The sequence below is a fragment of the Microtus pennsylvanicus genome, assembly GCF_037038515.1.
Source record: "Microtus pennsylvanicus isolate mMicPen1 chromosome Y unlocalized genomic scaffold, mMicPen1.hap1 SUPER_Y_unloc_4, whole genome shotgun sequence".
In the NCBI taxonomy this organism is placed as follows: domain Eukaryota; kingdom Metazoa; phylum Chordata; class Mammalia; order Rodentia; family Cricetidae; genus Microtus; species Microtus pennsylvanicus.
Genome location: NW_027460882.1, coordinates 1,776,918 through 1,849,006, shown reverse-complemented (window position 1 = coordinate 1,849,006; position 72,089 = coordinate 1,776,918).

Here is a 72,089-nt window from a genome sequence, read left to right as displayed (position 1 = left end):
TTAAAAAAAAAAACAGATTGGTGTGCTCACGATGAATTTATGTGATATGGCACACACAGGCTTCTGGTTCTGAATACTTCATGCTCGGTGGGTTTTGGAGATTGTCGTGACCCTGAACCTAGCTGGAGGCTTTGGGGCCTTGAAAGGACAAGACTTAATATTTCAGGACATCCTTGTACTTGGTCCCCACTGTTTACTGCTTTCCTTACAGAGAATGAGCAGCCATCTACTCCTGCTGCCATGCCTTCCCCACATGAACAGAGAGAAGGCCCTATACACACAGGTCGCTTGTATCACATGTGAAGGCATAAGTCACAAACAAACTCCCACAGCAGTTTAGAATTGTGATTAATAGAATGATTAGTTCTTGAAAGGGGAAAAACTTAGAGATCACAATCCCTTACAAAAGCCCTCTGCAGGATCAGAAAAGGAGCCTAGTAGCCGGAAGGGAAGCTCAAGCAAGAGATCAAGCTGAAGGTAGAAGTTGCTTTGTAAAACAGAGAGAGACCACAACTCAATGGGCTGGTATCTCAGTGGCTATTCAGGAAACATCACAGAGAAAGGATCTGCTTCATGCATGAGAGTCACCGATGATTTCCCTTTAAGAAAAAAACCCATCAAAACTCCCAATAACATCATCAGCATTCAACAACATGTCTATGATTTCTTTGCCTTGCCTTTGATTGTGCAGTAAATGATGCTGATAGTTAATCTGTGCAATTAATGCAAATTTCCTTGTAACTGACTAGACAGAATTGACAGGTTATCTTAAACACAGCAGGGAGTCACTCTACGATGGAACTGGTTCATCATCACCTGTGTGACAGTGACATAATTAAGATCTTTCCTTTGTCTATAAATCTCATTATGTTCAACATGATATGTTGTCATACAGATTTCTTAGGGTTTTGTCCCACTGGTGGTTTCCTTGGTATGCTTACATAATTTTTGCCAGATCCAATCAGTTTTGACATGCACTCTCAGCTCCACGTCCTTTTGTTCCCCTTATGTTCCAGTCCAGGCATTTTAGACCTCTTGTAACTGTTGTAAGAGTATCTCATGTTCCACCTAAATGATTTAGGGTTTTATTTAGGCTGGGTTTTATCTTCCATCACTGAGTTCATTGACTTTCCTTGGGCGTAATTCCTGGGACACTGAGCCTAACTCCTGGGGGATTCCTCCAGTTATTTCTCCTTTCTTAGATAGTTTACACTCTCACTATTACTGTGAGAGTGTTTCTGTAGCAAATATTCTTCTCAAGATTAGAAGAAACTTCAATATTACAATCCATTTGTTATTGTGATTTAAATACACACACACAAACACACACAAGTTAATGCACATACACTGATGATATCTCAATTTATTGGGCCATTCTGGGGATGTCAAGATCGATATCTCTCGAGTGGTTCTCAGAAGGCCATAGGGTGACCCTCTCTAGGTACTTAAGCAGGGAGGAGAATTTGACCGCACTGTGACATGTCCCTAGGAACTATGTGTGCCTTGTCCCATAGTCAGACTGATGACTGACTATCTTGAAAACCACCATGGAACTTTTGTTTGGCAAATGATGGAGATCAAGTCAGGGTCAAAATCAGAAAACTAGATGGAGCTTCCAAGCTCCAGTGGAAGAGCAGATGGATGGAGAAAAAGAGCAAGGATGTCAGGAATATAAGGGCTTGGTCCACACTATGAGACACTGTGCCTGAACTAAGGGGATTTCAACTAATCCAGTGACCTGGGAATGAAAGAACATGGGATCAAACTGGAAGCTCTGAATGTGGCTGACAATTGGGGCAGACGGAGAAGCCAAAGATAATGGCACTTGCAATTGTCTGCATATCATACACTGGCTTTTTGTGATCATATTTTTTGTGGATGCATACCTTGCTAAATCTGGATGAATGAAGGGTGGGCTTGGACTTCCCACAGCTCAAAGTACCCTGCCCTCTATTTGGACTGGTGTTTGAGTGGAGAGGTTTATTTGCGGAGCAAGAAGAATGTGGGAGGAGGAAGAAAAGTGGAAAGTTTTATAGTTATTATTATGAAGTAATGGAAAAATCAATAGAAAATTACCAATGAGGACATTGGAGCTAGGAGAAAAAAACATTCATGTGAGTTGTTGACTCAGACCAAAAATTATTTTACAGAAAAAAAAAAACACATAAACGGGTTGAGGTACTTGAAATATATGACTCAAGTAATTGGGAAGAAGATTGGGGTTTTTATTTTGGGTCTTCATGGGGCTGTATGAGCAGCATTTTAGGACTTGTATGCTGGATATTTCTGGGGGTTAGTAGGGAAGAAACCTGGCTAGGAGGAGTTTTATGACATAAGTAGAGCCTTGATGATGTCACAAAGCTTTGGTTGGGGGTGGCAACTCTGTTCCACATGAAGCACTAGTCTTCTGTGAAGGTGGGCTTACTATCTTCACGGTGGTTGAGGAGGTCAGTTCATCTCTTGGGCTCCACGACTGTTCAACCACATTTCCAGAAGTTGGAATCTAGAGAGCCAAGATATTTTCTTTTGGTAAATATGTTTAGGAAGCAACTAGGACCTCTGTAGTCAAAGAAAGGTTTCTTTCAAATCTGCTCTGGGTCCAAAATTTATGTCGTTAAGAGCTCCTATATTTGATAGCTGGGGGACGGTTAATGTCGGGTATTCTCCCCACTCTATCTTTGCTAAAAATGTCCAATTCCTCAGTCCACTTAAATGGCAAAGATCCTCTTTGTCCATATGTGTTTTAAAAGCTAATTATTTCTAATAGGTGCTGTTGCACAGATTAATGTTTCTTTCTTTTGGCAGTTTGACTCACAGTACTCACTTCTCTAATGAAGATACAGAATACCTTTATGTAATCAACCTGGATCTGGATCAGGAGACACAATAGAGAGAGCCAGTGGACTGGAGTGCCATGACCTTGGGCAGGTGGTTATAGATCAGCCAACTAACCAGTAGCTTGAGTGGTAAGGAGAGGAGTGGCTGTTCTTTGAATTCTTTGCCATCTGTTCAGATATTTCTTTCTCACTTTAGGTATAGGCATAGCTTCCTCTCTCATTGATATAGTAAGTCAGGAAGTAGGTTTCTCAGTAGAGGTCAATTGCTTTTTGCAGCAGGAATATGTCTCTGATACACATATACTGAGCTGTAGACAAGATTTTGATAATTTTCCTATTAATTTCTTAAGAACATATTCCATTTAGGTATCCAAATCTATTCAGCCCTGCCTTTTTCACCTGCTCCAAAGTTATTCCTAAAAAGAGCCTTGACCTCACATCCTCACCTTCTTATCCTTGCAGGCACTTATGGTGGAGGAAACCACTTTGTGTCTGATTTAAACTGAAGAGTTCTTCCTATGCAGAGATTGGCAGCTATGAAGCCCAAGCACAGAAACAGAGCCAAGAGACAGTGGAACAGGAGTGCTGTGGCCTATCTCAGAAAGTCTCCCGCCATGATGAAGATGCCTCTCAGTATGAGTTGCATGCCACATCTCCAGAAGAAGAATGGGCCATCGCTCCAGAAGCAAAAACTTAGTAAGCCTTTTGAGGCCCTGGAGAATATTGTTGGCCGCAGAATTTCTCATGGCTGGAAGGAAGCCAATGAACCAGTCACCATTGGAAAGCCATCATTCTAGATCAACTGCCAACATATCCCTCTTTCTATTTGTTGAAATATGATGGGATTGATTGTGTCTATGGCTTGGAGCTTCATAGTGATGAAAGGATTTTAAACCTGAAGATCCTGCCTAATAATGTGCCATTTCCTCAGGTGACAGACACTCATCTCTCAAACACCATAGTTGGCAGAGCAGTGAAACATACATTCATGGGCACAAATGGCTCTAAGAATGACTGGAACGGGATGGTCCTAGAAGAGGTGCCAATCATGAAGACCTGGTTTTATATTACCTACAAGAAAGATCCGGTCTTGTACATTTACCACCTCCTGGATGACTACCTGGAAGGCAACCTCCACATCATGCCAGGCTCTAAGGAAGAGTGGAGTGGCGTGGTCCCAGATGAGGTGCAGACCATAACGACCTGTTTCTACATTGTCAACGAGAATGATCCGGTCCTGTACCTTTACCACCATCATGATGATTCCATTGAAGGCAACCTCCACATCACGCCTGAATGTCATTCAGTAGAGGTGACTTTGGAATTAGGCAGGGATTCCTTGGAGGGCAAAAGAGTGCAGTACAACAAAAAAGATGGAACCCAAGAGATAGGTAAAATTATTTGCCAAGTTCCCAACAAACCTTCTGTGTATTTCATCAAGTTTGATAATGACTTCCATATCTATGTCTATGATTTGGTGAAGATCTGTTAAAGTGAAATTCTCAAATTTTGAGGGGCAGACTTAATTCTCTCTTTGGGAATGTGTTTTTTCAGAGATACCTCAGGTCTTCTATGAATCCTGGTATCTTTTCCAATGGATTATCCTTTCTCAAAGAATAAAAATTTGCTAACATGTTGTGTTATTTGGTCAATGATGGATTGTGTTTGGTGGATGGGGCATCACAGAAATACATGCCTCAAAACAAAGCAGGATTTATGGTCTTTTCCCCTTGGGGAGTAAAGGACTGGGGATGCGTGGTGTGGTAAAGGACAAGATGGCTGTCAAGGAAGCAGTGGAGAGGGGACAAAAAGTTGTATGATCTCGGGGCGGTATGAAGCTTGAGGGAAATCCATGTCAAATGGAAAGATGTGTCCGATATCAGCGTGAGGTATTGGGACTTAAGAGGATAAAGAGTAGATTAATCAGGAAGGGACACAAATGTATACTCAAAATCAGAGAAAATTAGTTTTCATTTGATGAATGGTTTAATTCATACTGGCTGTAAGTCAAAGGATGTTTGATCTCCACTAGAGCATGTTGCTTAGTGAAAAGTGTCTCCGCTCAGTTGCTCTTCTCCAGTAAGTTGGACATCAAGCTACCTACTTAGTTTTGCCAGAATTCTGTCTGCCACCTACTTTGTCATGCCTGGATTCGGTATGCCTTGAACTCTCATAGGTCTTATCCATGCCATTCAACCCTTGTCAGTTCATTTAAATAATTGCCCTGCCATATCTGGAAAATAGTGTTCCCTTTCATTGATCATGTTCTGTAGTACTTGGGCTATAAAACTCATGAACACGCTCACCCACACACAGGATAAACATGTACATATGATGCCCACTAGTGTGTGACATGCACACATATGATGAATGCACCGAACTCCATAATATCAGTAAAGTAGGGAATCCATGATGCTAGGTGGAGTCTGGCAAAGACCCCACACACCCATCAAACCGCCAAATACCAGTATGGTACTGATGTCTGACTCCCATCCTGTAAGGAACCTGCCATCCTGTAACTGGGCTATTTTTGGTTCCTTCATCTTCACAAACTTGGTTAAAATGTTAGAGTTGTCAAACTGGGAGTCAGGGTCCAGCATGTAGATCAGCTGTCCCACATCAGGTGATTTGGCTACAATTTGGGTGAGAAATTGTACCAGGGAATTCTGGTACACCCTCTCCTCTTCTTCTCTCTGTCCTCATCATCTTTCTTGTGGGTGGGCCTGGAGCACAAAGAAGGTAAAATGGAATAAGCCTCCTCCTTAGTGGAAAACCTTGTCAATCCTTAATTTGACCTGACTCTCTGAGGGAATGCAGCACATTTTTTCCTACTAGGTCTCCTAATTCATTGGTTCACTATTTTTCCAAGGAATGATTGAATTCATCCATTCTTCACTGTCTCTCTCTCTTCTTTCTTCCCTTCTTCCATTTCCCCCTTGATTGTAGAAATTTGAGCAGCAGGGCTGCATCCCCATGGGGCCGCCTTGTAAGGTTATGCTCCGAAATAACAACACAAAACTATTCATTTCAACACTGCCTGCCCCATTATTTTCAGCCTCTTAACCCATGTCTAATAATGTATGTTGCAGCACGAGGTGCGCTTAGACGGAAAAATTTAGCATGTCTGACCTGGTGGCTGGCTGTATCGCCATCTGCCTCAGAGTGCAGAGCTACCATTTCTGCCCATGGGAGAGGTGCATGGCATCTCTAAGCTCAATTCCTATTCCTCCCAGCATTCTCTTATGTTTATTCCACCCACCTATGTTCTAACCTTTCAGGCCAAACAGTTTCTTTATTTAATTAACCAATGACCTATACTCCATCATTACTCCTATTTCTGTTTAAACAACTACGGAATCTTTAACTTTAACAGCAAAATTACATATAACAAAACAGTTATCAAGCAAGAATTACAGTTACAATATTTATATCTATTTTATCTTTTATCATAACAATGGAAGACTATAACTATCTATCTATTCTTCAACTCCATCAGAGACTCCAGAATAGTACAGTATTACCTAAGCAAACAAAAAGTAAGCCATATTCAAACTCTAGAAATGACAGAGACATCTGCTGCCTGGACAGTCACCCAAAATCCCTTTGTACCTTTGGTGTTTCCATCCTCAGCCTACAGGCCCATAGTTCCCAGCAGACATTTCCTTGAAGCAGGAAATTTCAAAGGCAGTCACTATCTGCTTGTCTTGAAGAATGTTTTGCTGACACTTTCCTGAATCAGGAACACGAAAAGATCACCTCACTTTTAGGCAAGTTCAGTAGTCCTCTCTCTGAGTGTTTTCTGTGTACAGTTTATGCAACAATCCAGGCAAGAGCAGTTTCTTCCCCAAATGGCTATCAAACTCCATAAGGATCCTCTTTGATGCCCATCTTCTTCCTGAAGTAGATATGTGCTGCCAAGAGTAGAGTGTCTCACTGTCCTGAAAAACCCTAAGGTACTAAAATATTAAATAGCCTGTTTTGTAGTCTAGAGAGATATGAATAATGCCTATCTAACTGAACTATATATATATATATCTATGTAGCTAGAAAATCTAACTAACATGACTACAAACTTGACTATTATTAATGATTATCCATTAATAACCTATATACATTATATTTTTAAATGAACTACACAATCACAATACCTTAATTAAGATCAAAAATGCATATACATATAACACAATTGACCTAAAATCTCTATCAGTAAAGCAAAATCTATACTAATGCAAATATTCATATCTATATCACATCCCACTTTAAATGTAAAAGAACGTTTATAAGCCATATTTGGGAACGTGGGTGCAGTTTTTTCTCTCCAAAATGCTTCCTGCTGAATGGTGGCATCATTATTGATTTATCTCAGTTGGCAGTTGAGTGAAGCAATTTTTTAAAGGTGTTCACAGCAACCTTTAAGTAGGGCGTTGTTCATCCTACCATATTAGGATAGAGGCATCCACAGACTATCACCCTCTGTGAAAACAAATAGAAACTCCTTTCCAAAGCATCATGTCCTTAGATCCAAATTTCAAAGTCAAGGCATTTTCAAAATATCTATGTTGGATTATTTCAGCAGCTTTTATAAAGAAACATCCTTTAGCAGCTATTGCTACTGCCTCAAAATTCAAATGATTCAAAAAGAGCATAATAGCATACAATATCAAAATTCGCTGTGAATTTTGCATGTTTGTGCGCTTCAATTTATCCTCTATTTTGTTTATTTTTCCTTTTTATTTTTTCCCTTTTGAGACAGGTTCTCTGTATCTTTGACCTGGAATAACTCTGTATACCTGTCTGTCCTTGAAGTCTCAGAGATCTGCCTCTCTCTGCCTTTCAGGCATTGGGATTAAAGGTGTATGCTACTACACATTGAACTCACAAAGATCTGTTTGTCTCTGCCTTCAAGGCACTGGGATTAAAGGCGTGTGCTACCTCACCTTGAAGGTACAGAGGTCAATCTCCCTCTGCCTCCCATGTGTTGGGTTTACAGGTGTGTACTACCACACCCAACAACTCTCTTCCTTTTTTTAACTTTAAGAACTTCAAATTTTAGCCTGCACATATTTTTAACACACTGTAAATCATTTAAAAATTTTCTTTGTCTTTGAATCTCTCTTTACTCTATTTCTCTCTCTGTTTTTCTGACCACATGAGTCTTTCATTTACCAAGCAATCTCAGTAGGACTAAAGCCGTGACTTTGCTGGCCAGATGTAGCCCATTCCTTAGCTTTCTGCCATTCCAACCTTGTGGCTGAGGTACCGAACAGAGCCGCATTCAGTGCCACAAGTCTACAGTGTTTCAAGGTCCTTGCCATCAAAGAGGCTGCAACAGACAACACTCAAGCCCTCTTTCTGTAGCTGGCCCTCCTTCCTCAAACAGTCAGAGTTTGCCCAGGCAGGATGCCTCAGAAACCCGGCATTTTAAAACAACACAGTTTTTTTTCCTGCTACTGCTGAAAACATACAAGCATTCAGTTGGTTTTTATCAACACCATTTAAATGTTTTGTGGCAGGACCTCTTAAGGGCTGCAGGGTTTTGCAGCTGAAGCTGAGTCAGCAAGCCTCTTTTAGATGAGAGCCCTTGCTTTCTTCTAGCAAGCAGAGCAGACCGAGAAATCGCTGCTACCAAGAAAACATGCTTTACTCTTTCCCAAGCTTTCTCAGGCTTTCAGTGGATTCAGTTGTCCACAAGGCTGCAAGCCATTCTGTAGTTATTTGAGCAGCGAGGCTGTGTCCCCAGCACCATGGCCGCATGAAGGTTATGCCTGAAATAAATACACCAAAACTGTATTCTTTTAAACACTGCTGGCCAATTAGATTCAGCATTTTAACCCATTTCTAATAATCAGTGTAGTATAAAGAGGTGCACTTACCAGGAAAAATTCAGCATGTCTGACATGGTGGCTGGCTGCATCGACATCTGCCTCAGAGAGCAGAGCTATGGCATCTGCCGGGGAGAGGGGAGCATGGCTTCTCTGAGCTCACTACCTCTTCCTCCCGGCATTCTATTTTGTTTACTCCACCTACCTATGTTCTAACCTATCAGCTGAAGCGGATTCTTTCTTTAATTAATCAATAAACTTCTTCTGTCACTTTATCCTTTCAACAGCTTGCCCAAATAAATCTCCCATGTGTCTTCTGTTGTTTAATCTTTCATTTGTAAAGAACTTGCACTCTCAGGGGAGGATTTTTCTGACATCTCTGTGGATGGAGATCATATGAGGAAGATCAGATGAGCAACCATGACAACTCTAATGCTGTAGAGTTAGGTGGACCAGAGATTGATGGCTGACATTCCTGTGCTATGCATCAGATGCCCCTGAACTCTGGCCCTGTTGACAGACAGGCAGACATCAAGTTGGTCACACATACTTAACTCATTCAGGTTCACAGATACTGCAAATGGAGTTTTAATTCTTCTCCTAAACTAATAAAAAACCAAGATTAGGAGAAGAGAAGAGCCTGAAGTAAGGCCTCAAAATGGGTCATTTTGCAAAGGAAAGTTTACCTGCCTCCATGTATGCTGTCTCCCCTTCTTAGTCAAATCCATCCTTCCAGTGTCTAGCTAACAGCTAACCATAGGATTGAACCCAACTGCCTTTGATTTCTGAAATAAGTGCTGTCCCCTTAAGGTCTCATAACAGCACAGGAAGGTTTGTAAGACTGTCCCAGCAACAATTTAAAGCAATTCTAGGACACCAAAGATGCAGCAAATTTGGTTTATTGGTAATATAGATCGTTCTGATGGGACAAAATAATGTAGCATTAAAAAAAAAAAAACAGATTGGTGTACTCACGATGAATTTATGTGATATGGCACACACAGGCTTCTGGTTCTGAATACTTCATGCTCGGTGGGTTTTGAAGATTGTCGTGACCCTGAACCTAGCTGGAGGCTTTGGGGCCGTGAAAGGACAAGACTTAATATTTCAGGACATCCTTGTACTTGGTGCCCACTGTTTACTGATTTCCTTACAGAGAATGAGCAGCCATCTACTCCTGCTGCCATGCCTTCCCCACATGAACAGAGAGAAGACCCTATACACACAGGTCGCTTGTATCACATGTGAAGGCATAAGTCACAAACAAACTCCCACAGCAGTTTAGAATTGTGATTAATAGAATGATTAGTTCTTGAAAGGGGAAAAACTTAGAGATCACAATCCCTTACAAAAGCCCTCTGCAGGATCAGAAAAGGAGCCTAGTAGCCGGAAGGGAAGCTCAAGCAAGAGATCAAGCTGAAGGTAGAAGTTGCTTTTTAAAAGAGAGAGAGACCACAACTCAATGGGCTGGTATCTCAGTGACTATTCAGGAAACATCACAGAGAAAGGATCTGCTTCATGCATGAGAGTCACCGATGATTTCCCTTTAAGAAAAAAACCCATCAAAACTCCCAATAACATCATCAGCATTCAACAACATGTCTATGATTTCTTTGCCTTGCCTTTGATGGTGCAGTAAATGATGATGATAGTTAATCTGTGCAATTAATGCAAATTTCCTTGTAACTGACTAGACAGAATTGACAGGTTATCTTAAACACAGCAGGGAGTCACTCTACGATGGAACTGGTTCATCATCACCTGTGTGACAGTGACATAATTAAGATCTTTCCTTTGTCTATAAATCTCATTATGTTCAACATGATATGTTGTCATACAGATTTCTTAGGGTTTTGTCCCACTGGTGGTTTCCTTGGTATGCTTACATAATTTTTGCCAGATCCAATCAGTTTTGCCATGCACTCTCAGCTCCACGTCATTGTGTTCCCCTTATGTTCCAGTCCAGGCATTTTAGACCTCTTGTAACTGTTGTAAGAGTATCTCATGTTCCACCTAAATGATTTATGGTTTTATTTAGGCTGGGTTTGATCTTCCATCACTGAGTTCATTGACTTTCCTTGGGCGTAATTCCTGGGACACTGAGCCTAACTCCTGGGGGATTCCTCCAGTTATTTCTCCTTTCTTAGATAGTTTACACTCTCACTATTACTGTGAGAGTGTTTCTGTAGCAAATATTCTTCTCAAGATGAGAAGAAACTTCAATATTACAATCCATTTGTTATTGTGATTTAAATACACACACACAAACACACACAAGTTAGTGCACATACACTGATGATATCTCAATTTATGGGGCCATTCTGGGGATGTCAAGATCGATATCTCTCGAGTGGTTCTCAGAAGGCCATAGGGTGACCCTCTCTAGGTACTTAAGCAGGGAGGAGAAATTGACCGCACTGTGACATGTCCCTAGGAACTATGTGTGCCTTGTCCCATAGTCAGACTGATGACTGACTGTCTTGAAAACCACCATGGAACTTTTGTTTGGCAAATGATGGAGATCAAGTCAGGGTCAAAATCAGAAAACTAGATGGAGCTTCCAAGCTCCAGTGGAAGAGCAGATGGATGGAGAAAAAGAGCAAGGATGTCCGGAATATAAGGGCTTGGTCCACACTATGAGACACTGTGCCTGAACTAAGGGGATTTCAACTAATCCAGTGACCTGGGAATGAAAGAACATGGGATCAAACTGGAAGCTCTGAATGTGGCTGACAATTGGGGCAGATGGAGAAGCCAAAGATAATGGCACTTGCAATTGTCTGCATATCATACACTGGCTTTTTGTGATCATATTTTTTGTGGATGCATACCTTGCTAAATCTGGATGGATGAAGGGTGGGCTTGGACTTCCCACAGCTCAAAGTACCCTGCCCTCTATTTGGACTGGTGTTTGAGTGGAGAGGTTTATTTGCGGAGCAAGAAGAATGTGGGAGGAGGAAGAGAAGTGGAAAGTTTGATAATTATTATTATGAAGTAATGGAAAAATCAATAGAAAATAACCAATGAGGACATTGGAGATAGGAAAAAAAACATACATTGAGTTGTTGACTCAGACCAAAAATTATTATACAGAAAAAAAAAACACATAAAAAGTTTGAGTTACTTGGAAAATATGACTCAAGTAATTGGGAAGAAGATTGGGGTTTTTATTTTGGGTCTTCATGGGGCTGTATGAGCAGCATTTTAGGACCTGTATGCTGGATATTTCTGGGGGTTAGTAGGGAAGAAACCTGGCTAGGAGGAGTTTTAAGACATAAGTAGGGCCTTGATGATGTCACAAAGATTTGGTTGGGGGTGGCAACTCTGTTCCACATGAAGCACTAGTATTCTGTGAAGGTGTGCTTACTATCTTCACGGTGGCTGAGGAGGTCAGTTCAGCTCTTGGGCTCCACAACTGTTCAACCGAATTTCCAGAAGTTGGAATCTAGAGAGCCAAGATATTTTCTTTTGGTAAATATGTTTAGGAAGCAACTAGGACCTCTGTAGTCAAAGAAAGGTTTCTTTAAAATCTGCTCTGGGTCCAAAATTTATGTCGTTAACAGCTCCTATATTTGATAGCTGGGGGACGGTTAATGTCGGGTATTCTCCCCACTCTATCTTTGCTAAAAATGTCCAATTCCTCAGTCCACTTAAATGGCAAAGATCCTCTTTGTCCATATGTGTTTTAAAAGATAATTATTTCTAATAGGTGCTGTTGCACAGATTAATGTTTCTTTCTTTTGGCAGTTTGACTCACAGTACTCACTTCTCTAATGAAGATACAGAATATCTTTATGTAATCAACCTGGATCTGGATCAGGAGACACAATAGAGAGAGCCAGTGGACTGGAGTGCCATGACCTGGGCAGGTGGTTATAGATGAGCCAACTAACCAGTAGCTTGAGTGGTAAGGAGAGGAGTGGCTGTTCTTTGAATTCTTTGCCATCTGTTCAGATATTTCTTTCTCACTTTAGGTATAGGCATAGCTTCCTCTCTCATTGATATAGTAAGTCAGGAAGTAGGTTTCTCAGTAGAGGTCAATTGCATTTTGCAGCAGGAATATGTCTCTGATACACATATACTGAGCTGTAGACAAGATTTTGATACTTTTCCTATTAATTTCTTAAGAACATATTCCATTTAGGTATCCAAATCTATTCAGCCCTGCCTTTTTCACCTGCTCCAAAGTTATTCCTAAAAAGAGCCTTGACCTCACATCCTCACCTTCTTATCCTTGCAGGCACTTATGGTGGAGGAAACCACTTTGTGTCTGATTTAAACTGAAGAGTTCTTCCTATGCAGAGATTGGCAGCTATGAAGCCCAAGCACAGAAACAGAGCCAAGAGACAGTGGAACAAGAGTGCTGTGGCCTATCTCAGAAAGTCTCCCGCCTTGATGAAGATGCCTCTTAGTATGAGTTGCATGCCACATCTCCAGAGAAAGAATGGGCCATCGCTCCACAAGCAAAAACTTAGTAAGCCTTTTGAGGCCCGGGAGAATACTGTTGGACGCAGAATTTCTCATGGCTGGAAGGAAGCCAATGAACCAGTCTCCCATTTGAAAGCCATCATTCTAGATCAACTGCCAACATATCCCTCTCTCTATTTGTTGAAATATGATGGGATTGATTGTGTCTATGGCTTGGAGCTTCATAGTGATGAAAGGATTTTAAACCTGAAGATCCTGCCTAACAATGTGCCATTTCCTCAGGAGACAGACACTCATCTCTCAAACACCATAGTTGGCAGAGCAGTGAAACATACATTCATGGGCACAAATGGCTCTAAGAATGACTGGAACGGGAGGGTCCTAGAAGAGGTGCCAATCATGAAGACCTGGTTTTATATTACCTACAAGAAAGATCCGGTCTTGTACATTTACCACCTCCTGGATGACTACCTGGAACGCAACCTCCACATCATGCCAGGCTCTAAGGTAGAGTGGAGTGGCATGGTCCCAGGTGAGGTGCAGGCCATAACGACCTGTTTCTACATGGTCAACGAGAATGATCCGGTCCTGTACCTTTACCACCATCATGATGATTCCATTGAAGGCAACCTCCACATCACGCCTGAATGTCCTCCAGTAGACGTGACTTTGGAATTAGGCAGGGATTCCTTGGAGGGCAAAAGAGTGCAGTACAACAAAAAAGATGGAACCCAAGAGATAGGTAAAATTATTTGCCAAGTTCCCAACAAACCTTCTGTGTATTTCATCAAGTTTGATAATGACTTCCATATCTATGTCTATGATTTGGTGAAGATCTGTTAAAGTGAAATTCTCAAATTTTGAGGGGCAGACTTAATTCTCTCTTTGGGAATGTGTTGTTTTCAGAGATACCTCAGGTATTTTATAAATCCTGGTATTTTTTCCAATGGATTATTCTTTCTCAAAGAATAAAAATTTGTTAACATGTTGTGTTATTTGGTCAATGATGGATTGTGTTTGGTGGATGGGGCATCACAGAAATACATGCCTCAAAACAAAGCAGGATTTATGGTCTTTTCCCCTTGGAGAGTAAAGGACTGGGGATGCGTGGTGTGGTAAAGGACTAGATGGCTGGCAAGGAAGCAGTGGAGAGGGGACAAAGAGTTGTATGATCTCGGGGCGGTACGAAGCTTGAGGGAAAACCATGTCAAATGGAAAGATGTGACCGATATCAGCGTGAGGTATTGGGACTTAAGAGGATAAAGAGTAGATTAATCAGGAAGGGACACAAATGTATACTCAAAATCAGAGAAAATTAGGTTTCATTTAATGAAAGGTTTAATTCGTACTGGCTGTAAGTCAAAGGATGTTTGATCTCCCCTAGAGCATGTTGCTTAGTGAAAAGTGTCTCCGCTCAGTTGCTCTTCTCCAGCAAGTTGGACATCAAGCTACCTACTTAGTTTTGCCAGAATTCTGTATGCCACCTACTTTGTCATGCCTGGATTCGGTATGCCTTGAACTCTCATAGGTCTTATCCATGCCATCCAACCCTTGTCAGTTCATTTAAATAATTGCCCTGCCATATCTGGAAAACAGTGTTCCCTTTCATTGATCATGTTCTGTAGTACTTGGGCTATAAAACTCATGAACACACTCACCCACACACAGGATAAGCATGTATATATGATGCCCACTAGTGTGTGACATGCACACATATGATGAATGCACCCAACTCCATAATATCAGTAAAGTAGGGAATCCATGATGCTAGGTGGAGTCTGGCAAAGACCCCACACACCCATCAAACCGCCAAACACCTGTATGGTACTGATGTCTGACTCCCATCCTGTAAGGAACCTTCCAACCTGTAACTGGGCTATTTTTGGTTCCTTCATCTTCACAAACTTGGTTAAAATGTTAGAGTTGTCAAACTGGGAGTTAGGGTCCAGCATGTAGATCAGCTGTCCCAGGTCAGGTGATTTGGCTACAATTTGGGTGAGAAATTGTACCAGGGAATTCCGGTACCCCCTCTCCTCTTGTTCTCCCTGTCCTCATCATCACTCTTGTGGGTGGGCCTGAAGCACAAAGAAGGTAAAATGGAATAAGCCTCCTCCTTAGTGGAAAACCTTGTCAATCCTTAATTTGACCTGACTCTCTGAGGGAATGCAGCACATTTTTTCCTACTAGGTCTCCTCATTCATTGGTTCACTCAATTTTCCAATGAATGATTGAATTCATCCATTCTTCCTTGTCTCTCTCTCTTCTTTCTTCCCTTCTTCCATTTCCCCCTTGATTGTAGAAATTTGAGCAGCAGGGCTCCATCCCCATGGGGCCGCCTTGTAAGGTTATGCTCCGAAATAACAACACAAAACTATTCATTTCAACACTGCCTGCCCCATTATTTTCAACCTCTTAACCCATGTCTAATAATGTATGTTGCAGCACGAGGTGCGCTTAGAAGGAAAGATTTAGCATGTCTGACCTGGTGGCTGGCTGTATCGCCATCTGCCTCAGAGTGCAGAGCTACCATTTCTGCCCATGGGAGAGGTGCATGGCATCTCTAAGCTCAATTCCTATTCCTCCCAGTATTCTCTTATGTTTATACCACCCACCTATGTTCTAACCTTTCAGGCCAAACAGTTTCTTTATTTAATTAACCAATGACCTATACTCCATCATTACTCCTATTTCTGTTTAAACAAGAACGGAATCTTTAATTTTAACATAGCAAAATTACATATAACACAACAGTTATCAAGCAAGAATTACAGTTACAATATTTATATCTATTTTATCTTTTATCATAACAATGGAAAACTATAACTATCTATCTATTCTTCAACTCCATCAGAGACTCCAGAGTAATACAGTATTACCTAAGCAAACAAAAAGTAAGCCATTTTCAAACTCTAGAAATGACAGAGACATCTCGCTGCCTGGACAGTCACCCAAAGTTCCTCTGTACCGTTGGTGTTTCCATCCTCAGCCTACAGGCCCATAGGTTCCAGCAGACATTTCCATGAAGCAGGAAATTTCAAAGGCAGTCACTATCTGCTTGTCTTGAAGAATGTTTGCTGACCCTTTCCTGAATCAGGAACACGAAAAGATCATCTCGCCTTTAGGCAAGTTCAGTAGTCCTCTCTCTGAGTGTTTTCTGTGTACAGTTTATGCAACAATCCAGGCAAGAGCAGTTTCTTCCCCAAATGGCTATCAAACTCCATAAGGATCCTCTTTGATGCCCATCTTCTTCCTGAAGTAGATATGTGCTGCCAAGAGTAGAGTGTCTCACTGTCATGAAAAACCCTAAGGTACTAAAACATTAAATAGCCTATTTTGTAGTCTAGAGAGATATGAATAATGCCTATCTAACTGAAATATATATATCTATGTAGCTAGAAAATCTAACTAACATGACTACAAACTTGACTATTATTAATGATTATCCATTAATAACCTATATACATTATATTTTTAAATGAACTACACAATCACAATACCTTAATGAAGATCAAAAATGCATGTACATATAAAAAAAATTGACCTAAAATCTCTATCAGTAAAGCAAAATCTATACTAATGCAAATATTCATATCTATATCACATCCCACTTTAAATGTAAAAGAACGTTTATAAGCCATATTTGGGAACGTGGGTGCAGTTTTTTCTCTCCAAAATGCTTCCTGCTGAATGGTGGCATCATTATTGATTTATCTCAGTTGGCAGTTGAGCGAAGCAATTTTTTCAAGGTGTTCACAGCAACCTTTAAGTAGGGAGTGGTCCATCCTACCATATTAGGATAGAGGCATCCACAGACTATCACCCTCTGTGAAAACAAAATAGAAACTCCTTTCCAAAGCATCATGTCCTTAGATCCAAATTTCAAAGTCAAGGCATTTTCAAAATATCTACGTTGGATTATTTCAGCAGCTTTTATAAAGAAACATCTTTAAGCAGCTATTGCTACTGCCTCAAAATTCAAATGATTCAAAAAGAGCATAATAGCATACAATATCAAAATTCGCTGTGAATTTTCCATCGTTGTGCGCTTCAATTTAACCTCTATTTTGTTTATTTTTCCTTTTTATTTTTTGCCTTTTGAGACAGGTTCTCTGTATCTTTGACCTGGAATAACTCTGTATACCTGTCTGTCCTTGAAGTCTCAGAGATCTGCCTCTCTCTGCCTTTCAGGCATTGGGATTAAAGGTGTATGCTACTACACATTGAACTCACAAAGATCTGTTTGTCTCTGCCTTCAAGGCACTGGGATTAAAGGCGTGTGCTACCTCACCTTGAAGGTACAGAGGTCAATCTCCCTCCGCCTCCCATGTGTTGGGTTTACAGGTGTGTACTACCACACCCAACAACTCTCTTCCTTTTTTTAACTTTAAGAACTTCAAATTTTAGCCTGCGCATAATTTTAACACACTGTAAATCATTTAAAAATTTTCTTTGTCTTTGAATCTCTCTTTACTCTATTTCTCTCTCTGTTTTTCTGACCACATGAGTCTTTCATTTACCAAGCAATCTCAGTAGGACTAAAGCCGTGGCTTTGCTGGCCAGATGTAGCCCATTCCTTAGCTTTCTGCCATTCCAACCTTGTGGCTGAGGTACCGAACAGAGCCGCATTCAGTGCCACAAGTCTACAGTGTTTCAAGGTCCTTGCCATCATATGGCTGCAACAGACAACACTCAAGCCCTCTTTCTGTAGCTGGCCATCCTTCCTCAAACAGTCAGAGTTTGCCCAGGCAGGATGGCCCAGAAAGCCGGCATTTTAAAACAACACAGTTTTTTTTCCTGCTACTGCTGAAAACATACAAGCATTCAGTTGGCTTTTATCAACACCATTTAAATGTTGTGTGGCAGGACCTCTTAAAGGCTGCAGGGTTTTGCAGCTGAAGCTGAGTCAGCAAGCCTCTTTTAGATGAGAGCCCTTGCTTTCTTCTAGCAAGCAGAGCAGACCGAGAAATCCCTGCTACCAAGAAAACATGCTTTACTCTTTCCCAAGCTTTCTCAGGCTTTCAGTGGATTCAGTTGTCCACAAGGCTGCAAGCCATTCTGTAGTTATTTGAGCAGCGAGGCTGTGTCCCCAGCACCACGACCGCATGAAGGTTATGCCTGAAATAAATACACAAAAACTGTATTCTTTTAAACACTGCTGGCCCATTAGATTCAGCATTTTAACCCATTTCTAATAATCAGTGTAGTATAATGAGGTGCACTTACCAGGAAAAATTCAGCATGTCTGACATGGTGGCGGGCTGCATCGACATCTGCCTCAGAGAGCAGAGCTATGGCATCTGCCGGGGAGAGGGGAGCATGGCTTCTCTGAGCTCACTCCCTCTTGCTCCCGGCATTCTATTTTCTTTACTCCACCTACCTATGTTCTAACCTATCAGCTGAAGCGGATTCTTTCTTTAATTAATCAATAAACTTCTTCTGTCACTTTATCCTTTCAACAGCTTGCCCATATAAATCTCCCATGTGTCTTCTGTTGTATAATCTTTCATTTGTAAAGAACTTGCACTCTCAGGGGAGGATTTTTCTGACATCTCTGTGGATGGAGATCATATGAGGAAGATCAGATGAGCAACCATGACAACTCTAATGCTGTAGAGTTAGGTGGACCAGAGATTGATGGCTGACATTCCTGTGCTATGCATCAGATGCCCCTGAACTCTGGCCCTGTTGACAGACAGGCAGACATCAAGTTGGTCACACATACTTAACTCATTCAGGTTCACAGATACTGTAAATGGAGTTTTAATTCTTCTCCTAAACTAATAAAAAAACCAAGATTAGGAGAAGAGAAGAGCCTGAAGTAAGGCCTCAAAATGGGTCATTTTGCAAAGGAAAGGTTACCTGCCTCCATGTATGCTGTCTCCCCTTCTTAGTCAAATCCATCCTTCCAGTGTCTAGCTAACAGCTAACCATAGGATTGAACCCAACTGCCTTTGATTTCTGAAATAAGTGCTGTCTCCTTAAGGTCTCATAACAGCACAGGAAGGTTTGTAAGACTGTCCCAGCAACAATTTAAAGCAATTCTAGGACACCAAAGATGCAGCAAATTTGGTTAATTGGTAATATAGATCGTTCTGATGGGACAAAATAATTTAGAATTAAAAAAAAGACAGATTGGTGTACTCACGATGAATTTATGTGATATGGCACACACAGGCTTCTGGTTCTGAATACTTCATGCTCGGTGGGTTTTAGAGATTGTCGTGACCCTGAACCTAGCTGGAGGCTTTGGGGCCTTGAAAGGACAAGACTTAATATTTCAGGACATCCTTGTACTTGGTGCCCACTGTTTACTGATTTCCTTACAGAGAATGAGCAGCCATCTACTCCTGCTGCCATGCCTTCCCCACATGAACAGAGAGAAGACCCTATACACACAGGTCGCTTGTATCACATGTGAAGGCATAAGTCACAAACAAACTCCCACAGCAGTTTAGAATTGTGATTAATAGAATAATTAGTTCTTGAAAGGGGAAAAACTTAGAGATCACAATCCCTGACAAAAGCCCTCTGCAGGATCAGAAAAGGAGCCTAGTAGCCGGAAGGGAAGCTCAAGCAAGAGATCAAGCTGAAGGTAGAAGTTGCTTTTAAAAAGAGAGAGAGACCACAACTCAATGGGCTGGTATCTCAGTGGCTATTCAGAAAACATCACAGAGAAAGGATCTGCTTCATGCATGAGAGTCACCGATGATTTCCCTTTAAGAAAAAAAACCATCAAAACTCCCAATAACATCATCAGCATTCAACAACATGTCTATGATTTCTTTGCCTTGCCTTTGATTGTGTAGTAAATGATGCTGATAGTTAATCTGTGCAATTATGCAAATTTCCTTGTAACTGACTAGACAGAATTGACAGGTTATCTTAAACACAGCAGGGAGTCACTCTACGATGAAACTGGTTCATCATCACCTGTGTGACAGTGACATAATTAAGATCTTTCCTTTGTCTATAAATCTCATTATGTTCAACATGATATGTTGTCATACAGATTTCTTAGGGTTTTGTCCCACTGGTGGTTTCCTTGGTATGCTTACATAATTTTTGCCAGATCCAATCAGTTTTGCCATGCACTCTCAGCTCCACGTCATTGTGTTCCACTTATGTTCCAGTCCAGGCATTTTAGACCTCTTATAACTGTTGTAAGATTATTTCATGTTCCACCTAAATGATTTAGGATTTTATTTAGGCTGGGATTTATCTTCCATCACTGAGTTCATTGACTTTCCTTGGATTAAATTCCTGGGACACTGAGCCTAACACCTTGGGGATTCCTCCAGTTATTTCTCCTTTCTTAGATAGTTTAAACTCTCACTATTACTGTGAGAGTGTTTCTGTAGCAAATATTCTTCTCAAGATGAGAAGAAACTTCAATATTACAATCCATTTGTTATTGTGATTTAAATACACATACACAAACACACACAAGTTAATGCACATACACTGATGATATCTCAATTTATGGGGCCATTCTGGGGATGTCAAGATCGATATCTCTCGAGTGGTTCTCAGAAGGCCATAGGGTGACCCTCTCTAGGTACTTAAGCAGGGAGGAGAAGTTGACCGCACTGTGACATGTCCCTAGGAACTATGTGTGCCTTGTCCCATAGTCAGATTGATGACTGACTATCTTGAAAACTGCCATGGAACTTTTGTTTGGCAAATGATGGAGATCAAGTCAGGGTCAAAATCAGAAAACTAGATGGAGCTTCCAAGCTCCAGTGGAAGAGCAGATGGATGGAGAAAAAGAGCAAGGATGTCAGGAATATAATGGCTTGGTCCACACTATGAGACACTGTGCCTGAACTAAGGGGATTCAACTAATCCAGTGACCTGGGAATGAAAGAACATGGGATCGAACTGGAAGTTCTGAATGTGGCTGACAATTGGGGCAGACGGAGAAGCCAAAGATAATGGCACTTGCAATTGTCTGCATATCATACACTGGCTTTTTGTGATCACATTTTTTGTGGATGCATACCTTGCTAAATCTGGATGGATGAAGGGTGGGCTTGGACTTCCCACAGCTCAAAGTACCCTGCCCTCTATTTGGACTGGTGTTTGAGTGGAGAGGTTTATTTGCGGAGCAAGAAGAATGTGGGAGGAGGAAGAGAAGTGGAAAGTTTGATAATTATTATTATGAAGTAATGGAAAAATCAATAGAAAATAACCAATGAGGACATTGGAGCTAGGAAAAAAAAACATTCATGTGAGTTGTTGACTCAGACCAAAAATTATTTTACAGAAAAAAAAAGGGGGGGTTGAGTTACTTGGAAAATATGACTCAAGTAATTGGGAAGAAGACGGGGGTTTTTATTTTGGGTCTTCATGGGGCTGTATGAGCAGCATTTTAGGACCTGTATGCTGGATATTTCTGGGGGTTAGTAGGAAAGAAATATGGCTAGGAGGAGTTTTATGACATAAGTAGGGCCTTGATGATGTCACAAAGCTTTGGTTGGGGGTGGCAACTCTGTTCCTCATGAAGCACTAGTCTTCTGTGAAGGTGGGCTTACTATCTTCACGGTGGCTGAGGAGGTCAGTTCAGCTCTTGGGCTCCATAACTGTTCAACCGAATTTCCAGAAGTTGGAATCTAGAGAGCCAAGATATTTTCTTTTGGTAAATATGTTTAGGAAGCAACTAGGACCTCTGTAGTCAAAGAAAGGTTTCTTTCAAATCTGCTCTGGGTCCAAAATTTATGTCGTTAACAGCTCCTATATTTGATAGCTGGGGGACGGTTAATGTCGGGTATTCTCCCCACTCTATCTTTGCTAAACATGTCCAATTCCTCAGTCCACTTAAATGGCAAAGATCCTCTTTGTCCATATGTGTTTTAAAAGATAATTATTTCCAATAGGTGCTGTTGCACAGATTAATGTTTCTTTCTTTTGGCAGTTTGACTCACAGTACTCCCTTCTCTAATGAAGATACAGAATATCTTTATGTAATCAACCTGGATCTAGATCAGGAGACACAATAGAGAGAGCCAGTGGACTGGAGTGCCATGACCTTGGGCAGGTGGTTATAGATGAGCCAACTAACCAGTAGCTTGAGTGGTAAGGAGAGGAGTGGCTGTTCTTTGAATTCTTTGCCATCTGTTCAGATATTTCTTTCTCACTTTAGGTATAGGCATAGCTTCCTCTCTCATTGATATAGTAAGTCAGGAAGTAGGTTTCTCAGTAGAGGTCAATTGCATTTTGCCGCAGGAATATGTCTCTGATACACATATACTGAGCTGTAGACAAGAGTTTGATAATTTTCCTATTAATTTCTTAAGAACATATTCCATTTAGGTATCCAAATCTATTCAGCCCTGCCTTTTTCACCTGCTCCAAAGTTATTCCTAAAAAGAGCCTTGACCTCACATCCTCACCTTCTTATCCTTGCAGGCACTTATGGTGGAGGAAACCACTTTGTGTCTGATTTAAACTGAAGTTCTTCCTATGCAGAGATTGGCAGCTATGAAGCCCAAGCACAGAAACAGAGCCAAGAGACAGTGGAACAGGAGTGCTGTGGCCTATCTCAGAAAGTCTCCCGCCATGATGAAGATGCCTCTCAGTATGAGTTGCATGCCACATCTCCAGAAGAAGAATGGGCCATCGCTCCAGAAGCAAAAACTTAGTAAGCCTTTTGAGGCCCTGGAGAATATTGTTGGCCGCAGAATTTCTCATGGCTGGAAGGAAGCCAATGAACCAGTCACCATTGGAAAGCCATCATTCTAGATCAACTGCCAACATATCCCTCTCTCTATTTGTTTAAATATGATGGGATTGATTGTGTCTATGGCTTGGAGCTTCATAGTGATGAAAGGATTTTAAACCTGAAGATCCTGCCTAATAATGTGCCATTTCCTCAGGTGACAGACACTCATCTCTCAAACACCATAGTTGGCAGAGCAGTGAAACATACATTCATGGGCACAAATGGCTCTAAGAATGACTGGAACGGGATGGTCCTAGAAGAGGTGCCAATCATGAAGACCTGGTTTTATATTACCTACAAGAAAGATCCAGTCTTGTACATTTACCACCTCCTGGATGACTACCTGGAAGGCAACCTCCACATCATGCCAGGCTCTAAGGAAGAGTGGAGTGGCGTGGTCCCAGATGAGGGGCAGGCCATAACGACCTGTTTCTACATTGTCAACGAGAATGATCCGGTCCTGTACCTTTACCACCATCATGATGATTCCATTGAAGGCAACCTCCACATCACGCCTGAATGTCCTCCAGTAGAGGTGACTTTGGAATTAGGCAGGGATTCCTTGGAGGGCAAAAGAGTGCAGTACAACAAAAAAGATGGAACACAAGAGATAGGTAAAATTATTTGCCAAGTTCCCAACAAACCTTCTGTGTATTTCATCAAGTTTGATAATGACTTCCATATCTATGTCTATGATTTGGTGAAGATCTGTTAAAGTGAAATTCTCAAATTTTGAGGGGCAGACTTAATGCTCTCTTTGGGAATGTGTTTTTTCAGAGATACCTCAGGTCTTCTATGAATCCTGGTATCTTTTCCAATGGATTATTCTTTCTCAAAGAATAAAAAATTAGTTAACATGTTGTGTTATTTGGTCAATGATGGATTGTGTTTAGTGGATGGGGCATCACAGAAATACATGCCTCAAAACAAAGCAGGATTTATGGTCTTTTCCGCTTGGAGAGTAAAGGACTGGGGATGCGTGTTGTGGTAAAGGACAAGATGGCTGTCAAGGAAGCAGTGAAGAGGAGACAAAAAGTTGTATGATCTCGGGGCGGTACGAAGCTTGAGGGAAAACCATGTCAAATGGAAAGGTGTGACCAATATCAGCGTGAGGTATTGGGACTTAAGAGGATAAAGAGTAGATTAATCAGGAAGGGACACAAATGTATACTCAAAATCAGAGAAAATTAGGTTTCATTTGGTGAATGCTTTAATTCGTACTGGCTGTAAGTCAAAGGATGTTTGATCTCCACTAGAGCATGTTGCTTAGTGAAAAGTGTCTCCGCTCAGTTGCTCTTCTCCAGTAAGTTGGACAACAAGCTACCTACTTAGTTTTGCCAGAATTCTGTCTGCCACCTACTTTGTCATGCCTGGATTCGGTATGCCTTGAACTCTCATAGGTCTTATCCATGCCATCCAACCCTTGTCAGTTCATTTAAATAATTGCCCTGCCATACCTGGAAAACAGTGTTCCCTTTCATTGATCATGTTCTGTAGTACTTGGGCTATAAAACTCATGAACACACTCACCCACACACAGGATAAACATGTACATATGATGCCCACTAGTGTGTGACATGCACACATATGATGAATGCACCGAACTCCATAATATCAGTAAAGTAGGGAATCCATGATGCTAGGTGGAGTCTGGCAAAGACCCCACACACCCATCAAACCGCCAAACACCTGTATGGTACTGATGTCTGACTCCCATCCTGTAAGGAACCTGCCATCCTGTAACTGGGCTATTTTTGGTTCCTTCATCTTCACAAACTGGGTTAAAATGTTAGAGTTGTCAAACTGGGAGTTAGGGTCCAGCATGTAGATCAGTTGTCCCAGGTCAGGTGATTTGGCTACAATTTGGGTGAGAAATTGTACCAGGGAATTCTGGTACACCCTCTCCTCTTCTTCTCCCTGTCCTCATCATCACTCTTGTGGGTGGGCCTGGAGCACAAAGAAGGTAAAATGGAATAAGCCTCCTCCTTAGTGGAAAACCTTGTCAATCCTTAATTTGACCTGACACTCTGAGGGAATGCAGCACATTTTTTCCTACTAGGTCTCCTCATTCATTGGTTCACTCCTTTTTCCAAAGAATGATTTAATTCATCCATTCTTCCTTGTCTCTCTCTCTTCTTTCTTCCCTTCTTCCCTTTCCCCCTTGATTGTAGAAATTTGAGCAGCAGGGCTGCATCCCCATGGGGCCGCCTTGTAAGGTTATGCTCCGAAATAACAACACAAAACTATTCATTTCAACACTGCCTGCCCCATTATTTTAGGCCTCTTAACCCATGTCTAATAATGTATGTTGCAGCACGAGGTGTGCTTACAAGGAAAGATTTAGCATGTCTGACCTGGTGGCTGGCTGTATCGCCATCTGCCTCAGAGTACAGAGCTACCATTTCTGCCCATGGGAGAGGTGCATGGCATCTCTAAGCTCAATTCCTATTTCTCCCAGCATTCTCTTATGTTTATTCCACCCACCTATGTTCTAACCTTTCAGGCCAAACAGTTTCTTTATTTAATTAACCAATGACCTATACTCCACCATTACTCCTATTTCTGTTTAAACAAGAACGGAATCTTTAATTTTAACATAGCAAAATTACATATAACAAAACAGTTATCAAGCAAGAATTACAGTTACAATATTTATATCTATTTTACCTTTTATCATAACAATGGAAAACTATAACTGTCTATCTATTCTTCAACTCCATTAGAGACTCCAGAATAATACAGTATTACCTAAGCAAACAAAAAGTAAGCCATTTTCAAACTCTAGAAATGACAGAGACATCTCGCTGCCTGGACAGTCACCCAAAGTTCCTCTGTACCGTTGGTGTTTCCATCCTCAGCCTACAGGCCCATAGTTTCCAGCAGACATTTCCATGAAGCAGGAAATTTCAAAGGCAGTCACTATCTGCTTGTCTTGAAGAATGTTTTGCTGACCCTTTCCTGAATCAGGAACACGAAAAAATCATCTCACCTTTAGGCAAGTTCAGTAGTCCTCTCTCTGAGTGTTTTCTGTGTACAGTTTATGCAACAATCCAGGCAAGAGCAGTTTCTTCCCCAAATGGCTATCAAACTCCATAAGGATCCTCTGTAATGCCCATCTTCTTCCTGAAGTAGATATGTGCTGCCAAGAGTAGAGTGTCTCACTGTCATGAAAAACCCTAAGGTACTAAAACATTAAATAGCCTATTTTGTAGTCTAGAGAGATATGAATAATGCCTATCTAACTGAAATATATATATCTATGTAGCTAGAAAATCTAACTAACATGACTACAAACTTGACTATTATTAATGATTATCCATTAATAATCTATATACATTATATTTTTAAATGAACTACACAATCACAATACCTTAATTAAGATCAAAAATGAATATACATATAACAAAATTGACCTAAAATCTCTATCAGAAAAGCAAAATCTATACTAATGCAAATATTCATATCTATATCACATCCCACTTTAAATGTAAAAGAACATTTATAAGCCATATTTGGGAACGTGGGCGAAGTTTTTTCTTTCCAAAATGCTTCCTGCTGAATGGTGGCATCATTATTGATTGATCTCAGTTGGCAGTTGAGAGAAGCAATTTTTTAAAGGTGTTCACAGCAACCTTTAAGTAGGGCGTGGTCCATCCTACCATATTAGGATAGAGGCATCCACAGACTATCACCCTCTGTGAAAACAAAATAGAAACTCCTTTCCAAAGCATCATGTCCATAGATCCAAATTTCAAAGTCAAGGCATTTTCAAAATATCTATGTTGGATTATTTCAGCAGCTTTTATAAAGAAACATCTTTTAGCAGCTATTGCTACTGCCTCAAAATTCAAATGATTCAAAAAGAGCATAATAGCATACAATATCAAAATTCGCTGTGAATTTTTGTGCGCTTCAATTTAACCTCTATTTTGTTTACTTTTCCTTTTTATTTTTTGCCTTTTGAGACAGGTTCTCTGTATCTTTGACCTGGAATAACTCTGTATACCTGTCTGTCCTCGAAGTCTCAGAGATCTGCCTCTCTCTGCCTTTCAGGCATTGGGATTAAAGGTGTATGCTACTACACATTGAACTCACAAAGATCTTTTTGTCTCTGCCTTCAAGGCACTGGGATTAAAGGCGTGTGCTACCTCACCTTGAAGGTACAGAGGTCAACCTCCCTCTGCTTCCCATGTGTTGGGTTTACAGGTGTGTACTACCACACCCAACAACTCTCTTCCTTTTTTTAACTTTAAGAACTTCAAATTTTACCCTGCACATATTTTTAACACACTGTAAATCATTTAAAAATTTTCTTTTTCTTTGAATTTCTGTTTACTCTCTGTCTCTCTCTGTTTTTCTGACCACATGAGTCTTTCATTTACCAAGCAATCTCAGTAGGACTAAAGCCGTGGCTTTGCTGGCCAGATGTAGCCCATTCCTTAGCTTTCTGCCATTCCAACCTTGTGGCTGAGGTACCGAACAGAGCCGCATTCAGTGCCACAAGTCTACAGTGTTTCAAGGTCCTTGCCATCAAAGAGGCTGCAACAGACAACACTCAAGCCCTCTTTCTGTAGCTGGCCCTCCTTCCTCAAACAGTCAGAGTTTGCCCAGGCAGGATGGCCCAGAAAGCCGGCATTTTAAAACAACACAGTTTTTTTTCCTGCTACTGCTGAAAACATACAAGCATTCAGTTGGCTTTTATCAACACCATTTAAATGTTTTGTGGCAGGACTTCTTAAGGGCTGCAGGGTTTTGCAGCTGAAGCTGAGTCAGCAAGCCTCTTTTAGATGAGAGCCCTTGCTTTCTTCTAGCAAGCAGAGCAGACCGAGAAATCGCTGCTACCAAGAAAACATGCTTTACCCTTTCCCAAGCTTTCTCAGGCTTTCAGTGGATTCAGTTGTCCACAAGGCTGCAAGCCATTCTGTAGTTATTTGAGCAGCGAGGCTGTGTCCCCAGCACCACGGCCGCATGAAGGTTATGCCTGAAATAAATACACAAAAACTGTATTCTTTTAAACACTGCTGGCCCATTAGATTCAGCATTTTAACCCATTTCTAATAATCAGTGTAGTATAACGAGGTGCACTTACCAGGAAACATTCAGCATGTCTGACATGGTGGCTGGCTGCATCGACAACTGACTCAGAGAGCAGAGCTATGGCATCTGCCGGGGAGAGGGGAGCATGGCTTCTCTGAGATCACTACCTCTTCCTCCCGGCATTCTATTTTGTTTACTCCACCTACCTATGTTCTAACCTATCAGCTGAAGCGGATTCTTTCTTTAATTAATAAATAAACTTCTTCTGTCACTTTATCCTTTCAACAGCTTGCCCATATAAATCTCCCATGTGTCTTCTGTTGTATAATCTTTCATTTGTAAAGAACTTGCACTCTCAGGGGAGGATTTTTCTGACATCTCTGTGGATGGAGATCATATGAGGAAGATCACATGAGCAACCATGACAACTCTAATGCTGTAGAGTTAGGTGGACCAGAGATTGATGGCTGACATTCCTGTGCTATGCATCAGATGCCCCTGAACTCTGGCCCTGTTGACAGACAGGCAGACATCAAGTTGGTCACATATACTTAACTCATTCGGTTTCACAGATACTGTAAATGGAGTTTTAATTCTTCTCCTAAACTAATAAAAAAACCAAGATTAGGAGAAGAGAAGAGCCTGAAGTAAGGCCTCAAAATGGGTCAATTTGCAAAGGAAAGGTTACCTGCCTCCATGTATGCTGTCTCCCTTTCTTAGTCAAATCCATCCTTCCAGTGTCTAGCTAACAGCTAACCATAGGATTGAACCCAACTGCCTTTGATTTCTGAAATAAGTGCTGTCTCCTTAAGGTCTCATAACAGCACAGGAAGGTTTGTAAGACTGTCCCAGCAACAATTTAAAGCAATTCTAGGACACCAAAGATGCAGCAAATTTGGTTAATTGGTAATATAGATCGTTCTGATGGGACAAAATAATTTAGAATTAAAAAAAACAGATTGGTGTACTCACGATGAATTTACGTGATATGGCACAAACAGGCTTCTGGTTCTGAATACTTCATGCTCGGTGGGTTTTGGAGATTGTCGTGACCCTGAACCTAGCTGGAGGCTTTGGGGCCTTGAAAGGACAAGACTTAATATTTCAGGACATCCTTGTACTTGGTGCCCACTGTTTACTGATTTCCTTACAGAGAATGAGCAGCCATCTACTCCTGCTGCCATGCCTTCCCCACATGAACAGAGAGAAGACCCTATACACACAGGTCGCTTGTATCACATGTGAAGGCATAACTCACAAACAAACTCCCACAGCAGTTTAGAATTGTGATTAATAGAATGATTAGTTCTTGAAAGGGGAAAAACTTAGAGATCACAATCCCTTACCAAAGCCCTCTGCAGGATCAGAAAAGGAGCCTAGTAGCCGGAAGGGAAGCTCAAGCAAGAGATCAAGCTGAAGGTAGAAGTTGCTTTGTAAAAGAGAGAGAGACCACAACTCAATGGGCTGGTATCTCAGTGGCTATTCAGGAAACATCACAGAGAAAGGATCTGCTTCATGCATGAGAGTCACCGATGAGAGTCACCCTTTAAGAAAAAAACCCATCAAAACTCCCAATAACATCATCAACATTCAACAACATGTCTATGATTTCTTTGCCTTGCCTTTGATTGTGCAGTAAATGATGCTGATAGTTAATCTGTGCAATTAATGCAAATTTCCTTGTAACTGACTAGACAGAATTGACAGGTTATCTTAAACACAGCAGGGAGTCACTCTACGATGGAACTGGTTCATCATCACCTGTGTGACAGTGACATAATTGAGATCTTTCCTTTGTCTATAAATCTCATTATGTTCAACATGATATGTTGTCATACAGATTTCTTAGGGTTTTGTCCCACTGGTGGTTTCTTTGGTATGCTTACATAATTTTTGCCAGATCCAGTAAGTTTTGCCATGCACTCTCAGCTCCACGTCATTGTGTTCCCCTTATGTTCCAGTCCAGGCATTTTAGACCTCTTGTAACTGTTGTAAGAGTATCTCATGTTCCACCTAAATGATTTAGGGTTTTATTTAGGCTGGGTTTTATCTTCCATCACTGAGTACATTGACTTTCCTTGGGCGTAATTCCTGGGACACTGAGCCTAACTCCTGGGGGATTCCTCCAGTTATTTCTCTTTTCTTAGATAGTTTACACTCTCACTATTACTGTGAGAGTGTTTCTGTAGCAAATATTCTTCTCAAGATGAGAAGAAACTTCAATATTACAATCCATTTGTTATTGTGATTTAAATACACACACACAAACACACACAAGTTAATGCACATACACTGATGATATCTCAATTTATGGGGCCATTCTGGGGATGTCAATATCGATATCTCTCGAGTGGTTCTCAGTAGGCTATAGGGTGACCCTCTCTAGGTACTGAAGCATGGGGGAGAAGTTGACTGCACTGTGACATGTCCCTAGGAACTATGTGTGCCTTGTCCCATAGTCAGACTGATGACTGACTATCTTGAAAACCACCATGGAACTTTTGTTTGGCAAATGATGGAGATCAAGTCAGGGTCAAAATCAGAAAACTAGATGGAGCTTCCAAGCTCCAGTGGAAGAGCAGATGGATGGAGAAAAAGAGCAAGGATGTCAGGAATATAAGGGCTTGGTCCACACTATGAGACACTGTGCCTGAACTAAGGGGATTTCAACTAATCCAGTGACCTGGGAATGAAAGAACATGGGATCAAACTGGAAGCTCTGAATGTGGCTGACAATTGGGGCAGACGGAGAAGCCAAAGATAATGGCACTTGCAATTGTCTGCATATCATACACTGGCTTTTTGTGATCATAATTTTTGTGGATGCATACCTTGGTAAATCTGGATGGATGAAGGGTGGGCTTGGACTTCCCACAGCTCAAAGTACCCTGCCCTCTATTTGGACTGGTGTTTGAGTAGAGAGGTTTATTTGCGGAGCAAGAAGAATGTGGGAGGAGGAAGAGAAGTGGAAAGTTTGATAATTATTATTATGAAGTAATGGAAAAATCAATAGAAAATAACCAATGAGGACATTGGAGCTAGGAAAAAAACATTCATATGAGTTGTTGACTCAGACCAAAAATTATTTTACAGAAAAAAAAACACATAAAGGGGTTGAGTTACTTGGAAAATATGACTCAAGTAATTGGGAAGAAGATTGGGGTTTTTATTTTGGGTCTTCATGGGGCTGTATGAGCAGCATTTTAGGACCTGTATGCTGGATATTTCTGGGGGTTAGTAGGGAAGAAACCTGGCTAGGAGGAGTTTTATGACATAAGTAGAGCCTTGATGATGTCACAAAGCTTTGGTTGGGGGTGGCAACTCTGTTCCACATGAAGCACTGGTCTTCTGTGAAGGTGGGCTTACTATCTTCACGGTGGCTGAGGAGGTCAGTTCAGCTCTTGGGCTCCACAACTGTTCAACCGAATTTCCAGAAGTTGGAATCTAGAGAGCCAAGATATTTTCTTTTGGTAAATATGTTTAGGAAGCAACTAGGACCTCTGTAGTCAAAGAAAGGTTTCTTTCAAATCTGCTCTGGGTCCAAAATTTATGTCGTTAACAGCTCCTATATTTGATAGCTGGGGGACGGTTAATGTCAGGTATTCTCCCAGCTCTATCTTTGCTAAAAATGTCCAATTCCTCAGTCCACTTAAATGGCAAAGATCCTCTTTGTCCATATGTGTTTTAAAAGATAATTATTTCTAATAGGTGCTGTTGCACAGATTAATGTTTCTTTCTTTTGGCAGTTTGACTCACAGTACTCACTTCTCTAATGAAGATACAGAATATCTTTATGTAATCAACCTGGATCTGGATCAGGAGACACAATAGAGAGAGCCAGTGGACTGGAGTGCCATGACCTTGGGCAGGTGGTTATAGATCAGTAGCTTGAGTGGTAAGGAGAGGAGTGGCTGTTCTTTGAATTCTTTGCCATCTCTTCAGATATTTCTTTCTCACTTTAGGTATAGGCATAGCTTCGTCTCTCATTGATATAGTAAGTCAGGAAGTAGGTTTCTCAGTAGAGGTCAATTGCATTTTGCAGCAGGAATATGTCTCTGATACACATATACTGAGCTGTAGACAAGAGTTTGATAATTTTCTTATTAATTCTTAAGAACATATTCCATTTAGGTATCCAAATCTATTCAGCCCTGCCTTTTTCACCTGTTCCAAAGTTATTCCTAAAAAGAGCCTTGACCTCACATCCTCACCTTCTTATCCTTGCAGGCACTTATGGTGGAGGAAACCACTTTGTGTCTCATTTAAACTGAAGAGTTCTTCCTATGCAGAGATTGGCAGCTATGAAGCCCAAGCACAGAAACAGAGCCAAGAGACAGTGGAACAGGAGTGCTGTGGCCTATCTCAGAAAGTCTCCCGCCATGATGAAGATGCCTCTCAGTATGAGTTGCATGCCACATCGCCAGAAGAAGAATGGGCCATCGCTCCAGAAGCAAAAACTTAGTAAGCCTTTTGAGGCCCTGGAGAATATTGTTGGCCGCAGAATTTCTCATGGCTGGAAGGAAGCCAATGAACCAGTCACCCATTGGAAAGCCATCATTCTAGATCAACTGCCAACATATCTCTCTCTCTATTTGTTGAAATATGATGGGATTGATTGTGTCTATGGCTTGGAGCTTCATAGTGATGAAAGGATTTTAAACCTGAAGATCCTGCCTAATAATGTGCCATTTCCTCAGGTGACAGACACTCATCTCTCAAACACCATAGTTGGCAGAGCAGTGAAACATACATTCATGGGCACAAATGGCTCTAAGAATGACTGGAACGGGATGGTCCTAGAAGAGGTGCCAATCATGAAGACCTGGTTTTATATTACCTACAAGAAAGATCCGGTCTTGTACATTTACCACCTCCTGGATGACTACCTGGAAGGCAACCTCCACATCATGCCAGGCTCTAAGGAAGAGTGGAGTGGCGTGGTCCCAGATGAGGTGCAGACCATAACGACCTGTTTCTACATTGTCAGCGAGAATGATCCGGTCCTGTACCTTTACCACCATCATGATGATTCCATTGAAGGCAACCTCCACATCACGCCTGGATGTCCTCCAGTAGAGGTGACTTTGGAATTAGGCAGGGATTCCTTGCAGGGCAAAAGAGTGCAGTACAACAAAAAAGATGGAACCCAAGAGATAGGTAAAATTATTTGCCAAGTTCCCAACAAACCTTCTGTGTATTTCATCAAGTTTGATAATGACTTCCATATCTATGTCTATGATTTGGTGAAGATCTGTTAAAGTGAAATTCTCAAATTTTGAGGGGCAGACTTAATTCTCTCTGTGGGAATATGTTTTTTCAGAGATACCTCAGGTCTTCTATGAATGCTGGTATCTTTTCCAATGGATTATTCTTTCTCAAAGAATAAAAATTTGTTAACATGTTGTGTTATTTGGTCAATGATGGATTGTGTTTGGTGGATGGGGCATCACAGAAATACATGCCTCAAAACAAAGCAGGATTTATGGTCTTTTCCCCTTGGAGAGTAAAGGACTGGGGATGCGTGGTGTGGTAAAGGACAAGATGGCTGTCAAGGAAGCAGTGGAGAAGGGACAAAAAGTTGTATGATCTCGGGGCCGTATGAAGCTTGAGGGAAAACCATGTCAAATGGAAAGATGTGACCGATATCAGCGTGAGGTATTGGGACTTAAGAGGATAAAGAGTAGATTAATCAGGAAGGGACACAAATGTATACTCAAATTCAGAGAAAAATAGGTTTCATTTGATGAATGGTTTAATTCGTACTGGCTGTAAGTCAAAGGATGTTTGATCTCCACTAGAGCATGTTGCTTAGTGAAAAGTGTCTCCGCTCAGTTTCTCTTCTCCAGCAATTTGGACATCAAGCTACCTACTTAGTTTTGCCAGAATTCTGTCTGCCACCTACTTTGTCATGCCTGGATTCGGTATGCCTTGAACTCTCATAGGTCTTATCCATGCCATCCAACCCTTGTCAGTTCATTTAAATAATTGTCCTGCCATATCTGGAAAACAGTGTTCCCTTTCATTGATCATGTTCTGTAGTACTTGGGCTATAAAACTCATGAACACACTCACCCACACACAGGATAAACATGTACATATGATGCCCACTAGTGTGTGACATGCACACATATGATGAATGCACCGAACTCCATAATATCTGTAAAGTAGGGAATCCATGATGCTAGGTGGAGTCTGGCAAAGACCCCACACACCCATCAAACCGCCAAATACCAGTATGGTACTGATATCTGACTCCCATCCTGGAAGGAACCTGCCATCCTGTAACTGGGCTATTTTTGGTTCCTTCATCTTCACAAACTTGGTTAAAATGTTAGAGTTGTCAAACTGGGAGTTAGGGTCCAGCATGTAGATCAGCTGTCCCAGGTCAGGTGATTTGGCTACAATTTGGGTGAGAAATTGTACCAGGGAATTCTGGTACACCCTCTCCTCTTCTTCTCCCTGTCCTCATCATCACTCTTGTGGGTGGGCCTGGAGCACAAAGAAGGTAAAATGGAATAAGCCTCCTCCTTAGTGGAAAACCTTGTCAATCCTTAATTTGACCTGACTCTCTGAGGGAATGCAGCACATTTTTTCCTACTAGGTCTCCTCATTCATTGGTTCACTCATTTTTCCAATGAATGATTAAATTCATCCATTTTTTCTTGTCTCTCTCTCTTCTTTCTTCCCTTCTTCCATTTCCCCCTTGATTGTAGAAATTTGAGCAGCAGGGCTGCATCCCCATGGGGCCGCCTTGTAAGGTTATGCTCCGAAATAACAACACAAAACTATTCATTTCAACACTGCCTGCCCCATTATTTTCAGCCTCTTAACCCATGTCTAATAATGTATGTTGCAGCACGAGGTGCGCTTAGAAGGAAAGATTTAGTATGTCTGACCTGGTGGCTGGCTGTATCACCATCTGCCTCAGAGTGCAGAGCTACCATTTCTGCCCATGGGAGAGGTGCATGGCATCTCTAAGCTCAATTCCTATTCCTCCCAGCATTCTCTTATGTTTATTCCACCCACCTATGTTCTAACCTTTCAGGCCAAACAGTTTCTTTATTTAATTAACCAATGACCTATACTCCATCATTACTCCTATTTCTGTTTAAACAAGAACGGAATCTTTAACTTTAACATAGCAAAATTACATATAACAAAACAATTATCAAGCAAGAATTACAGTTACCATATTTATATCTATTTTATCTTTTATCATAACAATTTAAAAACTATAACTATCTATCTATTCTTCACCTCCATTAGAGACTCCAGAATAATACAGTATTACCTAAGCAAACAAAAAGTAAGCCATTTTCAAACTCTAGAAATGACAGAGACATCTCGCTGCCTGGACAGTCACCCAAAGTTCCTCTGTACCGTTGGTGTTACCATCCTCAGCCTACAGGCCCATAGTTTCCAGCAGACATTTCCATGAAGCAGGAAATTTCAAAGGCAGTCACTATCTGCTTGTCTTGAAGAATGTTTTGCTGACCCTTTCCTGAATCAGGAACACGAAAAGATCATCTCACCTTTAGGCAAGTTCAGTAGTCCTCTCTCTGAGAGTTTTCTGTGTACAGTTTATGCAACAATCCAGGCAAGAGCAGTTTCTTCCCCAAATGGCTATCAAACTCCATAAGGATCCTCTGTGATGCCCATCTTCTTCCTGAAGTAGATATGTGCTGCCAAGAGTAGAGTGTCTCACTGTCATGAAAAACCCTAAGGTACTAAAACATTTAATACCCTGTTTTGTAGTCTAGAGAGATATGAATAATGCCTTTCTGACAGAAATATATATATCTATGTAGCTAGAAAATCTAACTAACATGACTACAAACTTGACTATTATTAATGATTATCCATTAATAACCTATATACATTATATTTTTTAATGAACTACACTATCACAATACCTTAATTAATATCAAAAATGCATATACATGTAACAAAATTGACCTAAAATCTCTATCATTAAAGCAAAATCTATACTAATGCAAATATTCATATCTATATCACATCCCACTTTAAATGTAAAAGAACGCTCATAAGCCATATTTGAGAACGTGGTTGCAGTTTCTTCTCTCCAAAATGCTTCCTGCTGAATGGTGGCATCATTATTGATTTATCTCAGTTGGCAGTTGAGCGAAGCAATTTTTTAAAGGTGTTCACAGCAACCTTTAAGTAGGGCGTGGTCCATCCTTCCATATTAGTATAGAGGCATCCACAGATTATCACCCTCTGTGAAAACAAAATAGAAACTCCTTTCCAAAGCATCATGTCCTTAGATCCAAATTTCAAAGTCAAGGCATTTTCAAAATATCTATGTTGGATTATTTCAGCAGCTTTTATAAAGAAACATCTTTTAGCAGCTATTGCTACTGCCTCAAAATTCAAATGATTCAAAAAGAGCATAATAGCATACAATATCAAAATTCGCTGTGAATTTTCCATCTTTGTGCGCTTCAATTTAACCTCTATTTTGTTTACTTTTCCTTTTTATTTTTTGCCTTTTGAGACAGGTTCTCTGTATCTTTGACCTGGAATAACTCTGTATACCTGTCTGTCCTTGAAGTCTCAGAGATCTGCCTCTCTCTGCCTTTCAGGCATTGGGATTAAAGGTGTATGCTACTACACATTGAACTCACAAAGATCTGTTTGTCTCTGCCTTCAAGGCACTGGGATTAAAGGCGTGTGCTACCTCACCTTGAAGGTACAGAGGTCAATCTCCCTCTGCCTCCCATGTGTTGGGTTTACAGGTGTGTACTACCACACCCAACAACTCTCTTCCTTTTTTTAACTTTAAGAACTTCAAATTTTACCCTGCACATATTTTTAACACACTGTAAATCATTTAAAAATTTTCTTTGTCTTTGAATCTCTCTTTACTCTATTTCTCTCTCGGTTTTTCTGACCACATGAGTCTTTCATTTACCAAGCAATCTCAGTAGGACTAAGGCCGTGGCTTTGCTGGCCAGATGTAGCCCATTCCTTAGCTTTCTGCCATTCCAACCTTGTGGCTGAGGTACCGAACAGAGCCGCATTCAGTGCCACAAGTCTACAGTGTTTCAAGGTCCTTGCCATCAAAGAGGCTGCAACAGACAACACTCAAGCCCTCTTTCTGTAGTTGGCCCTCCTTCATCAAACAGTCAGTGTTTGCCCAGGCAGGATGGCCCAGAAACCCGGCATTTTAAAACAACACAGTTTGTTTTCCTGCTACTGCTGAAAACATACAAGCATTCAGGTGGCTTTTATCAACACCATTTAAATGTTTTGTGGCAGGACCTCTTAAGGGCTGCAGGGTTTTGCAGCTGACGCTGAGTCAGCAAGCCTCTTTTAGATGAGAGCCCTTGCTTTCTTCTAGCAAGCAGAGCAGACCGAGAAATCGCTGCTACCAAGAAAACATGCTTTACTCTTTCCCAAGATTTCTCAGGCTTTCAGTGGATTCAGTTGTCCACAAGGCTGCAAGCCATTCTGTAGTTATTTGAGAAGCGAGGCTGTGTCCCCAGCACCACGGCCGCATGAAGGTTATGCCTGAAATAAATACACAAAAACTGTATTCTTTTAAACACTGCTGGCCCATTAGATTCAGCATTTTAACCCATTTCTAATAATCAGTGTAGTATAACGACGTGCAATTACGAGGAAAAATTCAGCATGTCTGAGATGGTGGCTGGCTGCATCGACATCTGCCTCAGAGAGCAGAGCTATGGCATCTGCCGGGGAGAGGGGAGCATGGCTTCTCTGAGCTCACTACCTCTTCCTCCCAGCATTCTATTTTGTTTACTCCACCTACCTATGTTCTAACCTATCAGCTGAAGCGGATTCTTTCATTAATTAATCAATAAACTTCTTCTGTCACTTTATCCTTTCAACAGCTTGCCCATATAAATCTCCCATGTGTCTTCTGTTGTATAATCTTTCATTTGTAAAGAACTTGCACTCTCAGGGGAGGACTTTTCTGACATCTCTGTGGATGGAGATCATATGAGGAAGATCAGATGAGCAACCATGACAACTCTAATGCTGTAGAGTTAGGTGGACCAGAGATTGATGGCTGACATTCCTGTGCTATGCATCAGATGCCCCTGAACTCTGGCCCTGTTGACAGACAGGCAGACATCAAGTTGGTCACACATACTTAACTCATTCAGGTTCAGAGATACTGTAAATGGAGTTTTAATTCTTCTCCTAAACTAACAAAAAAACCAAGATTAGGAGAAGAGAAGAGCCTGCAGTAAGGCCTCAAAATGGGTCATTTTGCAAAGGAAAGGTTACCTGCCTCCATGTATGCTGTCTCCCTTTCTTAGTCAAATCCATCCTTCCAGTGTCTAGCTAACAGCTAACCATAGGATTGAACCCAACTGCCTTTGATTTCTGAAATAAGTGCTGTCTCCTTAAGGTCTCATAACAGCACAGGAAGGTTTGTAAGACTGTCCCAGCAACAATTTAAAGCAATTCTAGGACACCAAAGATGCAGCAAATTTGGTTAATTGGTAATATAGATCGTTCTGATGGGACAAAATAATTTAGAATTAAAAAAAAGACAGATTGGTGTACTCACGATGAATTTATGTGATATGGCACACACAGGCTTCTGGTTCTGAATACTTCATGCTCGGTGGGTTTTAGAGATTGTCGTGACCCTGAACCTAGCTGGAGGCTTTGGGGCCTTGAAAGGACAAGACTTAATATTTCAGGACATCCTTGTACTTGGTGCTCACTGTTTACTGATTTCCTTACAGAGAATGAGCAGCCATCTACTCCTGCTGCCATGCCTTCCCCACATGAACAGAGAGAAGACCCTATACACACAGGTCGCTTGTATCACATGTGAAGGCATAAGTCACAAACAAACTCCCACAGCAGTTTAGAATTGTGATTAATAGAATGATTAGTTCTTGAAAGGGGAAAAACTTAGAGATCACAATCCCAACAAAAGCCCTCTGCAGCATCAGAAAAGGAGCCTAGTAGCCGGAAGGGAAGCTCAAGCAAGAGATCAAGCTGAAGGTAGAAGTTGCTTTGTAAAAGAGAGAGAGACCACAACTCAATGGGCTGGTATCTCAGTGGCTATTCAGGAAACATCACAGAGAAAGGATCTGCTTCATGCATGAGAGTCACCGATGAGAGTCACCCTTTAAGAAAAAAACCCATCAAAACTCCAAATAACATCATCAGCATTCAACAACATGTCTATGATTTCTTTGCCTTGCCTTTGATTGTGCAGTAAATGATGCTGATAGTTAATCTGTGCAATTAATGCAAATTTCCTTGTAACTGACTAGACAGAATTGACAGGTTATCTTAAACACAGCAGGGAGTCACTCTACGATGGGACTGGTTCATCATCACCTGTGTGAAAGTGACATAATTAAGATCTTTCCTTTGTCTATAAATCTCATTATGTTCAACATGATATGTTGTCATACAGATTTCTTAGGGTTTTGTCCCACTGGTGGTTTCCTTGGTATGCTTACATAATTTTTTCCAGATCCAATCAGTTTTGACATGCACTCTCAGCTCCACGTCATTGTGTTCCCCTTATGTTCCAGTCCAGGCATTTTAGACCTCTTGTAACTGTTGTAAGAGTATCTCATGTTCCACCTAAATGATTTAGGGTTTTATTTAGGCTGGGTTTGATCTTACATCACTGAGTTCATTGACTTTCCTTGGGCGTAATTCCTGGGACACTGAGCCTAACTCCTGGGGGATTCCTCCAGTTATTTCTCCTTTCTTAGATAGTTTACACTCTCACTATTACTGTGAGAGTGTTTCTGTAGCAAATATTCTTCTCAAGATGAGAAGAAACTTCAATATTACAATCCATTTGTTATTGTGATTTAAATACACAGACACAAACACACACAAGTTAATGCACATACACTGATGATATCTCAATTTATGGGGCCATTCTGGGGAAGTCAAGATCGATATCTCTCGAGTGGTTCTCAGAAGGCCATAGGGTGACCCTCTCTAGGTACTTAAGCAGGGAGGAGATGTTGACCGCACTGTGACATGTCCCTAGGAACTATGTGTGCCTTGTCCCATAGTCAGACTGATGACTGACTATCTTGAAAACCACCATGGAACTTTTGTTTGGCAAATGATGGAGATCAAGTCAGGGTCAAAATCAGAAAACTAGATGGAGCTTCCAAGCTCCAGTGGAAGAGCAGATGGATGGAGAAAAAGAGCAAGGATGTCAGGAATATAAGGGCTTGGTTCACACTATGAGACACTGTGCCTGAACTAAGGGGATTTCAACTAATCCAGTGACCTGGGAATGAAAGAACATGGGATCAAACTGGAAGCTCTGAATGTGGCTGACAATTGGGGCAGACGGAGAAGCCAAGGATAAAAGCACTTGCAATTGTCTCCATATCCTACACTGGCTTTTTGTGATCATAATTTTTGTGGATGCATACCTTGCTAAATCTGGATGGATGAAGGGTGGCTTGGACTTCCCACAGCTCAAAGTACCCTGCCCTCTATTTGGATTGGTGTTTGAGTGGAGAGGTTTATTTGCAGAGCAAGAAGAATGTGGGAGGAGGAAGAGAAGTGGAAAGTTTGATAATTAATATTATGAAGTAATGGAAAAATCAATAGAAAATAACCAATGAGGACATTGGAGCTAGAAAAAAAAAACATTCATGTGAGTTGTTGACGCAGAACAAAAATTATTTTACAGAAAAAAAAACACATAAAGGGGTTGATATGCTTGGAAAATATGACTCAAGTAATTGAAAAGAAGATTGGGGTTTTTATTTTGGGTCTTCATGGGGCTGTATGAACAGCATTTTAGGACCTGTATGCTGGATAATTCTGGGGGTTAGTAGGGAAGAAACCTGGCTAGGAGGAGTTTTATGACATAAGTAGAGCCTTGATGATGTCACAAAGCTTTGGTTGGGGGTGGCAACTCTGTTCCACATGAAGCACTGGTTTTCTGTGAAGGTGGGCTTACTATCTTCACGGTGGCTGAGGAGGTCAGTTCAGCTCTTGGGCTCCACAACTGTTCAACCGAATTTCCAGAAGTAGGAATCTAGAGAGCCAAGATATTTTCTTTTGGTAAATATGTTTAGGAAGCAACTAGGACCTCTGTAGTCAAAGAAAGGTTTCTTTCAAATCTGCTCTGGGTCCAAAATTTATGTCGTTAAGAGCTCCTATATTTGATAGCTGGGGGACGGTTAATGTCAGGTATTCTCCCCACTCTATCTTTGCTAAAAATGTCCAATTCCTCAGTCCACTTAAATGGCAAAGATCCTCTTTGTCCATATGTGTTTTAAAAGATAATTATTTCTAATAGGTGCTGTTGCACAGATTAATGTTTCTTTCTTTTGGCAGTTTGACTCACAGTACTCACTTCTCTAATGATGATACAGAATATCTTTATGTAATCAACCTGGATCTGGATCAGGAGACACAATAGAGAGAGCCAGTGGACTGGAGTGCCATGACCTTGGGCAGGTGGTTATAGATCAGCCAACTAACCAGTAGCTTGAGTGGTAAGGAGAGGAGTGGCTGTTCTTTGAATTCTTTGCCATCTGTTCAGATATTTCTTTCTCACTTTAGGTATAGGCATAGCTTCCTCTCTCATTGATATAGTAAGTCAGGAAGTAGGTTTCTCAGTAGAGGTCAATTGCATTTTGCAGCAGGAATATGTCTCTGATACACATATACTAAGCTGTAGACAAGAGTTTGATAATTTTCCTATTAAATTCTTAAGAACATATTACATTTAGGTATCCAAATCTATTCAGCCCTGACTTTTTCACCTGCTCCAAAGTTATTCCTAAAAAGAGCCTTGACCTCACATCCTCACCTTCTTATCCTTGCAGGCACTTATGGTGGAGGAAACCACTTTGTGTCTGATTTAAACTGAAGAGTTCTTCCTATGCAGAGGTTGGCAGCTATGAAGCCCAAGCACAGAAACAGAGCCAAGAGACAGTGGAACAGGAGTGCTGTGGCCTATCTCAGAAAGTCTCCCGCCATGATGAAGATGCCTCTTAGTATGAGTTGCATGCCACCTCTCCAGAAGAAGAATGGGCCATCGCTCCAGAAGCAAAAACTTAGTAAGCCTTTTGAGGCCCTGGAGAATATTGTTGGCCGCAGAATTTCTCATGGCTGGAAGGAAGCCAATGAACCAGTCACCCATTGGAAAGCCATCATTCTAGATCAACTGCCAACATATCCCTCTCTCTATTTGTTGAAATATGATGGGATTGATTGTGTCTATGGCTTGGAGCTTCATAGTGATGAAAGGATTTTAAACCTGAAGATCCTGCCTAATAATGTGCCATTTCCTCAGGTGACAGACACTCATCTCTCAAACACCATAGTTGGCAGAGCAGTGAAACATACATTCATGGGCACAAATGGCTCTAAGAATGACTGGAACAGGATGGTCCTAGAAGAGGTGCCAATCATGAAGACCTGGTTTTATATTACCTACAAGAAAGATCCGGTCTTGTACATTTACCACCTCCTGGATGACTACCTGGAAGGCAACCTCCACATCATGCCAGGCTCTAAGGAAGAGTGGAGTGGCGTGGTCCCAGATGAGGTGCAGACCATAACGACCTGTTTCTACATTGTCAACGAGAATGATCCGGTCCTCTACCTTTACCACCATCATGATGATTCCATTGAAGGCAACCTCCACATCACGCCTGAATGTCCTCCAGTAGAGGTGACTTTGGAATTAGGCAGGGATTCCTTGCAGGGCAAAAGAGTGCTGTACAACAAAAAAGATGGAACCCAAGAGATAGGTAAAATTATTTGCCAAGTTCCCAACAAACCTTCTGTGTTTTTCATCAAGTTTGATAATGACTTCCATATCTATGTCTATGATTTGGTGAAGATCTGTTAAAGTGAAATTCTCAAATTTTGAGGGGCAGACTTAATGCTCTCTTTGGGAATGTGTTTTTTCAGAGATACCTCAGGTCTTCTATGAATCCTGGTATCTTTTCCAATGGATTATTCTTTCTCAAAGAATAAAAATTTGTTAACATGTTGTGTTATTTGGTCAATGATGGATTGTGTTTGGTGGATGGGGCATCACAGAAATACATGCCTCAAAACAAAGCAGGATTTATGGTCTTTTCCCCTTGGAGAGTAAAGGACTGGGGATGCGTGGTGTGGTAAAGGACAAGATGGCTGTCAAGGAAGCAGTGGAGAGGGGACAAAAAGTTGTATGATCTCGGGGCGGTTTGAAGCTTGAGGGAAAACCATGTCAAATGGAAAGATGTGACCGATATCAGCGTGAGGTATTGGGACTTAAGAGGATAAAGAGTAGATTAATCAGGAAGGGACACAAATGTATACTCAAAATCAGAGAAAATTAGGTTTCATTTGATGAAAGGGTTAATTCGTACTGGCTGTAAGTCAAAGGATGTTTGATCTCCACTAGAGCATGTTGCTTAGTGAAAAGTGTCTCCGCTCAGTTGCTCTTCTCCAGTAAGTTGGACATCAAGCTACCTACTTAGTTTTGCCAGAATTCTGTCTGCCACCTACTTTGTCATGCCTGGATTCGGTATGCCTTGAACTCTCATAGGTCTTATCCATGCCATCCAACCCTTGTCAGTTCATTTAAATAATTGCCCTGCCATATCTGGAAAACAGTGTTCCCTTTCATTGATCATGTTCTGTAGTACTTGGGCTATAAAACTCATGAACACACTCACCCACACACAGGATAAACATGTACATATGATGCCCACTAGTGTGTGACATGCACACATATGATGAATGCACCCAACTCCATAATATCAGTAAAGTAGGGAATCCATGATGCTAGGTGGAGTCTGGCAAAGACCCCACACACCCATCAAACCGCCAAATACCAGTATGGTACTGATGTCTGACTCCCGTCTTGTAAGGAACCGGCTTTGCCCTATGTACATAACACTCATCCGATCCCATACAGGTCTGCCAGGTCCTCTAGCACAAGGTAATGCAGAAATTGATCAATTATTGATTGGTAGTGTGCTTCAAGCCTCTGAATTTCATAAAAAACATCATGTTAATAGCAAAGTTTTGAAGAAAGAGTTTTCTATTACATGGCAACAAGCTAAGGAGATTGTGAAGAAATGCCCTACCTGCTGTTTCTATAACCAAACGCCACTGCCAGCAGGAGTTAATCCAAAGGGCACTCATAGAAATGAAATCTGGCAGATGGATGTGTTCCACTTTGCAGAATTTGGCAAATTGAAGTATGTTCATCACACCATCGACACTTATTCAGGCTTTCAGTGGGCAACTGCTTTAAGTTCAGAAAAAGCTGATTCAGTAATCACTCATTTATTAGAAGTCATGGCTATCATGGGTATACCTACACAAATAAAGACAGATAATGGTCCTGCTTATGTCTCTAGGAAGATGAAACGGTTTTTTGATCATTACAATATCAAGCATGTTACAGGTATACCATACAATCCTACAGGTCAAGCAGTCATAGAAAGATCAAATCGAACTATAAAGGATATATTGAACAAACAGAAAGGAGTGGAAAACACCCCTAGAAATAGGTTACATAATGCTTTGTTAACCTTGAATTTTCTCAACGCTAACGAGAAGGGAACGACGGCTGCGAAAGACATTGGATAATGGAAAAGTCTGCTGAACTAAATCAACCAGTTTATTTCAAGGATGTACTGACCTCACAATGGAAGCCAGGAGATGTGCTGCGTTGGGGAAGGGGTTTTGCTCTTATCTCCACAGGTGAGGAAAAATTATGGATACCGTCAAAATTAATAAAGGTTCAGTTTGAGGAAGGGAAGTCACTTGGAAAAGATAAATATCAATTCATTCACAAGGATGACCGACGTACAGATGGTAAGGATTACTAATAGGATGGGGGCAGGGTTCTTTTCTTATCTCCACAGGAAAATATTCATCTCCAAAGAATTTGAGGGACCCTGAATATTTAATTACTGATGGATGGAAAATAGTTACGACCCATTAAACATCAACAATAAAATTCTATACATATCGTAAGTATTGATTTTATATATATATATATTTATATGTTTTATTGAACATTTCTTTATAAATGTGTAGAGCTGGTTTTGGAGTTGGACTATGGCTCAGTCCTTCTTCAATTCCAAGCCTGTTGATAAGAGGTATTTCAAAGTTTCTGTCTCAGGTCAGGAGCCATGAAATGGGACAGAATAAGAATAATTTTATACTTGATAAACTTTCTTTGCCTTCCCTCACATCTGTGTCTTTCTTTATATGTCAGTATAAGTCCTTGTTGTTAATGTTTAAATTTCCCATAACAAGCAACATATTTTCCTACAGTAATTTTTGAAGTTTCCAGGATGAAGATGGGGCCCCACAACATCAACTCAATCTGGTTTTTATGACGTCATGAATTTTTTTTTTTAAGCACTAATTTTAGACCTGTTTTTTGGTACCAACTGCAAGAGACAATTTCATATGATGCACATTTTTGACAACGCTCAGGCCGGACCTTCTCAAAACACACAGAGACTAGTTATAATTTTCTTAAGTCAAAGGTTAATTTTACCATCGTTTGCTTTCACAGGGGCCCCTAAGAAGAACGTCGCCCCCATGTCAGCTAGAAGCAATCTAAGAGGACGACGTCCCCTCTCCCAACAGAGTTTGCCCACAGGGTTAGGGACATCTTTTAGTGGTTGGTTTAGGAGTGAGGGGATGGGGAGATATTGTATGTAATTAGGGATAAAAAAAAAGGGGGGGGATTAACTGGGTTGATGGGATGATTGGTATTTGTGACTTACTGTTTTTAGAAAATTATGTTGGTACTGTTTCTTGTATATTGATATATTGAATATTGAATGTGAGTGTTCCTACCTCTATTTTGGTATAAGAGTATGCTTATATTGTATGGATACATCTATCATATCACAATGTACATTTCTACCTCTGGTACTATTTATGTAATAACATTGTTTACATTTGATAAGTAATGACATTGTTTACAGGTGAAGATCATTGTCCTCATACATTGCACAATTGTTTATTCCCTTAGTTTTCAAATTAGATAGGTATTGAGAATTACATGTTTGTCATATTATTTTTAGGTTAATCAGGTCTTTTAGATACATAGAGATTATTTTCAGTATAGATAGTATAATCTTCAGCCTCTTTGAAGAGCTGTAGAAAATGGCCTTTAATCTAACCTAGAATTCTGTGCCATCGAGACACAATTTACTCCTGGCAACACCACTCTACTCCCGAGAGAACGTTGAGCACCAAAGACACTCCACTGGGAGCTTGTCTTCCTGGCAGAACTGGCCTTTGGGTTAAGAAAAACCCATACCTCAACTACTGACTAAGATATAAACAGGATTGTCTTATCTTGCCAAGACAGGGTAGGATAATCCTAAGAAAGTTCCTTGCATTTGAGAATGGTATGTCAGTTATGTTAGGCCTTAGCCAAAGTTGGTTGACTCAACATTGCAAACGAGATTTTGGGTGATTGCCCAGGCAGTCAGTTGTCTCTGTCATTTGTTGCACATTTTGGATATCTCTTTTTTGTTAAGTAATATTTACTCCCTTCTCAGATCTTTGATGGAGTTGAAGATTATTTAATTGTAGTTACTCTTTAGCAAAACTTTTGCTCTCAATATTGTTTGTTATATTTATCATTTGTTATTATTGTTATAGTTATATTTGGTTTAGTTGTGTCTTATTTAGACAAAAGGGGGAGATGAAGGGGTTAAATCAGCTCCCTTTAGAGGGCGGGGTTTGCCTCAGGCGAATCCCTGCCAATAAAGGGTGCGCGGAGAGGCGGCTCGCCCCTTTTTTGTTCCTCGCTACCTGTGCTACGCTGGAACTTTGGTTCAGTAAGTTTAACAATAAACTGGTAAATATTCTTTGATATCTGCATTGCCTTTATTTTGTCAGTTCCTTTTCTGCTTCAGCTGTTAATTCTCTGGGACTGTTTAAATCTTTATCACCATCCAAGGTCTTGTTCAAATGAATTATTAGATCAGGTGTTATCCCAATAGTTGGTCGTAAACTGGAAATGTCTACTAACAGTCTTTGAAAGTCATTAAGAGTCCGTAAGCGATCTCTCCAAATTTGTGCCTTCTGTGTCTTAATTTTTTGCAAACCTATTCTATAACATAAATAATTAACAGAATCTCCCTTCTGAATCTTTTCAGGAGCAATTTGCAATCCCCATTTAGGTAAGAGTATCTGTATTTCTTCAAACAGTCTGTTCAAGTTATCTATGTTTGAATCAGATAAAAATATGTCGTCCATGTAATGGTATACAATAGATTTGGGAAATTTCTTGCGTATTATTTGCAATGGTTGGTTCACAAAATATTGGCACAGGGAGGGGCTATTTAACATACCCTGGGGGAGGACGGTCCAGTGGTACCTCCTCGAAGGTTGAGAATTGTTATAAGTAGGCACTGTGAAGGCAAATTTTTCTCTATCTTCTTTTTGCAAAGGTATAGTGAAAAAACAATCCTTTAAATCAATAACTATGAGAGGCCATCCTTTTGGTAATAAAGAGGGCAACGGAATTCCAGATTGCAGAGGGCCCATAGGTTGAATAACCTTGTTGATGGCCCTGAGATCTGTCACCATTCTCCATTTACCTGATTTTTTCTTAACCACAAATACAGGAGAATTCCAAGGGCTGGTAGATTCTTCTATATGTCCAGCATCTAGTTGCTCTTGTACCAGCTGTTCTAAAGCCTGTAGCTTTTCCTCAGCTAAAGGCCATTGCTTTGTCCATATTGGTTTCTCAGTCAACCATTTTAGAGGCAAGGCTGTTGGTATTTCTGAAGGGACATCAATTGCTTGTTCCTGCACAGCCCTAATGGCCGGTTTTGTCCTTTTGTAATAACTTTTAATATTCCTTTCAGAAATATGGGCTCTAGAAGTAGCAGGAATGTTAATTTGAGTATTCCATTGTTGTAATAGGTCACGACCCCATAAATTCATTGCAATATTGGCTACATAAGGCCTTAATTTTCCTATTTTTCCCTCAGGCCCTATACATTCAACCCATCTCGTGCTCTGCCTTACTCGACATAGGGTTCCAATTCCCAGGAGCTGAACATTTACATTCTGAAGAGGCCAATATGGATGCCAAGATTCTGGGGGTAATGATACTTACATCAGCACCTGTGTCCAGTAGGCCAGTAATAAAAATGCCATTTACACACACTCTCAGCTTAGGTCTTTGATCATTTATAGAAGTTTGCCAAAACACACGTAACTCATCTTTCTGATTACTATTGCTTGTAACAGTAGGCATGTGGCTTTCTAATTGTCCTGACGAGGCATGTTCTCTGCAGAAACTGGGAATGTCTGAACCATGTTTGCCATGGGGGCCTGAGAGGCCCCCCCTCTCACGTTTCCCATCTGTATCAGGTTGCCTTGTCTATCTCTTGTAGACCTGCATTCATTCGTCCAGTGTCTGCCCTTCCCACATCTTCTACATAAACCTGAAGGCTGATTCCTTCTATTCCTGTTATTTCTAGAAGACGCATTATTATTATTTCTGAAAACCCGTTGTTTACAATTCCTTTTCATATGACCCATTTTGCCACAATTAAAACATTTGGTATTCTGGTGTCTCCTTTTACCATTGGAAATTGCTTCTTCTACCCATGCTTCAGTGCCATAGTCAAATGTGTCAACATCTAGTGTATGCAAGACCCATTCTTCCAAGGACGCTGATCTGAACATTAAAGGCCTCAAGATCCTTTTGCATTCCACATTAGCATTTTCGTAAGCCAAAGACTCAATTATTATACGTCTTGCTTCTGGGTCAGGTATCCCCATTTGTACAGCCTTAGTTAATCCTTGTAAAAAGTCACTAAAGGGTTCTCTCTGACCCTGTTTAACTGTGACAAATGATTCCATTCTCTGTCCTGGGTCTTGTACTCTGTCCCAAGCCCTTAAGGCTGCTGTAGTACACATGGAGAGTATGTTTTCATCCAAATTAGCTTGTTCCTGAGGGTCTGAAAAGAGCCCTTCACCTAGAATTTTATCTAGGGAAACGTCAATTCCCTTCGCCTTTTCCTGCTGTTCTAAAAGTCTAGCCTCTTGCCTGAATAAGCATTTCCATTTTAAGTGCGGTCCACTCTCAAGGACCGCGAAGCTCAGCTGGAGCCAGTCCAAGGGGGTTGCTTTGCTTGTTGTGGCCCAAGATTTTAGCATCTCTTTAACAAAAGGGGAGTGCATCCCAAAAGACATGATGGCCTGTTTAATTTCTTTGAGATCATTCATACGGACAGGCTCCCATGTATCTTCCTTGATGACCCTAGGGTTTCTGGAACCAACCACCTTTTCTGTTGTTATTACAGGAAAGGCATGTAGAGCTGTAGGTAGAGCTTTGTGAAAATTTTCCCGGAGGGATTTATCCACAGATGTAGTTAAAATTTGCCTTTCTACCCTTTGTTCTTCTTCATCAGAATTTAGAAATTCCTCAATCTTTTCAATTCTATTCACCATTGCTTTTTGTAATGTCTGAATCTCCTGCCCAGAATTATGTTCTAAAGCCTTCATTGAGGATTCTAGAGTATGAAATTTGTCCAGTAGAGATAACTTGTCATCTTTGGACATAATTTTTATGGCATAAACCGTGCCTTCTTGTATTGACAATCTTTCCGCCAATCTGTCATAAGCTTTAGACAAAATTCGATTGTCACATTCAGCAGTTTTGATTCTCTCAGTTAACGTTTCAGTTCCTACAGAAAGGGACTGCTGAAACTTACGATCTAATTCAGCTGTTCCTTCTTCCATAGTAATGAATTTCTCCTTAACATCAGAAAGGGACTGCTGAAACTTACGATCTAATTCAGCTGTTCCTTCTTCCATAGTAATGAATTTCTCCTTAACATCAGAAAGGGACTGCTGAAACTTACGATCTAATTCAGCTGTTCCTTCTTCCATAGTAATGAATTTCTCCTTAACATCAACCTGTACTTTTTCTAGATTTTGCTCAGTTAACCAAGTCATGTTAAACAAAGATTTGTTTTCTTCCTGGAGAACTTCAAACTGATTCTTGAGAAGATTGTTGTCGCTCTCAATAGTTTTCAAACGTTCAACCTCTGCCTTAAGAGATTTGATCATTTTCCTATTATCAAACCAAATAGTGCTAAGGAAAATTAAGAATCCCAGGAATATCCATATATGTGGTTTGGTAGACACCTCTTGTAAGATCTCCCAAATGGTGCACTCAAAAGAACTATTGAAATAGGCTGCGGTCACGTTCTCAGACATTATTTAGAAAAGAAAAAGTTCTCTTACCTGTAATAACTGGTTCCTGCCAGTGGTGGCGAAAGAGTCCAGTTGAATCCACGAGTCCTAAATCTGAAATAAAACGACTCAAAAACAAAATTGAAACAGACACCAGGCTGATAAGTATTTTTTGCCGGGGCTCTCAGGCCGCTGTCACGTGACCTGAGCCCTGGCGGCGGTGGGAGGGGGAGCAGCAGACACAGGCAGCGCGCGCGCCGGCGGGCGGGCACGGGAAATCTGGCCGGGGCGGCTCGGAACAGAGGCTTAGGCACTGTTAAAAAGGCTCTGTCGATATCAAACTCACTGCTTGATACTCTAACAAGCAGCAGGGAAAATCGAGTCGCTCAGAATCTCAGCTGTTTCAGCGCGCGCCCAGAGAGACTGCTCAGAATCTCAACTTCTTCCGCGTGTGCCCAGAGAGACCGCCGCAGCGACCGGGGGTGCAAGAGACTCCGATTCGGGGCAGGTTCTCGGCAAAGCCCCACCGGGCAGGCGCCAGATGTTCCCGCACAAAATAAAGGCAATGCAGATATCAAAGAATATTTACCAGTTTATTGTTAAACTTACTGAACCAAAGTTCCAGCGTAGCACAGGTAGCGAGGAACAAAAAAGGGGCGAGCCACGTCTCCGCGAACCCTTTATTGGCAGGGATTCGCCTGAGGCAAACCCCGCCCTCTAAAGGGAGCTGATTTAACCCCTTCACTTGGGCTATAAAACTCATGAACACACTCACCCACACACAGGATAAACATGTACATATGATGCCCACTAGTGTGTGACATGCACACATATGATGAATGCACCCAACTCCATAATATCAGTAAAGTAGGGAATCCATGATGCTAGGTGGAGTCTGGCAAAGACCCCACACACCCATCAAACCGCCAAATACCAGTATGGTACTGATGTCTGACTCCCATCCTGGAAGGAACCTGCCATCCTGTAACTGGGCTATTTTTGGTTCCTTCATCTTCACAAACTTGGTTAAAATGTTAGAGTTGTCAAACTGGGAGTTAGGGTCCAGCATGTAGATCAGCTGTCCCAGGTCAGGTGATTTGGCTACAATTTGGGTGAGAAATTGTACCAGGGAATTCTGGTACACCCTCTCCTCTTCTTCTCCCTGTCCTCATCATCACTCTTGTGGGTGGGCCTGGAGCACAAAGAAGGTAAAATGGAATAAGCCTCCTCTTTATTGGAAAACCTTGTCAATCCTTAATTTGACCTGACTCTCTGAGGGAATGCAGCACATTTTTTTCCTACTAGGTCTCCTCATTCATTGGTTCACTCATTTTTCCAAGGAATGATTGAATTCATCCATTCTTCCTTGTCTCTCTCTCTTCTTTCTTCCCTTCTTCCATTTCCCCCTTGATTGTAGAAATTTGAGCAGCAGGGCTGCATCCCCATGGGGCCGCCTTGTAAGGTTATGCTCCGAGATAACAACACAAAACTATTCATTTCAACACTGCCTGCCCCATTATTTTCAGCCTCTTAACCCATGTCTAATAATGTATGTTGCAGCACGAGGTGCGCTTAGAAGGAAAGATTTAGCATGTCTGACCTGGTGGCTGGCTGTATCGCCATCTGCCTCAGAGTGCAGAGCTACCATTTCTGCCCATGGGAGAGGTGCATGGCATCTCTAAGCTCAATTCCTATTCCTCCCAGCATTCTCTTATGTTTATTCCACCCACCTATGTTCTAACCTTTCAGGCCAAACAGTTTCTTTATTTAATTAACCAATGACCTATACTCCATCATTACTCCTATTTCTGTTTAAACAAGAATGGAATCTTTAACTATAACAAAGCAAAATTACATATAACAAAACAGTTATCAAGCAAGAATTACAGTTACAATATTTATATCTATTTTATCTTTTATCATAACAATGGAAAACTATAACTATCTATCTATTCTTCAACTCGATCAGAGACTCCAGAATAATAAAGTATTACCTAAGCAAACAAAAAGTAAGCCATTTTCAAACTCTAGAAATGACAGAGACATCTCGCTGCCTGGACAGTCACCCAAAGTTCCTCTGTACCGTTGGTGTTTCCATCCTCAGCCTACAGGCCCATAGTTTCCAGCAGACATTTCCATGAAGCAGGAAATTTCAAAGGCAGTCACTATCTGCTTGTCTTGAAGAATGTTTTGCTGACCCTTTCCTGAATCAGGAACACGAAAAGATCATCTCACCTTTAGGCAAGTTCAGTAGTCCTCTCTCTGAGTGTTTTCTGTGTACAGTTTATGCAACAATCCAGGCAAGAGCAGTTTCTTCCCCAAATGGCTATCAAACTCCATAAGGATCCTCTGTGATGCCCATCTTCTTCCTGAAGTAGATATGTGCTGCCAAGAGTAGAGTGTCTCACTGTCATGAAAAACCCTAAGGTACTAAAACATTAAATAGCCTATTTTGTAGTCTAGAGAGTTATGAATAATGCCTATCTGACTGAAATATATATATCTATGTAGCTAGAAAATCTAACTAACATGACTACAAACTTGACTATTATTAATGATTATCCATTAATAACCTATATACATTATATTTTTAAATGAACTACACAATCACAATACCTTAATTAAGATCAAAAATGCATATACATATAACAAAATTGACCTAAAATCTCTATCAGTAAAGCAAAATCTATACTAATGCAAATATTCATATCTATATCACATCCCACTTTAAATGTAAAAGAACGTTTATAAGCCATATTTGGGAATGTGGGTGCAGTTTCTTCTCTCCAAAATGCTTCCTGCTGAATGGTGGCATCATTATTGATTTATCTCAGTTGGCAGTTGAGCGATGCAATTTTTTAAAGGTGTACACAGCAACCTTTAAGTAGGGCGTGGTCCATCCTACCATATTAGGATAGAGGCATCCACAGACTATCACCCTCTGTGAAAACAAAATAGAAACTCCTTTCCAAAGCATCATGTCCTTAGATCCAATTTTCATTGACAAGGCATTTTCAAAATATCTATGTTGGATTATTTCAGTAGCTTTTATAAAGAAACATCTTTTAGCAGCTATTGCTACTGCCTCAAAATTCAAATGATTCAAAAAGAACATAATAGCATACAATATCAAAATTCGCTGTGAATTTTCCATCTTTGTGCGCTTCAATTTAACCTCTATTTTGTTTATTTTTCCTTTTTATTTTTTGCCTTTTGAGACAGGTTCTCTGTATCTTTGACCTGGAATAACTCTGTATACCTGTCTGTCCTTGAAGTCTCAGAGATCTGCCTCTCTCTGCCTTTCAGGCATTGGGATTAAAGGTGTATGCTACTACACATTGAACTCACAAAGATCTGTTTGTCTCTGCCTTCAAGGCACTGGGATTAAAGGCGTGTGCTACCTCACCCTGAAGGTACAGAGGTCAATCTCCCTCTGCCTCCCATGTGTTGGGTTTACAGGTGTGTACTACCACACCCAACAACTCTCTTCCTTTTTTTTAACTTTAAGAACTTCAAATTTTAGCCTGCACATATTTTTAACACACTGTAAATCATTTAAAAATTTTCTTTGTCTTTGAATCTCTCTTTACTCTATGTCTCTCTCTGTTTTTCTGACCACATGAATCTTTCATTTACCAAGCAATCTCAGTAGGACTAAAGCCGTGGCTTTGCTGGCCAGATGTAGACCATTCCTTAGCTTTCTGCCATTCCAACCTTGTGGCTGAGGTACCGAACAGAGCCGCATTCAGTGCCACAAGTCTACAGTGTTTCAAGGTCCTTGCCATCAAAGAGGCTGCAACAGACAACACTCAAGCCCTCTTTCTGTAGCTGGCCCTCCTTCCTCAAACAGTCAGAGTTTGCCCAGGCAGGATGGCCCAGAAAGCCGGCATTTTAAAACAACACAGTTTTTTTTCCTGCTACTGCTGAAAACATACAAGCATTCAGTTGGCTTTTATCAACACCATTTAAATGTTTTGTGGCAGGACCTCTTAAGGGCTGCAGGGTTTTGCAGCTGAAGCTGAGTCAGCAAGCCTCTTTTAGATGAGAGCCCTTGCTTTCTTCTAGCAAGCAGAGCAGACCGAGAAATCGTTGCTACCAAGAAAACATGCTTTACTCTTTCCCAAGCTTTCTCAGGCTTTCAGTGGATTCAGTTGTCCACAAGGCTGCAAGCCATTCTGTAGTTATTTGAGCAGCGAGGCTGTGTCCCCAGCACCACGGCCGCATGAAGGTTATGCCTGAAATAAATACACAAAAACTGTATTCTTTTAAATACTGCTGGCCCATTAGATTCAGCATTTTAACCCATTTCTAATAATCAGTGTAGTATAACGAGGTGCACTTACCAGGAAAAATTCAGCATGTCTGACATGGTGGCTGGCTGCATCGACATCTGCCTCAGAGAGCAGAGCTATGGCATCTGCCGGGGAGAGGGGAGCATGGCTTCTCTGAGCTCACTACCTCTTCCTCCCGACATTCTATTTTGTTTACTCCACCTACCTATGTTCTAACCTATCAGCTGAAGCGGATTCTTTCTTTAATTAATAAATAAACTTCTTCTGTCACTTTATCCTTTCAACAGCTTGCCCATATAAATCTCCCATGTGTCTTCTGTTGTATAATCTTTCATTTGTAAAGAACTTGCACTCTCAGGGGAGGATTTTTCTGACATCTCTGTGGATGGAGATCATATGAGGAAGATCAGATGAGCAACCATGACAACTCTAATGCTGTAGAGTTAGGTGGACCAGAGATTGATGGCTGACATTCCTGTGCTATGCATCAGATGCCCCTGAACTCTGGCCCTGTTGACAGACAGGCAGACATCAAGTTGGTCACATATACTTAACTCATTCGGTTTCACAGATACTGTAAATGGAGTTTTAATTCTTCTCCTAATAAAAAAACCAAGATTAGGAGAAGAGAAGAGCCTGAAGTAAGGCCTCAAAATGGGTCATTTTGCAAAGGAAAGGTTACCTGCCTCCATGTATGCTGTCTCCCTTTCTTAGTCAAATCCATCCTTCCAGTGTCTAGCTCACAGCTAACCATAGGATTGAACCCAACTGCCTTTGATTTCTGAAATAAGTGCTGTCCCCTTAAGGTCTCATAACAGCACAGGAAGGTTTGTAAGACTGTCCCAGCAACAATTTAAAGCAATTCTAGGACACCAAAGATGCAGCAAGTTTGGTTAATTGGTAATATAGATCGTTCTGATGGGACAAAATAATTTAGAATTAAAAAAAACAGATTGGTGTACTCACGATGAATTTATGTGATATGGCACACACAGGCTTCTGGTTCTGAATACTTCATGCTCGGTGGGTTTTGGAGATTGTCGTGACCCTGAACCTAGCTGGAGGCTTTGGGGCCTTGAAAGGACAAGACTTAATATTTCAGGACATCCTTGTACTTGGTCCCCACTGTTTACTGATTTCCTTACAGAGAATGAGCAGCCATCTACTCCTGCTGCCATGCCTTCCCCACATGAACAGAGAGAAGACCCTATACACACAGGTCGCTTGTATCACATGTGAAGGCATAAGTCACAAACAAACTCCCACAGCAGTTTAGAATTGTGATTAATAGAATGATTAGTTCTTGAAAGGGGAAAAACTTAGAGATCACAATCCCTTACAAAAGCCCTCTGCAGGATCAGAAAAGGAGCCTAGTAGCCGGAAGGGAAGCTCAAGCAAGAGATCAAGCTGAAGGTAGAAGTTGCTTTGTAAAAGAGAGAGAGACCACAACTCAATGGGCTGGTATCTCAGTGGCTATTCAGGAAACATCACAGAGAAAAGATCTGCTTCATGCATGAGAGTCATCGATGATTTCCCTTTAAGAAAAAAACCCATCAAAACTCCCAATAACATCATCAGCATTCAACAACATGTCTATGATTTCTTTGCCTTGCCTTTGATTGTGCAGTAAATGATGCTGATAGTTAATCTGTGCAATTAATGCAAATTTCCTTGTAACTGACTAGACAGAATTGACAGGTTATCTTAAACACAGCAGGGAGTAACTCTACGATGGAACTGGTTCATCATCACCTGTGTGACAGTGACATAATTGAGATCTTTCCTTTGTCTATAAATCTCATTATGTTCAACATGATATGTTGTCATACAGATTTCTTAGGGTTTTGTCCCACTGGTGGTTTCCTTGGTATGCTTACATAATTTTTTCCAGATCCAAACAGTTTTGACATGCACTCTAAGCTCCACGTCATTGTGTTCCCCTTATGTTCCAGTCCAGGTATTTTAGACCTCTTGTAACTGTTGTAAGAGTATCTCATGTTCCACCTAAATGATTTAGGGTTTTATTTAGGCTGGGTTTTACTTCCATCACTGAGTTCATTGACTTTCCTTGGGCGTAATTCCTGGGACACTGAGCCTAACTCCTGGGGGATTCCTCCAGTTATTTCTCCTTTCTTAGATAGTTTACACTCTCACTATTACTGTGAGAGTGTTTCTGTAGCAAATATTCTTCTCAAGATGAGAAGAAACTTCAATATTACAATCCATTTGTTATTGTGATTTAAATACACACACAAAAACACACACAAGTTAATGCACATACACTGATGATATCACAATTTATGGGGCCATTCTGGGGATGTCACTATCGATATCTCTCGAGTGGTTCTCAGAAGGCCATAGGGTGACACTCTCTAGGTACTTAAGCAGGGAGGAGAAATTGACCGCACTGTGTCATGTCCCTAGGAACTATGTGTGCCTTGTCCCATAGTCAGACTGATGACTGACTATCTTGAAAACCACCATGGAACTTTTGTTTGGCAAATGATCGTGACCAAGTCAGGGTCAAAATCAGAAAACTAGATGGAGCTTCCAAGCTCCAGTGGAAGAGCTGATGGATGGAGAAAAAGAGCAAGGATGTCAGGAATATAAGGGCTTGGTCCACACTATGAGACACTGTGCCTGAACTAAGGGGACTTCACCTAATCCAGTGACCTGGGAATGAAAGAACATGGGATCAAACTGGAAGCTCTGAATGTGGCTGACAATTGGGGCAGACGGAGAAGCCAAAGATAATGGCACTTGCAATTGTCTGCATATCATACACTGGCTTTTTGTGATCATATTTTTTGTGGATGCATACCTTGCTAAATCTGGATGGATGAAAGGTGGGCTTGGACTTCCCACAGCTCAAAGTACCCTGCCCTCTATTTGGAATGGTGTTTGAGTGGAGAGGTTTATTTGCAGAGCAAGAAGAATGTGCGAGGAGGAAGAGAAGTGGAAAGTTTGATAATTATTATTATGAAGTAATGGAAAAATCAATAGAAAATAACCAATGAGGACATTGGAGATAGGAAAAAAAACATACATGTGAGTTGTTGACTCAGACCAAAAATTATTTTACAGAAAAAAAAAAAAACTCATAAAGGGGTTGAGTTACTTGGAAAATATGACTCAAGTAATTGGGAAGAAGATTGGGGTTTTTATTTTGGGTCTTCCTGGGGCTGTATGAGCAGCATTTTAGGACCTGTATGCTGGATATTTCTGGGGGTTAGTAGGGAAGAAACCTGGCTAGGAGGAGTTTTATGACATAAGTAGAGCCTTGATGATGTCACAAAGCTTTGGTTGGGGGTGGCAACTCTGTTCCACATGAAGCACTGGTCTTCTGTGAAGGTGGGCTTACTATCTTCACGGTGGCTGAGGAGGTCAGTTCAGCTCTTGTGCTCCTCAACTGTTCAACCGAATTTCCAGAAGTTGGAATCTAGAGAGCCAAGATATTTTCTTTTGGTAAATATGTTTAGGAAGCAACTAGGACCTCTGTAGTCAAAGAAAGGTTTCTTTCAAATCTGCTCTGGGTCCAAAATTTATGTCGTTAACAGCTCCTATATTTGACAGCTGGGGGACAGTTAATGTCAGGTATTCTCCCCACTCTATCTTTGCTAAAAATGTCCGATTCCTCAGTCCACTTAAATGGCAAAGATCCTCTTTGTCCATATGTGTTTTAAAAGATAATTATTTCTAATAGGTGCTGGTGCACAGATTAATGTTTCTTTCTTTTGGCAGTTTGACTCACAGTACTCACTTCTCTAATGAAGATACAGGATATCTTTATGTAATCAACCTGGATCTGGATCAGGAGACACAATAGATAGAGCCAGTGGACTGGAGTGCCATGACCTTGGGCAGGTGGTTATAGATCAGCCAACTAACCAGTATCTTGAGTGGTAAGGAGAGGAGTGGATGTTCTTTGAATTCTTTGCCATCTGTTCAGATATTTCTTTCTCACTTTAGGTATAGGCATAGCTTCCTCTCTCATTGATATAGTAAGTCAGGAAGTAGGTTTCTCAGTAGAGGTCAATTGCATTTTGCAGCAGGAATATGTCTCTGATACACATATACTGAGCTGTAGACAAGAGTTTGATAATTTTCCTATTAATTTCTTAAGAACATATTACATTTAGGTATCCAAATCTATTCAGCCCTGCCTTTTTCACCTGCTCCAAAGTTATTCCTAAAAAGAGCCTTGACCTCACATCCTCACCTTCTTATCCTTGCAGGCACTTATGGTGGAGGAAACCACTTTGTGTCTGATTTAAACTGAAGAGTTCTTCCTAAGCAGAGATTGGCAGCTATGAAGCCCAAGCACAGAAACAGAGCCAAGAGACAGTGGAACAGGAATGCTGTGGCCTATCTCCAAAAGTCTCCCGCTATGATGAAGATGCCTCTTAGTATGAGTGGCATGTCACATCTCCAGAAGAAGAATGGGCCATCGCTCCAGAAGCAAAAACTTAGTAAGCCTTTTGAGGCCCTGGAGAATATTGTTGGCCGCAGAATTTCTCATGGCTGGAAGGAAGCCAATGAACCTGTCACCCTATGGAAACCCATCATTCTAGATCAACTGCCAACATATCCCTCTCTCTATTTGTTGAAATATGATGGGATTGATTGTGTCTATGGCTTGGAGCTTCATAGTGATGAAAGGATTTTAAACCTGAAGATCCTGCCTAATAATGTGCCATTTCCTCAGGTGACAGACACTCATCTCTCAAACACCATAGTTGGCAGAGCAGTGAAACATACATTCATAGGCACAAATGTCTCTAAGAATGACTGGAACGGGATGGTCCTAGAAGAGGTGCCAATCATGAAGACCTGGTTTTATATTACCTACAAGAAAGATCCGGTCTTGTACATTTACCACCTCCTGGATGACTACCTGGAAGGCAACCTCCACATCATGCCAGGCTCTAAGGAAGAGTGGAGTGGCGTGGTCCCAGATGAGGTGCAGACCATAACGACCTGTTTCTACATTGTCAACGAGAATGATCCGGTCCTGTACCTTTACCACCATCATGATGATTCCATTGAAGGCAACATCCACATCACGCCTGAATGTCCTCCAGTAGAGGTGACTTTGGAATTAGGCAGGGATTCCTTGCAGGGCAAAAGAGTGCAGTACAACAAAAAAGATGGAACCCAAGAGATAGGTAAAATTATTTGCCAAGTTCCCATCAAACCTTCTGTGTATTTCATCAAGTTTGATAATGATTTCCATATCTATGTCTATGATTTGTTGAAGATCTGTTAAAGTGAAATTCTCAAATTTTGAGGGGCAGACTTAATGTTCTCTTTGGGAATGTGTTTTTTCAGAGATACCTCAGGTCTTCTATGAATCCTGGTATCTTTTCCAATGGATTATTCTTTCTCAAAGAATAAAAATTTGTTAACATGTTGTGTTATTTGGTCAATGATGGATTGTGTTTGGTGGATGGGGCATCACAGAAATACATGCCTCAAAACAAAGCAGGATTTATGGTCTTTTCCTCTTGGAGAGTAAAGGACTGGGGATGCGTGGTGTGGTAAAGGACTAGATGGCTGGCAAGGAAGCAGTGGACAGGGGACAAAAAGTTGTATGATCTCTGGGCGGTATGAATCTTGAGGGAAAACCATGTCAAAAGGAAAGATGTGACCGATATCAGCATGAGGTATTGGGACTTAAGAGGATAAAGAGTAGATTAATCAGGAAGGGACACAAATGTATACTCAAAATCAGAGAAAATTAGGTTTCATTTGATGAATGCTTTAATTCGTACTGGCTGTAAGTCAAAGGATGTTTGATCTCCACTAGAGCATGTTGCTTAGTGAAAAGTGTCTCCGCTCAGTTGCTCTTCTCCAGTAAGTTGGACATCAAGCTACCTACTTAGTTTTGCCAGAATTCTGTCTGCCACCTTCTTTGTCATGCCTGGATTCGGTATGCCTTGAACTCTCATAGGTCTTATCCATGCCATCCAACCCTTGTCAGTTCATTTAAATAATTGCCCTGCCATATCTGGAAAACAGTGTTCCCTTTCATTGATCATGTTCTGTAGTACTTGGGCTATAAAACTCATGAACACACTCACCCACACACAGGATAAACATGTACATATGATGCCCACTAGTGTGTGACATGCACACATATGATGAATGCACCCAACTCCATAATATCAGTAAAGTAGGGAATCCATGATGCTAGGTGGAGTCTGGCAAAGACCCCACACACCCATCAAACCGCCAAATACCAGTATGGTACTGATGTCTGACTCCCATCCTGGAAGGAACCTGCCATCCTGTAACTGGGCTATTTTTGGTTCCTTCATCTTCACAAACTTGGTTAAAATGTTAGAGTTGTCAAACTGGGAGTTAGGGTCCAGCATGTAGATCAGCTGTCCCAGGTCAGGTGATTTGGCTACAATTTGGGTGAGAAATTGTACCAGGGAATTCTGGTACACCCTCTCCTCTTCTTCTCCCTGTCCTCATCATCACTCTTGTGGGTGGGCCTGGAGCACAAAGAAGGTAAAATGGAATAAGCCTCCTCCTTAGTGGAAAACCTTGTCAATTCTTAATTTGACCTGACTCTGAGGGAATGCAGCACATTTTTTCCTACTAGGTCTCCTCATTCATTGGTTCACTCATTTTTCCAAGGAATGATTGAATTCATCCATTCTTCCTTGTCTCTCTCTCTTCTTTCTTCCCTTCTTCCATTTCCCCAATGATTGTAGAAATTTGACCAGCAGGGCTGCATCCCCATGAGGCCGCCTTGTAAGGTTATGCTCCGCAATAACAACACAAAATTATTCATTTCAACACTGCCTGCCCCATTATTTTCAGCCTCTTAACCCATGTCTAATAATGTATGTTGCAGCAGGAGGTGCGCTTAGAAGGAAAGATTTAGCATGTCTGACCTGGTGGCTGGCTGTATCGCCATCTGCCTCAGAGTGCAGAGCTACCATTTCTGCCCATGGGAGAGGTGCATGGCATCTCTAAGCTCAATTCCTATTCCTCCCAGCATTCTCTTATGTTTATTCCACCCACCTATGTTCTAACCTTTCAGGCCAAACAGTTTCTTTATTTAATTAACCAATGACCTATACTCCATCATTACTCCTATTTCTGTTTAAACAAGAACGGAATCTTTAACTTTAACATAGCAAAATTACATATAACAAAACAGTTATCAAGCAAGAATTACAGTTACAATATTTATATCTATTTTATCTTTTATCATAACAATGGAAAACTATAACTATCTATCTATTCTTCAACTCCATCAGAGACTCCAGAATAATACAGTATTACCTAAGCAAAAAAAAGTAAGCCATTTTCAAACTCTAGAAATGACAGAGACATCTCGCTGCCTGGACAGTCACCCAAAGTTCCTCTGCACCGTTGGTGTTTCCATCATCAGCCTACAGGCCCATAGTTTCAAGCAGACATTTCCATGAAGCAGGAAATTTCAAAGGCAGTCACTATCTGCTTGTCTTGAAGAATGTTTTGCTGACCCTTTCCTGAATCAGGAACACGAAAAGATCATCTCACCTTTAGGCAAGTTCAGTAGTCCTCTCTCTGAGTGTTTTCTGTGTACAGTTTATGCAACAATCCAGGCAAGAGCAGTTTCTTCCCCAAATGGCTATCAAACTCCATAAGGATCCTCTTTGATGCCCATCTTCTTCCTGAAGTAGATATGTGCTGCCAAGAGTAGAGTGTCTCACTGTCATGAAAAACCCTAAGGTACTAAAACATTAAATAGCCTATTTTGTAGTCTAGAGAGATATGAATAATGCCTATCTGACAGAAATATATATATCTATGTAGCTAGAAAATCTAACTAACATGACTACAAACTTGACTATTATTAATGATTATCCATTAATAACCTATATACATTATATTTTTAAATGAATTACAAAATCACAATACCTTAATTAGATCAAAAATGCATATACATATAACAAAATTGACTAAAAACTCTATCAGTAAAGCAAAATCTATACTAATGCAAATATTCATATCTATATCACATCCCACTTTAAATGTAAAAGAACGTTTATAAGTCATATTTGAGAACGTGGGTGCAGTTTATTCTCTCCAAAATGCTTCCTGCTGAATGGTGGCATCATTATTGATTTATCTCAGTTGGCAGTTGAGCGAAGCAACTTTTTAAAGGTGTTCACAGCAACCTTTAAGTAGGGCGTGGTCCATCCTACCATATTAGGATAGAGGCATCCACAGACTATCACCCTCTGTGAAAACAAAATAGAAACTCCTTTCCAAAGCATCATGTCCTTAGATCCAAATTTCAAAGTCAAGGCATTTTCAAAATATCTATGTTGGATTATTTCAGCAGCTTTTATAAAGAAACATCTTTTAGCAGCTATTGCTACTGCCTCAAAATTCAAATGATTCAAAAAGAGCATAATAGCATACAATATCAAAATTCGCTGTGAATTTTCCATCTTTGTGCGCTTCAATTTAACCTCTATTTTGTTTACTTTTCCTTTTTATTTTTTGCCTTTTGAGACAGGTTCTCTGTATCTTTGACCTGGAATAACTCTGTATACCTGTCTGTCCTTGAAGTCTCTGAGATCTGCCTCTCTCTGCCTTTCAGGCATTGGGATTAAAGGTGTATGCTACTACACATTGAACTCACAAAGATCTGTTTGTCTCTGCCTTCAAGGCACTGGGATTAAAGGCGTGTGCTACCTCACCTTGAAGGTACAGAGGTCAATCTCTGTTGGGTTTACAGGTGTGTACTACCACACCCAACAACTCTCTTCCTTTTTTTAACTTTAAGAACTTCAAATTTTAGCCCGCACATATTTTTAACACACTGTAAATCATTTAAATATTTTCTTTGTCTTTGAATCTCTCTTTACTCTATTTCTCTCTCTGTTTTTCTGACCACATGAATCTTTCATTTACCAAGCAATCTCCATAGGACTAAAGCCGTGGCTTTGCTGGCCAGATGTAGCCCATTCCTTAGCTTTCTGCCATTCCAACCTTGTGGCTGAGGTACCGAACAGAGCCGCATTCAGTGCCACAAGTCTACAGTGTTTCAAGGTCCTTGCCATCAAAGAGGCTGCAACAGACGACACTCAAGCTCTCTTTCTGTAGCTGGCCCTCCTTCCTCAAACAGTCAGAGTTTGCCCAGGCAGGATGGCCCAGAAAGCCGGCATTTTAAAACAACACAGTTTTTTTTCCTGCTACTGCTGAAAACATACAAGCATTCAGTTGGCTTTTATCAACACCATTTAAATGTTTTGTGGCAGGACTTCTTAAGGGCTGCAGGGTTTTGCAGCTGAAGCTGAGTCAGCAAGCCTCTTTAAGATGAGAGCCCTTGCTTTCTTCTAGCAAGCAGAGCAGACCGAGAAATCGCTGCTACCAAGAAAACATGCTTTACTCTTTCCCAAGCATTCTCAGGCTTTCAGTGGATTCAGTTGTCCACAAGGCTGCAAGATCATTCTGTAGTTATTTGAGAAGCGAGGCTGTGTCCCCAGCACCACGGCTGCATGAAGGTTATGCCTGAAATAAATAAACCAAAACTTTATTCTTTTAAACACTGCTGGCCCATTAGATTCAGCATTTTAACCCATTTCTAATAATCAGTGTAGTATAACGAGGTGCACTTACCAGGAAAAATTCAGCATGTTTGACATGGTGGCTGGCTGCATCGACAACTGACTCACAGAGCAGAGCTATGGCATCTGCCGGGGAGAGGGGGGCATGGCTTCTCTGAGCTCACTACCTCTTCCTCCCGGCATTCTATTTTGTTTACTCCACCTACCTATGTTCTAACCTATCAGCTGAAGCGGATTCTTTCTTTAATTAATCAATTAACTTCTTCTGTCACTTTATCCTTTCAACAGCTTGCCCATATAAATCTCCCATGTGTCTTCTGTTGTATAATCTTTCATTTGTAAAGAACTTGCACTCTCAGGGGAGGATTTTTCTGACATCTCTGTGGATGGAGATCATATGAGGAAGATCAGATGAGCAACCATGACAACTCTAATGCTGTAGAGTTAGGTGGACCAGAGATTGATGGCTGACATTCCTGTGCTATGCATCAGATGCCCCTGAACTCTGGCCCTGTTGACAGACAGGCAGACATCAAGTTGGTCACACATACTTAACTCATTCAGGTTCACAGATACTGTAAATGGAGTTTTAATTCTTCTCCTAAACTAATAAAAAAAACAAGTTAGGAGAAGAGAAGAGCCTGAAGTAAGGCCTCAAAATGGGTCATTTTGCAAAGGAAAGGTTACCTGCCTCCATGTATGCTGTCTCCCTTTCTTAGTCAAATCCATCCTTCCAGTGTCTAGCTAACAGCTAACCATAGGATTGAACCAAACTGCCTTTGATTTCTGAAATAAGTGCTGTCCCCTTAAGGTCTCATAACAGCACAGGAAGGTTTGTAAGACTGTCCCAGCAACAATTTAAAGCAATTCTAGGACACCAAAGATGCAGCAAATTTGGTTAATTGGTAATATAGATCGTTCTGATGGGACAAAATAATTTAGAATTAAAAAAAAACAGATTGGTGTACTCACGATGAATTTATGTGATATGGCACACACAGGCTTCTGGTTCTGAATACTTCATGCTCGGTGGGTTTTGGAGATTGTTGTGACCCTGAACCTAGCTGGAGGCTTTGGGGCCTTGAAAGGACAAGACTTAATATTTCAGGACATCCTTGTACTTGGTGCCCACTGTTTACTGATTTCCTTAAAGAGAATGAGCAGCCATCTACTCCTGCTGCCATGCCTTCCCCACATGAACAGAGAGAAGACCCTATACACACAGGTCGCTTGTATCACATGTGAAGGCATAAGTCACAAACAAACTCCCACAGCAGTTTAGAATTGTGATTAATAGAATGATTAGTTCTTGAAAGGGGAAAAACTTAGAGATCACAATCCCTTACAAAAGCCCACTGCAGGATCAGAAAAGGAGCCTAGTAGCCGGAAGGGAAGCTCAAGCAAGAGATCAAGCTGAAGGTAGAATTTGCTTTGTAAAAGAGAGAGAGACCACAACTCAATGGGCTGGTATCTCAGTGGCTATTCAGGAAACATCACAGAGAAAAGATCTGCTTCATGCATGAGAGTCACCGATGGTTTCCCTTTAAGAAAAAAACCCATCAAAACTCCCAATAACATCATCAGCATTCAACAACATGTCTATGATTTCTTTGCCTTGCCTTTGATTGTGCAGTAAATGATGCTGATAGTTAATCTGTGCAATTAATGCAAATTTCCTTGTAACTGACTAGACAGAATTGACAGGTTATCATAAACACAGCAGGGAGTCACTCTACGATGGAACTGGTTCATCATCACCTGTGTGACAGTGACATAATTAAGATCTTTCCTTTGTCTATAAATCTCATTATGTTCAACATGATATGTTGTCATACAGATTTCTTAGGTTTTTGTCCCACTGGTGGTTTCCTTGGTATGCTTACATAATTTTTGCCAGATTCAATCAGTTTTGACATGCACTCCCAGCTCCACGTCATTGTGTTCCCCTTAGGTTCCAGTCCAGGCATTTTAGACCTCTTGTAACTGTTGTAAGAGTATCTCATGTTCCACCTAAATGATTTAGGGTTTTATTTAGGCTGGGTTTTATCTTCCATCACTGAGTTCATTGACTTTCTTTGGGCATAATTCCTGGGACACTGAGCCTAACTCCTGGGGGATTCCTCCAGTTATTTCTCCTTTCTTAGATAGTTTACACTCTCACTATTACTGTGAGAGTGTTTCTGTAGAAATATTCTTCTCAAGATGAGAAGAAACTTCAATATTACAATCCATTTGTTATTGTGATTTAAATACACACACAAAAACACACACAAGTTAATGCACATACACTGATGATATCTCAATTTATGGGGCCATTCTGGGGATGTCAAGATCGATATCTCTCGAGTGGTTCTCAGAAGGCCATAGGGTGACCCTCTCTAGGTACTTAAGCAGGGAGGAGAAGTTGACCGCACTGTGACATGTCCCTAGGAACTATGTGTGCCTTGTCCCATAGTCAGACTAATGACTGACTATCTTGAAAACCACCATGGAACTTTTGTTTGGCAAATGATGGAGATCAAGTCAGGGTCAAAATCAGAAAACTAGATGGAGCTTCCAAGCTCCAGTGGAAGAGCAGATGGATGGAGAGAAAGAGCAAGGATGTCAGGAATATAAGGGCTTGGTCCACACTATGAGACACTGTGCCTGAACTAAGGGGATTTCAACTAATCCAGTGACCTGGGAATGAAAGAACATGGGATCAAACTGGAAGCTCTGAATGTGGCTGACAATTGGGGCAGACGGAGAAGCCAAAGATAATGGCACTTGCAATTGTCTGCATATCATACACTGGCTTTTTGTGATCATATTTTTTGTGGATGCATACCTTGCTAAATCGGGAGGGATGAAGGGTGGGCTTGGACTTCCCACAGCTCAAAGTACCCTGCCCTCTATTTGGACTGGTGTTTGAGTGGAGAGGTTTATTTGCGGAGCAAGAAGAATGTGGGAGGAGGAAGAGAAGTGGAAAGTTTGATAATTATTATTATGAAGTAATGGAAAAATCAATAGAAAATAACCAATGAGGACATTGGAGCTAGGAAAAAAACACATTCATGTGAGTTGTTGACTCAGACTAAAAATTATTTTACAGAAAAAAAAACACATAAAGGGGTTGAGTTACTTGGAAAATATGTCTCAAGTAATTGGGAAGAAGATTGGGGTTTTTATTTTGGGTTTTCATGGGGCTGTATGAACAGCATTTTAGGACCTGTATGCTGGATATTTCTGGGGGTTAGTAGGGAAGAAACCTGGCTAGGAGGAGTTTTATGACATAAGTAGAGCCTTGATGATGTCACAAAGCTTTGGTTGGGGGTGGCAACTCTGTTCCACATGAAGCACTGGTCTTCTGTGAAGGTGGGCTTACTATCTTCACGGTGGCTGAGGAGGTCAGTTCAGCTCTTGGGCTCCACAACTGTTCAACCGAATTTCCAGAAGTTGGAATCTAGAGAGCCAAGATATTTTCTTTTGGTAAATATGTTTAGGAAGCAACTAGGACCTCTGTAGTCAAAGAAAGGTTTCTTTCAAATCTGCTCTGGATCCAAAATTTATGTCGTTAACAGCTCCTATATTTGATAGCTGGGGGACGGTTAATGTCAGGTATTCTCCCCACTCTATCTTTGCTAAAAATGTCCAATTCCTCAGTCCACTTAAATGGGAAAGATCCTCTTTGTCCATATGTGTTTTAAAAGATAATTATTTCTAATAGGTGCTGTTGCACAGATTAATGTTTCTTTCTTTTGGCAGTTTGACTCACAGTACTCACTTCTCTAATGAAGATACAGGATATCTTTATGTAATCAACCTGGATATGGATCAGGAGACACAATAGATAGAGCCAGTGGACTGGAGTGCCATGACCTTGGGCAGGTGGTTATAGATCAGCCAACTAACCAGTAGCTTGAGTGGTAAGGAGAGGGGTGGCTGTTCTTTGAATTCTTTGCCATCTGTTCAGATATTTCTTTCTCACTTTAGGTATAGGCATAGCTTCCTCTCTCATTGATATAGTAAGTCAGGAAGTAGGTTTCTCAGTAGAGGTCAATTGCATTTTGCAGCAGGAATATGTCTCTGATACACATATACTGAGCTGTAGACAAGAGTTTGATAATTTTCCTATTAATTTCTTAAGAACATATTCCATTTAGGTATCCAAATCTATTCAGCCCTGCCTTTTTCACCTGCTCCAAAGTTATTCCTAAAAAGAGCCTTGACCTCACATCCTCACCTTCTTATCCTTGCAGGCTCTTATGGTGGAGGAAACCACTTTGTGTCTGATTTAAACTGAAGAGTTCTTCCTATGCAGAGATTGGCAGCTATGAAGCCCAAGCACAGAAACAGAGCCAAGAGACAGTGGAACAGGAGTGCTGTGGCCTATCTCAGAAAGTCTCCCGCCATGATGAAGATGCCTCTTAGTATGAGTTGCATGCCACATCTCCAGAAGAAGAATGGGCCATCGCTCCAGAAGCAAAATCTTAGTAAGCCTTTTGAGGCCCTGGAGAATATTGTTGGCCGCAGAATTTCTCATGGCTGGAAGGAAGCCAATGAACCAGTCACCCATTGGAAAGCCATCATTCTAGATCAACTGCCAACATATCCCTCTCTCTATTTGTTGAAATATGATGGGATTGATTGTGTCTATGGCTTGGAGCTTCATAGTGATGAAAGGATTTTAAACCTGAAGATCCTGCCTAATAATGTGCCATTTCCTCAGGTGACAGACACTCATCTCTCAAACACCATAGTTGGCAGAGCAGTGAAACATATATTCATGGGCACAAATGGCTCTAAGAATGACTGGAACGGGATGGTCCTAGAAGAGGTGCCAATCATGAAGACCTGGTTTTATATTACCTACAAGAAAGATCCGGTCTTGTACATTTACCACCTCCTGGATGACTACCTGGAAGGCAACCTCCACATCATGCCAGGCTCTAAGGAAGAGTGGAGTGGCGTGGTCCCAGATGAGGTGCAGACCATAACGACCTGTTTCTACATTGTCAACGAGAATGATCCGGTCCTGTACCTTTACCACCATCATGATGATTCCATTGAAGGCAACCTCCACATCACGCCAGAATGTCCTCCAGTAGAGGTGACTTTGGAATTAGGCAGGGATTCCTTGGAGGGCAAAAGAGTGCAGTACAACAAAAAAGTTGGAACCCAAGAGATAGGTAAAATTATTTGCCAAGTTCCCAACAAACCTTCTGTGTATTTCATCAAGTTTGATAATGACTTCCATATCTATGTCTATGATTTGGAGAAGATCTGTTAAAGTGAAATTCTCAAAATTTGAGGGGCAGACTTAATGCTCTCTTTGGGAATGTGTTTTTTCAGAGATACCTCAGGTCTTCTATGAATCCTGGTATCTTTTCCAATGGATTATCCTTTCTCAAAGAATAAAAATTTGTTAACATGTTGTGTTATTTGGTCAATGATGGATTGTGTTTGGTGGATGGGGCATCACAGAAATACATAGCTCAAAACAAACAGGATTTATGGTCTTTTCCCCTTGGAGAGTAAAGGACTGGGGATGCGTGGTGTGGTAAAGGACAAGATGGCTGTCAAGGAAGCAGTGGAGAGGGGACAAAAAGTTGTATGATCTCGGGGCGGTATGAAGCTTGAGGGAAAACCATGTCAAATGGAAAGATGTGACCGATATCAGCGTGGGGTATTGGGACTTAAGAGGATAAAGAGTAGATTAATCAGGAAGGGACACAAATGTATACTCAAAATCAGAGAAAATTAGGTTTCATTTGATGAATGCTTTAATTCGTACTGGCTGTAAGTCAAAGGATGTTTGATCTCCACTAGAGCATGTTGCTTAGTGAAAAGTGTCTCCGCTCAGTTGCTCTTCTCCAGTAAGTTGGACATCAAGCTACCTACTTAGTTTTGCCAGAATTCTGTCTGCCACCTACTTTGTCATGCCTGGATTCGGTATGCCTTGAACTCTCATAGGTCTTATCCATGCCATCCAACCCTTGTCAGTTCATTTAAATAATTGCCCTGCCATATCTGGAAAACAGTGTTCCCATTCATTGATCATGTTCTGTAGTACTTGGGCTATAAAACTCATGAACACACTCACCCACACACAGGATAAACATGTACATATGATGCCCACTAGTGTGTGACATGCACACATATGAGGAATGCACCCAACTCCATAATATCAGTAAAGTAGGGAATCCATGATGCTAGGTGGAGTCTGGCAAAGAACCCACACACTCATCAAATCGCCAAATACCAGTATGGTACTGATGTCTGACTCCCATCCTGTAAGGAACCTGCCATCCTGTAACTGGGCTATTTTTGGTTCCTTCATCTTCACAAACTTGGTTAAAATGTTAGAGTTGTCAAACTGGGAGTTAGGGTCCAGCATGTCCCAGGAGTTAGGATCAGCTGTCCCAGGTCAGGTGATTTGGCTACAATTTGGGTGAGAAATTGTACCAGGGAATTCTGGTACACCCTCTCCTCTTCTTCTCCCTGTCCTCATCATCACTCTTGTGGGTGGGCCTGGAGCACAATGAAGGTAAAATGGAATAAGCCTCCTCCTTAGTGGAAGACCTTGTCAATCCTTAATTTGATCTGACTCTCTGAGGGAATGCAGCACATTTTTTCCTACTAGGTCTCCTCATTCATTGGTTCACTCATTTTTCCAATGAATGATTGAAATCATCCATTCTTCCTTGTCTCTCTCTCTTCTTTCTTCCCTTCTTCCATTTCCCCCTTGATTGTAGAAATTTGAGCAGCAGGGCTGCATCCCCATGGGGCCGCCTTGTAAGGTTATGCTCCGAAATAACAACACAAAACTATTCATTTCAACACTGCCTGCCCCATTATTTTCAGCCTCTTAACCCATGTCTAATAATGTATGTTGCAGCACGAGGTGCGCTTAGAAGGAAAGGTTAGCATGTCTGACATGGTGGCTGGCTGTATCGCCATCTGCCTCAGAGTGCAGAGCTACCATTTCTGCCCATGGGAGAGGTGCATGGCATCTCTAAGCTCAATTCCTATTCCTCCCAGCATTCTCTTATGTTTATTCCACCCACCTATGTTCTAACCTTTCAGGCCAAACAGTTTCTTATTTAATTAACCAATGACCTATACTCCATCATTACTCCTATTTCTGTTTAAACAAGAACGGAATCTTTAACTTTAACATAGCAAAATTACATATAACAAAACAGTTATCAAGCAAGAATTACAGTTACAATATTTATATCTATTTTATCTTTTATCATAACAATGGAAAACTATAACTATCTATCTATTCTTCAACTCCATCAGAGACTCCAGAATAATACAGTATTACCTAAGCAAACAAAAAGTAAGCCATTTTCAAACTCTAGAAATGACAGAGACATCTCGCTGCCTGGACAGTCACCCAAAGTTCCTCTGCACCGTTGGTGTTTCCATCCTCAGCCTACAGGCCCATAGTTTCAAGCAGACATTTCCATGAAGCAGGAAATTTCAAAGGCAGTCACTATCTGCTTGTCTTGAAGAATGTTTTTCTGACCCTTTCCTGAATCAGGAACATGAAAAGATCATCTTACCTTTAGGCAAGTTCAGTAGTCCTCTCTCTGAGTGTTTTCTGTGTACAGTTTATGCAACAATCCAGGCAAGAGCAGTTTCTTCCCCAAATGGCTATCAAACTCCATAAGGATCCTCTTTGATGCCCATCTTCTTCCTGAAGTAGATATGTGCTGCCAAGAGTAGAGTGTCTCACTGTCATGAAAAACCCTAAGGTACTAAAACATTAAATAGCCTATTTTGTAGTCTAGGGAGATATGAATAATGCCAATCTAACTGACATATATATATATATATATATATATATATATATATATATATATATATATGTAGCTAGAAAATCTGACTAACATGACTACAAACTTGACTATTATTAATGATTATCCATTAATAACCTATATACATTATATTTTTAAATGAGCTACACAATCACAATACCTTAATGAAGATCAAAAATGCATATACATATAACAAAATTGACCTAAAATCTCTATCAGTAAAGCAAAATCTATACTAATGCAAATATTCGTATCTATATCACATCCGTCTTTAAATGTAAAAGAACGTTTAGAAGCCATATTTGGGAACGTGGGTGCAGATTTTTCTCCTCAAAATGCTTCCTGCTGAATGGTGGCATCATTATTGATTGATCTCAG